At 38.2% G+C, this 72,089-nt stretch overlaps 5 protein-coding genes across 5 annotated transcripts; 2 read left to right on the top strand and 3 right to left on the bottom strand.

Annotated features, from left to right (window-relative positions):
• Positions 1 to 17,519: 17,519 nt before the first annotated feature.
• LOC138907820 (uncharacterized) lies at positions 17,520 to 18,611 on the top strand. The gene is made up of 3 exons (XM_070198436.1): positions 17,520 to 17,889; positions 17,941 to 18,221; positions 18,462 to 18,611. The coding sequence occupies exons 1-3, from the start codon at positions 17,520 to 17,522 to the stop codon at positions 18,609 to 18,611; spliced, it is 801 nt and encodes a 266-aa protein (XP_070054537.1).
• An 8,646-nt stretch (positions 18,612 to 27,257) lies between these two features.
• On the bottom strand, positions 27,258 to 29,372 carry LOC104117381 (trimethyltridecatetraene synthase-like). The gene is made up of 2 exons (XM_009628434.4): positions 28,281 to 29,372; positions 27,258 to 27,982 (listed from the first exon to the last, which is right to left on the bottom strand). Exons 1-2 carry the CDS (start codon positions 29,178 to 29,180, stop codon positions 27,359 to 27,361), a joined length of 1,524 nt encoding a protein of 507 aa, XP_009626729.1. The 5' UTR covers positions 29,181 to 29,372; the 3' UTR covers positions 27,258 to 27,358.
• A 6,789-nt stretch (positions 29,373 to 36,161) lies between these two features.
• LOC104088899 (trimethyltridecatetraene synthase-like) lies at positions 36,162 to 38,195 on the bottom strand. Its single transcript, XM_009593659.4, has 2 exons — positions 37,170 to 38,195; positions 36,162 to 36,891 (listed from the first exon to the last, which is right to left on the bottom strand). The coding sequence occupies exons 1-2, from the start codon at positions 38,067 to 38,069 to the stop codon at positions 36,268 to 36,270; spliced, it is 1,524 nt and encodes a 507-aa protein (XP_009591954.1). The 5' UTR covers positions 38,070 to 38,195; the 3' UTR covers positions 36,162 to 36,267.
• Positions 38,196 to 51,914: 13,719 nt separating this feature from the next.
• On the bottom strand, positions 51,915 to 53,365 carry LOC104088897 (5-OH-xanthotoxin synthase-like). The gene is made up of 2 exons (XM_009593658.4): positions 52,964 to 53,365; positions 51,915 to 52,578 (listed from the first exon to the last, which is right to left on the bottom strand). Exons 1-2 carry the CDS (start codon positions 53,216 to 53,218, stop codon positions 51,967 to 51,969), a joined length of 867 nt encoding a protein of 288 aa, XP_009591953.1. The 5' UTR covers positions 53,219 to 53,365; the 3' UTR covers positions 51,915 to 51,966.
• Positions 53,366 to 63,073: 9,708 nt separating this feature from the next.
• LOC104088896 (5-OH-xanthotoxin synthase-like) lies at positions 63,074 to 65,144 on the top strand. The gene is made up of 2 exons (XM_009593657.4): positions 63,074 to 64,074; positions 64,460 to 65,144. The coding sequence occupies exons 1-2, from the start codon at positions 63,193 to 63,195 to the stop codon at positions 65,069 to 65,071; spliced, it is 1,494 nt and encodes a 497-aa protein (XP_009591952.1). The 5' UTR covers positions 63,074 to 63,192; the 3' UTR covers positions 65,072 to 65,144.
• The last annotated feature ends 6,945 nt before the right edge of the window (positions 65,145 to 72,089 follow it).

The raw sequence follows: 72,089 nt of genomic DNA, 5'->3' as shown, positions 1-72,089 counted from the left end.
TTAATATAAAACCTATCTAAAAAGGAAGAAAATGAAAAATGAAAAGAAACATGGGTTGCCTACCAAGAAGCACCTGATTTAACGTCACGGCACGACGCAGGTTACTATCAATCACTTGAAATGGATTAATGCTACAACGTGGCCATCATCAACTTTGCCAAGATAATGTTTCACCCGGTGACCATTAACTCTAAACACTTCATCATTCTTGTTCTTCAAGTCTAGTACCCCAAAGAGTCTTACAAGCACAACCTCAAACGGACCACTCCACTTGGACTTCAACTTTCCCGGGAACATCCGCAACCGAGAATTGAACAATAACACAAGATCACCTTCTTTGAATTCCTTGTTCCGGATGTACTTGTCATGGAGGTACTTTATCTTGTCCTTATATAATGACGAACTTGAATATGCATGGTACCAGAATTCATCAAGCTCATTCAATTATGCCACCCTCAAGTTGGCGGCGACATCCCATTCCAGATTAAGCTTATTCAATGCCCACATAGCTTTGTGCGCAAGTTCCACCAGAAGGTGAAAAGCTTTACCGAACACTAACTGGTACGGAGACATAGCAATCAGTATTTTGTAAGCCGTCCTATAAGCCCAAAGAGCATCATCAAGTTTCTTTGACCAATCCGTCCCGTTGGCATTCACAGTCTTTGACAAAATACTATTGATCTCCCGGTTGGAGACTTCAAGTTGCCCACTTGCTTGAGGATGATAGGGAGTCAACACTTTGTGAGTGACACCATACTTTGTGAGTAAGGTATCAAAAGCTTTGTTACAAAAGTGCGATCTCCCATCACTAATAATGGCCATTGGGGTACCTAATCTCGTGAAGATATTATTTTTCAAAAATGCCACCACACTTCGAGCTTCATTGTTGGGTAAAGCCACGGCTTCAACCCACTTTGACACATAATCCACAACTACCAATATGTAAGTGTTCCCACAAGAGCTCACGAACGGACCCATGAAATTAATGCCCCACACATCAAAAATGTCAATCTCCAAGATGGTGGTGAGGAGCATCTCATTTTTATTTGAAATTCCACCGGCCCTTTGGCATTCAACACAATGCTTGACGAGATCGCTAGTGACCTTGTAAAGAGTAGGACAATAGAATCCACAACTCAACACTTTTGTTGTCGTTCTAGCTCCCCCATGGTGACCACCATATGGTGAAGAGTGGCAAGCCTCAAGAATTTCCACTTGTTCCTCCTCCAGTACACATCGTCGAATCACACCATTTATGTTCAAATTTGGAAGAGATACGACTCATCCCAATAACAGTCAATGCAATCCCGTTTGAGCTTCTTCTTTTGGTTTGAAGAGAACTCATTCGGTACGATACCACTCACTAGATAATTGGCTAAATCGGCGAACGATGGCATCCCGGTCATTGAAATGGATAGAAGCTGCTCATTGGGGAAGGAATCATTTATCTCAAGGTCATCATATGGCCTCCCCTCCTCCTCCAAATGAGACAAGTGGTCTGCCACTTGGTTTTCACTACCCTTGCGGTCTTGAATCTCTAGATCAAACTCTTGCAATAGAAGCACCCACCACATTAACCTTGCCTTTGAATCCTTTTTGTTCATTATGTACCGAAGCGCCGCATGATCGGTGTGGACAATCACCTTTGTACCCATCAAGTATAGGTGAAACTTCTCTATAGCAAAGATAATAGCAAGGAGCTCTTTTTAGGTAACTGTGTAATTGACTTGGGCATCATTTATGGTCTTACTAGCATAGTAGACCAGATGGAAGATTTTGTTGATACGTAGCCCCAAAACTGCTCCGACCGCCACATCACTTGCGTTACACATGAGCTCAAAAAGCAAGCTCCAATCTGGTGCGGTGATAATAAGAGTAGTAGTCAACTTGTAATTGAGCAATTCGAATGCCTTCATACAATCCTCGTTGAAATGGAACTTAGCATTCTTCTCTAAAAGTTTACACAAAGGGTTAACCACCTTAGAAAAGTCCTTGATGAATCGGCGATAGAACCCTGCATGACCCAAGAAGCTCCTCACTCCCTTCACAGATGTAGGGGGAGGGAGTTTGGAGATCACCTCAATTTTGTCCATGTCGACCTCAATATCATGATTTGAAATTTTGTGGCCGAGGACTATGCCTTCCTCGACCATGAAGTGACATTTCTCCCAATTCAAAACCAAGTTTGTTTCGTCACATCTTGCCAAAACCTTGTCCAAGTTGTCCAAGCACGCATCAAAAGAATTCCCCACCATGGAAAAGTCATCCATGAAGACCTCAAGAAAATCCTCCACTAGCCTAGCCTCACCCGGCCTAGCCTTCCGGTCGGCATAACTCTTCTATCTAGATTGCGCTATGTGAAGTCGATCCTGAATCAATTTAACCATTTCCGAAGCATCTTGAACTAAATCAGTACCCAATAGCCTAGCCTCACCCGGCTCAAACCAACCCACCAGAGATCAACACCATCTCCCATATAAAGCCTCATACGGAGCCATCTGAATGCTCGATTATTAGTTGTTATTGTAGGCAAACTCTGCAAGGGGTGGAAACTGATCCCAAGAACCCCCAAAATCTATAACACAAGCGCGCGACATATCTTCCAATATCTGAATAGTGTGTTCGAACTATCCGTACGTCTAAGGGTGAAATGTTGTACTCAACTGTACCTGTGTGCCTAACTCTCGCTGCACTGCCCTCCAGAACTGTGATGTAAACTGCGTGCCCCGATCTGAAATGATAGACACTGGCACACCTTGAAGGCGAACAACCTCGCGGATATAAATCTCAGCCATCTGCTCTGAATAGTAAGTAGTCCCCATTGGAATGAAATGGCGGACTTGATAAATGGATCCATAATCTCCCAAATAGCATCAAACTTCCTCAAAGTCCGTGGGAGTCTCTAACTACAAATTCCATGGTAATACGCTCCCACTTCCACTTCGGAATTTCAAGTCTCTGAAGCAATCCGTCTGGTCTCTGATGCTCGTACTTCACATGTTGACAATTTAAACACCAAGCTACAAACCCCACTATATCCTTCTTCATCTTCTCCACCAATAATGCTGCCTCAAGTCTTGGTACATCTTAGCGACACCTGGATGAATGGAATACCGCGAACTGTGGGCTTCTTCAAGAATCAACTCATGCAGTCCATCTACATTTGGTACACAAATCCGACCCTGCATCCTCAACATCCCATAATTTCCAATAGTAACATATTTGGCATCGCCGTGCTGAACTATGTCCTTTAGGACAAGCAAATAAGGTTTGTCATATTGGCGCTCTCTGATGTGGTCATATAAGGAAGACCTAGAAACCATACAAGTTAGAACCCGACTGGGCTCTAAAACATCTAATCTCACGAACTAGTTGGCCAAGGCCTGAACATCAACTGCAAGAGGCCTCTCACCAACACAAATGAATGCAAGGCTTCCCATACTCACTGCCTTTATACTCAAGGCATCGGCCACCATATTGGCCTTTCTAGGATGCTACAGAATAGTAATATCATAGTCCTTTAGCAACGCCAACCATCTCCGCTGCCTCCAATTTAGATCCTTCTATTTGAATAAGTGTTGAAAACTCCGATGATTTGTAAATACCTCACAAGACACACCATAGAGATAGTGCCTCCAAATCTTCAATGCATGAACGATGGATACCAATTCTAAATCATGAACATGGTAGTTCTTTTCATGTGGCTTCAACTAGCGTAAAACATAAGCAATCACTCTACCCTACCGCATTAAGACACACCCAATACCGATCTGAGAAGCATCACAATACACTGTATAAGAACCTGAAGCTGAAGGCAAAACTAGAACTGGACTTGTGGTTAAGGCAGTCTTGAGCTTCTGAAAGCTCTCTTCACTCTTATCTGACCACCTGAATGGAGCACCTTTCTGGGTCAATTTAGTCATAGGCGCTGCAATAGACGAGAAGCCCTCCATAAAGAGATGATAATACCCAGCCAAGCCGAGAAAATTCCGAATCTCAGTAGCTGAAGATGGCACAGGCCAACTTTGAATTGTCTCTATCTTTTTTGGATCTACCTGAATCCCCTCACTGGACACCACGTGCCCTAAGAACGCCATCAAACTAAGCCAAAACACACATTTGGAGAACTTGGCATAAAGTTTCTCCTCCCTCAATATTTGTAATACAATACTCAAGTGTTATGCCTGTTTTTCATGGCTACGTGAGTACACCCGGATATCATCAATAAATACTACGACAAACAAATCAAGATATGACTAGAATACACTATTCAACAAGTACATAAATGTTGCTGGGGCGTTTGTCAGCCCAAAAGACATTACGAGAAATTCATAGTTACCATAACGTGTCCTGAATGCCGAATTTAGAATATCTGAATCCCGAATTTTCAACTGGTGATAACCAGATCTCAAATCAATTTTGGAGAACACCCTCGCTCCTAGAAGCTGGTCAAATAAATCATCAATATGTGGCAGAGGATACTTGTTCTTGATTGTAACTTTGTTCAACTGCCTGTAATCGATGCACATCTGCATAGTACCATTTTTCTTTTTCACAAACATAACTGATGCACTCCAAGGCGACACACTAGGCCTAATAAACCCCTTATTAAGAAGTTCCTAAAGTTGCTATTTCAATTCCTTCAACTCAGCAGGTGCCATACGATACAGAGGAATAGAATTGGGCTGAGTACCCGGCCAAGTCAATACCAAAGTCAATATCCCGGTTAGGTGGCATACCCAACAGGTCTGCAGAAAATATATCCGAAAAGTCTCGCACTACCGGTACAGAATCAATAGTAGGAGTGTTTGCATAAGCATCTCTCACAAAGGCCAAATATGACAAACATCCCTTCCCAATCATTCGTTGGGCCTTCAAATAAGAAATTACCCTACTAGGAACATAATCTAGAGAACCTCTCCATTCGACCTTTGGCAATCACGGTATCGCTAATGTCACGATTTTTGCATGACAGTCCAGAATAGCATGACATGGAGACGACCAATCCATACCCAAGATTACATCGAAATCAACCATACTAAGCAATAAGATGTCAACTCTGGTTTTTAGTCCCCCAATAGTCACTACACACGATCGATATACACGGTCCACAATAATAGTATCACCCACCAACGTAGATACATGAATAGGTGAAACTAAGGACTTACGGGGCATATCCAGATAACGAGCAAAATAAGATGATATATACGAATATGTAGAACTAGGGTCAAATAATATAGAAGCTTCCCTGTGGCACACTGAGATAATACTTGTGATCACTGCATAGGAAGTAACGACATTTGGCCTGGCAGGAATAGCATAGAATCGGGCCTGACCACCACCTGATCGGCCTCCCCCTCTTGGGTGACCCCTAGCTATCTGAGCCCCTCCCCGAGCTGGCTTGGTGGGTGGTTGAACTGTCGGTGCTGGTACCATCGACCGAGAACTATGCTGTGGAGTCCCACTCAATAATCTAGGGCAATCTCTCTTGATATGACTCAAGTCCCCGCACTCGAAACAACCCCTCCTCAGACAGAGTTGCTGGTCCTGATAGCCCGAGGCACTGCCTGTATAAACCTGAGTAGACGAGGCATGGTGAGAACTCTGTGCTGGTAGTGTACTAAATGAGGAATGGCCTGAGAAAGCATTGTAAGAACAGTGGCAGTCTGATGCACCATGTTGGGCTGAATGAGCCATCTTAGTAAGCCTATAAGGATGACCCCAGCTATGATAGGTTTGTCCCCCAGAAGGGACACCGCTGGAATTACCTGGACTACGAGACCTCTTGGCTTCCCTCTCCTTACGCTCCTGAATACGGAACATCTCTAGCCATCGAGCACTATCAACCACCTCATCAAATTTAGCACCTACTACATTCCCATAGTCATAACAAAACGGAACTGTTGATTGGGGCCATTAATGAACCTCATGATCTTCTCCCTCTCGATGGGAACCAACTAGACCGCATGACGAGCCAATTCTGAAAACTGCATCTTATATTGGATCACGAACATGTTCTTCTAATGTAAATGCTCAAACTGCCTGCGCAACTCCTCTCTGCGAGTCTGTGGCACAAACTTCTCCAGGAATAATACGGAGAACTCATGCCATGAAAGTGGTGCTGCACCAACTGGTCTTCTCCTATCATAAGTCTCCCACCATCTGAAGGCTGCTTCGGTCAGCTGAAAAGTAGTAAATGAGACCCCACCGATCTCCAGAATACTTACTATACGAAGAATCCGCTGGCATCTATCCAAGAAATCCTAAGCATCCTCTAACTTAGTCCCACTGAATGATGGAGGACGGAGTCTCTCAAACCTCTCTAATCTCTTCTGCTCCTGGTCATTCATAATAGGACCCACATGGGCTTGACCAGCTGCAACCGACTTGGCTGATAGTGCCCCCGGTATCTGAAGTCTCTGTACTACCTACTCTGGAGTACGTGCGACAGCGGTATGAGTACCTCCCTTGGCTTGAGAAGAGATTGGTGCGGCTTGAGCCGAAACTACCTAAGCAAGGCCAGTGCAAACAATCAATATCTAGGTTAACGCCTCCTGAAGGCCTGGAATCACAATAGGCATAGTTGGTACCTGAGCTGGTCCCACCGACTCAACTATATCTGGAACCTGCTCCTAAGCTGGAGTAACTGGTGGTTTCATAGGTGCTGCTCTAATTGCTGTACGAGCTACACCTCGACCTCTACCACGACCCCGACCTCTCGTGGACCTAATTGGTGGCACTGGTGGCTGGCCGTCCGATCCGGTAGTACATGTCCTCACCATCTGTGAGTGAATAGAATAACAGAAATTCAGTTTTCAGAATCAACAAATTCACACGACAGAATACAAGAAAGTTAAATTTTTCTAAGGGTTAGGTAGCCTCTCGAAGATAAGTACAGACGTCTCCGTACCGATCCGCAAGACTCTACTAAACCTAGTCATGACTCGTGAGACCAATGTAACCTACACTTTGATACCAACTTGGCACGATCCAAAATCACACCTGTCGTGATGGCACCTATCTTAATAATAAGCAAGCCAACAACATCAATAAACCATAAATATTTTTAAGTTTGAAAACATAATATTTAAATTTAATAGAAAATCCCACAAATATTGATATAAATACACTCCCAAAACCCGGTGTCACTTAGTACATAAGCATACAAATGATAACACTGTCTGACTGATAAAAATATTGTCTAAAAATATAGAACAATACAAGTAGCTAAAAGGGAAGAGAGTCAAGGTCTACGGACGCCAAGCAGCTACCTCGATAGTCTCCAATAGATGAATCCCCAAATATAGCAACCGTTGTATCCAGAAGTACCTGGATTTGCACACGAGGTGCAGGGTGTAGTGTGAGTACAAACAACTCAATAAGTATCACAAATAAATAGGGCAAGGTAAGAGAATCTTAATCTGTTAAATACACTAGTTAAATCAGTACCACTATATCCTGCTCAATAGTATTATGGAATATTGGGGAAAGAAAACAAGTAATTATGATAATGATCAATAAAATACAAATTTCGCACATTGCATGGACAACTCACGTGTTGCATGGACAACTCACATGCTAACAATAAAATCTGCACAAACAACTCACGTGTGACACGAATAACTCACATGTCAATAATATCAATATATGGATCCACACGGACAACTCACGTGCTGCACGGACAACTCACATGCTAAACTATCAATATATGGATCCGCACGGGCAACTCACGTGTTGCACGGACAACTCATGTGCCAAAGTATGATACAACAACAATAAAGCAAGGGTAAAAGTATATAATGAATGAAATAAGCTTCCCATGTCCCTGGACTTATATATATGACATGCTAAAGTGTAGGCATGTGCAAAGTGTGCTATCATAATAAATTCGGAAATTTCATCAATGAAAAGCATTTATCAAGTTTGTTCCGGGATTTAAACCTATGAGTAAACACGTCATGGTTTAATCAGATCGCATAAAATGTTACCACATATTTGTTATTGAAGCTTAACAATCATTTAGGGGCTTATAGAAGCCCGAGCACAACCCAAATAGAAATACATAAACCTGATGTCTGCACATGGAACCATCCCCACACATGTGCGCATCCAAAGGTATATGGCTATCACAACAATTCAGGCAACTAGTGCCTTAACCGAGTTTAAATATGATACTCACATCAAGCAACTCGAATCACTCTTTAGTAAGCCCCTGCCTTGTGAATCGGCCTCCGAACGCCTCGAATCTAGTTACATTAATTCGATATAGTCAACACAAATTATAGAAATCAATTCCATATGAAAATACTAAATTTTCCAACAAAATCCGAAATTTAAATCAAAATCATCAGTGGGGCCCATATTTCGTAACCATAAAAAGTTATAAAATATAAATGCACATTCAACCATGATTCCAATCATATCAAATTTACCAAATTCCGACATCAACTCGACCTTCAAATCCTCAAATATTATTTTCAAATCCCTAGGCCCAAATCCTTGAATTTCCCCTAAACAAATACGTAATCTAGTAGAAATACTCAATGATAATTTAATATTATTGACTAACAATGATCACAAGTGACTTACCTCAAGTTTCCCCGTGAATTCTCTCTGAAAAATTGCCTCAACCCGTGTTTGAAATGCCCAAAAATGAGAAAATCTCGGACACCTCTGTTTTTGTACAGTGCCCCGAGGTTTTGCTTATGCGGAATTTTTAACCGCATATGTGGTCTAGCAGATGCGAGGTCCTCCCCGATTGTGAGGATTATTTCGCTTTTGTGGACAAGAGGTCCACTTCTGCGGCCTCACTTTTACGGTCGACACTGCCGCTTCTGCAGAACTAGCTGCCCCCCCCCTACTCCGCATCTACGGAGCCTGCTTCGCAGATGCGAAAACCTTCATGCACCTGTGACCTAGCTCCGTGTCATCCCCAAATCCTCTTTTGCGCAACCAGGCTTGCTTCTGTGAGCTCGCAGCTGCGATTGCACCAGTAGGCAGCAAGTTCCAGCTTTGTTCTAAGTCCAAAGTTTGATCCGTTAACCATCCGAAACTCACCCGAGGCCCCCCGAGACCTCAACCAAATATACCAACAAGTCTTAAAACATCATACGAACTTAGTCTAGGCCTCAAATCACATCAAACAATGCAAAAAACACGAATCTCACCCCAATTCAAGCCTAATGAAAACTAACAAACTTTTACATTCAATGCCGAAACCTATCAAATCAAGTTCGATTGACCTCAAATTTTGCACACAAGTCATAAATAACATAACAGGCCTATGAAATTATAGAACTGAATTTCGACCCCGATATTAAAAAGTCAACTCACGGTCAAACTTCCAAACCTTCCATTTCCTAATTTTGCCATTTCAAGCCAAAATCAACTACAGACTTCCAAATAATTTTTCTGACGCACTCCTAAGTCCAAAATTACCATACAGAGCTATTGGAATCATCAAAACTATATTGAAATTATCATTGATACCCATGACTTGTGGAAGTTTGGAAATTTAAGAATCAGAATCGGAATCCAATTCTGGAATTGAAATAGGGTTGTTATGTCATTTATGACTTATGTGCAAAATTTGAGGTCAATTGGACTTGATTTGATAGGTTTCGACATTGAATGTAGAAGTTGGAAATTGTTAGTTTTCATTAGGCTTGAATTGGAGAGCGATTTGTATTTTTGATGTTGTTCGATGTGATTTGAGGGCTAGACTAAATTCGTATCGTGTTTTAGGACTTTTGGTACATTCAGACGGGGTCCCAAATGGCTCGGGTGTGTTTCAGAGTGAGTTTTGAGCGAGTCTGGGAATTTCGGCACTCTGATGTTGTTCTTGAACTTTTGAAGTGCGAAGGGGCACATTTTGGAGTGTTGAGGCAAAGTAAAAGTGCGGACCACAGAAGAAATGTGCGGACTGCAGAACTTCTCTCGTGGACGCAGAAAGGAGATTTTGTAGATTCGATGGTTCGAGTTTGGAAGCTTATATGTTTTAATCTACAAGGAATTTGTTGATGATTCAAAAACGAAAGTTATAGTCCATAGAGTCTAGTATCCGCAAAGATTTACCATTAATCATTTGGAAATTTGTAGAGAAAGTTATGGTCAATTTACTGAAGTCTAATAGTGTAGAGCTGCTGAAGTGTGGCCGCACAATTTGGATTATGGCCACAGAACCTAGGATGTGCGGCCGCACAAACAAATGTGTGGTCAGCACAATGAGGATCAGATTTTGTACTATATGAACGAGGGTTTCATCTCATTTTTTATTTTTGGATTTTGGGAGCTCGGTTTGTGGCGCGTTTTCGTGAGATTTTCAAGAAATTCATCAGGTTAAGTGATTCTAACTCGAATTTGGTTAATATAAATGAATATATCATTGTTTTCATCATTTAATCAGTATTTTGAGATGAAAAATTGGGGAAAATTGTAAAAATTTTATAAAACGATTTTTTGGGATTTGAATAAAAATTCGGAGTCGAATTTGAGTGAAACTAGTATGGTTGGGCTCGTAATTGAATGAATTATCGGATTTTGTGAGTTTTGTTGGATTCCGAGATGTGGGACCCACGGGAGATTTTTGAGTTAAATTTTGAATTTTGTTGAAAAATTAGTATTTTCATATGAAATTAATTTCTATAATTTGTATTGACTGAATCAAATTAATTGTGGCTAGATTTGAGGCGTTCGAAGGCCGATTCACAAGGCAAAGGTATAACGGAGTAAGAAATTACATGGTTTGAGATAAGTAACACTTCTAAACTTGGTTCTCAGGGTATGAATCCCCGAATTTGGTATTATATCAATTGTTTGAAGGTGACGCACATGCTAGGTGACGAGCGTGTGGGCGTGCACCATAGAAATTGTGACTTAATAAATTCTGTGGAGTTATAAAATTAAAGAATCATGTTATTATCCGAATATTCTCCATATGTTAGGAAATTTAGTTGAGACTCTTATTAAAGATCATGTTTAGGCTACGTGCCGATATTTTGGGGCCTATGAGGTTGTGTTGCTGTTGAATTATTATTATTTTTTAAAATATACATTTCACACTCAGTCATATTCATCCATTGTGAGGATATTTATGGGATCGAGCTGCGCGCCGTAGCAGACCATATTGGCTTTATATATATTATTATTATATGTAACAAGACTGCCTGCCTGCAGTTGGTCTTATAGGCTTTATTATTATATGGAGCAGAGTTGCCCGCCTGCAGCAGGACATATCGGCTTTATATCACGCTTGGGCTGAAGGAGCCCCTCCGGATTCTGCACCCCCCACAGTGAGCGTAGATGCTTTATATTTGGGATGGACTTCCCAGGGCATGAACTTGCCTTATTTATATATATTCGGGATGGACTTCCCAGGACATAGACTTGCCTTATTTATAATTGTGATAAATTTTCCTGAACATGGATCTTGTCCGAGTCATTTACATTTGGGGATAAATTACCCCAGGGCAGGATTTGCCTTATACGATACTGAGTGAGTGACTGTCAGTCAATATATATATATATACGGGATGGAATATCCCTGGGCTGGATTGGCCATTATAAACAGTACCAAGTGACCGAATAATTTGTGATCGTGAGTACACAAGGTTTTCCACTAAGATGTCATATTCCTCATATCATGCAGTATTGATCTATCTTACTTATCCTGAGTTTAACTGTCGAACTTGAAAGCATGCCTACATTTCTGTACAGTTATTTATATACTGGACTGTACCTGCGGAGCTCGTCACTACTTTCAGCCTAGAAGTTAGTCTTGTTACTTATTGTATTGGTTGTACTCATACTACACTTTGCACCTCGTGTGCAGATCCAGGTGCTTTCGGATACGGTGACTGTTAGATTTCAGAGTGCTATCAATCAGGTAGATGCGTGGCGTCCGCTGACTTTGACTCCCTTCCTTTCAGTTATTGTATTGTTCTATATGTCGGACAATGTTTTTATGAGTCAAACTTTGTATTCATTTAGATGCTCATGTATTCGGTGACATCTGGTTTTTGGAATGTTTTATGTCGGTATTAATGAGATTTTGTATTGAATTTAAATATTATATTTTTAAACTTAAAATGATATTGTGTTTCATTGGGATTGTCGGCTTGCCTAGTATTGAGATAGGCGCCATCACGACATGTGAGATTTTTGGGCCGTGACAGGTTTTGGGAACACAAAATAGTTTAAGTAGGAAACTCACAAAAAAATTATAATTTAAGGGGGTTTTAGGGTATTATCTCTTAAAATTATGACAGTGAAAAGTTCTTTCAAATCTGTTACTCCCTCCGTTCCAATTTATGTGAACCTATTTTCTTTTTGGTCCGTTTAAAAAATAATGACCCCTTCCTAAATTTGTAAACAATTTAGCTTAAACTTACAATTTTACCCTTAATGAGAAACTTTTATAACCACATAAATACTCTGGGCCCCTTTTTGACGTGTTTAGGACCACAAATTCCAAAAGTCTTCATTTTTTCCTTAAACTTCGTGCTCAGTCAAACAAGTTCACATAAATTAAAACGAAGGGAGTACTAGATTAAATTTCCGACAGAATTACGACAAATTTAACATATCATGACTTTTCCTATAGTGATTAAAGCATGCAACGCGCATTGCATAAAAACATTGTTGTTGCAAAGAAGAAAATTGGAACTTGCTTTTAGTTTAGTAAGAGATGCACAGGAACGTAAAGACAAAGGAGTCCATTCAGTGGTTGACGTAACATAGCCTTAATTTCTTATATAATATAGGTGATGAAGAAAGAGGAGAGACACAATCCAGGGAAGGAAGATATATTTTTATGAAAGTTTCAGTGTTAATAATCTCATCCATGATTGATTGGAAAAATCTTGCGCCATCTAACAAATAGTAACACCCAAAAGTAAGATATGGCTGGTTGCTTGCTCTCTCCGAAAGTGTAAGTGATGCATGTCGGATTCTTTAAAAGTAGTGCATTTTTGAAGGATCCGACACAGGTGTGACTGTATTTTTGGAGAGTCCGTGCAACATATGCTACAATCAAGTAAATAGTAGACACACAACACTGAAGATATTCAGGGTCCATAGGGATGACAATGGGGCGGTGCAGGTTTAGACACATGCGGGGCGCTACGGGTTTATACATATGTGGGTGCGGTACGGGTCAAAATAATTTTTTTTTTAAATCTATGCGGGTGCGGGTTTAAAAACTTCATCAAAGAAGGAAACTCAATTTTCTAACTTTCTAAAGATAAAATTGATTCCGCGTAATATATTGAAACAAAATAAAGTTTCATATTATTTGAACTTTGAACCCAATGCTTGCACGTCAAATTCTTATTCTTTTATGAAAAGTTATGATAATGTAATATCTAACACATAATTATTTATTAATTATAAATCTATTTTATTGATCAAAGTAATATATCTAACACATGATTGTTTAAACGATAAGTACTTCGAGCAGCTGTAAATTATATTTAAACAAGTTAATATATCTGTTGTACTTGTCGTTTTACATTATTTTTTGCTAAATTTTCTATGATAAATCGAAACACGAGATTTTGATATGTTAAGATCATGATTTGATCTTACTTACTCTTAGTAAATACAATATACACGAAATTTAACTGAGCTGTAGAGCTAATGTAACTGTACAATGTGTTTAATTGGTCAATTATTGCATATGGCCCATAGATGGCAGATCTTGATTTTTGCACTTTGGCCTCAAAGAAAATATAATATAAAGTATTGTAAAAAGCAAAAATAAAAAGAAAACACTTATTTTAGTCACATAAAACAGTTGTAATATGGTATTATGATATCAAAGATTTTTGTTAAGTAATTTATTGCATATATGCAAAATTTAATTCTCATCAGTATATTATCTTCTTCTTTCCATAACTGAAGTTTTCTGTATTTTTTAGAATTAATAAAAGTACGAGTATATATCGTAAAAGCGTAAAAAAAAATCTTGGTAAAAAATTAAAAAAAAATTAAAAAAAACAAAATGAAGAAAAAAAAAGAGTTATGCGGGGCGGGGCGGGTGGGCGCGGAGCGGGTGAACGCTGGTGCACCTGCTATGTGAGGCAGGGCGGGGCGGGTTGAAAGTTTGCGGGTTAAGAGAAAACTCGATCCGCACCCGCACTGCCACACACCGCTTGTGATGTGTGGCTATAATTTCATAGTTTCATACATTATTTGCCTTGCATTTTATATGCTTTAATGATAAAATATACTTTAATTATGCGTAACGGGGTATATTTTATGTGTAGGTGAATTGGAGATGAAAGTAGAGCAAAAGGAATACTTAAAGTCTAAGGTGTTCTCGAAAATAATGGAAAATAAGAAAGAAGTGAGCAGCCAACGAATGAGGAAGATGGCGAAGCCAAGCCTAAAGTGGACGTTAGAGCAGGCAATGCCAGGACTCTAGCACGTGTTAGAGCAGGCCAGGCGAAGGGTAATGCGAGGTCCACCAGGCTTTGGAGCTGGCGATGCCAGGCCTGGGGCGAGCTCAAGCTGGCGGTAGACCTCGCGAGGCCAGGATTGGGCGTACACATTCCGAGTTTTAAAAACTTATCTCGTCTCCTGGTTTAACTAGGACTTGGCCTACACGTTTAAGTCTTTTCCTATGCATATAAATAGACCTAAAAACATCACTTTTCAGCACTTTTGCAACCAGAGGTAAGGATAGCTCGTGGAATAACTGTTGGGAGTTAGACTCATCGATTTCTACATCCATTTATACTTACTTTGTAATTTAATTATGCAAAATACTTTGGATATTGTGACTATGAGTATGAGTAGCTAAACGTCTAATCTAGGGTTTTGATGGAACCTATTGGAGGATGGTTTTCATGTTACTTTAATATAGATTTATCGTAGTATTTTCTCTATTTGTTCAACTATATTATTATTGTTGTTGATTGAAGGGCCCTCAATCAACTGTACATATTTAGTGTGTATTACTCAGGAGAGAGTGCATATTTAGGTAGTTGTTGAACAACATCACTCCTAACGTATATGAGGGATCAATACGAAGGGTTTAAAGGTGAGATTAGGGATAACAAAACCTTGGTACGCTCCGAGTGAGCCGTAATTAATGCCAGCTAGCGTAATTCGGGAGAATATATCTAGTAAATTGTGGTAATTACTCAAGAGAGAGTTACGACAGTCTGAGTGTTCATGATCGATAGAGAAGTCCTAGGCAAATTTATAGAAGACGTAGCGAAATAGATTCCGACAATAGGGGAAATCACAACCTTAGATCATTTCATTTCTTATCTACAAACCGTAGTAGTTAGTTATTAATTGTTGCACTTTCATTACGTAATATTTAGTTACTAAACATCCAAATTATTACTTAAATATTTCTGAAGATCGATTGCTTAAGTTCGTGCGAGTCTAATAACTGTGTTTGATAGGTTAATTCCCTGTGGGAATCGACTTCAGACTTATTAACCGGAATATATTTGCAATGACCGCTTAGTCCTTTTTATAAGGCATAGTTGGGCGTGATCAAATTTTGATGTCATTGCCGGATAATTAACGGTGTATTAATTGCAGCTAAAAGAATTCCTAGAATACTTAGTGTAGTCAATTTTCTTCATTTGTTTGTAAACCAAATACATTGAAATTTTAACGTTTGTAGTCTTGGGTGTTACAGGTGCATGCCTAGGAACTCCTCGAGAACTGGTGAATTGCTTGAAGCATTATCAGATCCTGAAAAAGTTTTCAAGGCATTGAATCGTGCAAACAAGAAGGACAGGAAACAATAGAACTCAACAGAACGAATCAAACTAGACATGGATGATGTAATAGAAAATTCAAATAACAGAAATAATGACCCGAACAATCAGGGTGTGGAGCCTCTTGTTCCAGAAGCAGCCTTGTATGATTGGGCACAACCCACAACCGAAAATCTGGTGACCGCAATTGCAGTCCCTCAAATACAAGTGAAATCATTTCAAATCACAAACAACATGCTACATTTGTTGCAGAACAATGGACTATTTTCAGGGTCTTACATTGAAGATCCTTAGCAACATCTGAAAAATTTCCTGTCGATATGTGTCACACAAAGGCAACCTAATGTGACACCGGATGCACTATTATTGTTTCCATTCTCGGTGACAGGAATGCAAGATCCTAATGTGAGACTCTACGATAAACTCCATCACTACGTGCGAGGAATTAGTCAAGCAATTTGTAAACAAGTTCTACCCACCCAATAAGACTACCAAATAAATTGGTGAGATATTTAGCTTCAGGCATAGACCAACAGAAACACTACAAGAAATGTGGGAGAGGTTCAAGAGTATGCTTGTTAATTGTCCACATCATGGCATTCCAGAGAAAATGTTGGGGCAGAGGTTCTACATGGGATTGGCAGACAACTTAAAGGCTAATGTTGATACTTCAGCGGGTGGAGCATTTTTGAGCAAATCATTCAGAGAATGCAAGATCCTACTCTATAAAATGGCTCAAAACTCAAGATGGATGACAAGAGACTCTACGATTACTCCTGTAGTTCACGATGTGGCTTTGGACCCAAACAACTCTATAGCCAAAAATATGGCTACTCTAATGACGCAAATGAGTATCCTCACTAAAAATAATTGATGAATCAGGTCAGAAGTAGCAGGTACACATAGTTGACATAACTAATGGGGGCTTATGTACACCTATGCATTAACCAACCTTATGTATGCTCGTGGAGTGTGGAAGGTGACAACCATCACTATCACGAAGATATGAACTATGTAGCCAACTATGTGGGACAGAGGCAAGGTGGTTAGAATTGGGGTCAATAGAATCAACAATATAGACCAGCACAGCAGAAGTACAATAACAACAACAATCCTGGAGTTATGCGACCACAGGGTCAAGTGGTGCCTTACCAAAGGCAACAAGGTTACAACCAGCAAAATCAGCAGCTGGCTTATCAACAACCTCAACAAAAATAGATTATGAGACAAGGGGATGGGTTTGCTGAACTTAAGGGAATGCTGGACAGCAACAACAGAATGCTGCAACAACTGATTGGGTCCACCGAAAAAATGAAAGACAGAGTGGACTCACATGAATCAACGATAAAGGGTATTGAGGTTAAATTAGGACAGATTTCTTTGGCTCTAAACAATCGTCCCCAAGGGACGTTACCTGCAGACACATAAATCAATCCAAAAGATCAGGGCCCGAAACAGCTTATGGTAGTGAGTCTACGAAATGGTAGAGACATAGATCTGGAGAAAGATATTTCTCACGAAAGATGACCTACTGAAACACTTGTGCCAGTACCCACTGAGATCGATGAATCAACAGGGTTAACTGAGGTGACGGTATAACATGCACAAGAGAGCACAAGCAAAGAAAGAAAGGTTGCGAAGGAGACTGAGGTAGCACAAGAAACGACAGTAGAAGCAGTGCCTGAGCAAGATAAAATTCAATTAACAGGAAAGAAGCGACCTCCAGAACCATTCCCGCAGAGATTGGCAAAATATCATAAGGACGAGCAATATAAGAAATTCATGGAGATGTTGAAACAAATACAAGTGAACATTCCACTGATTGATGTGTTGCGAGAGATGCCTGGGTATGCCAAAATGATGAAAGATTTAATGTCTCGAAAATTCGACTTCCATGACCTGTCCACTGTTACATTGACACAGACCTGTAGTGCAGTCGTGACGAGACCCATAGCTGAGAAGTTATCAGACCCAGGGAGTTTCACAATCCCATGCACGATAGACAACTATGATTTTGCTAAAGCCTTGTGTGATTTAGGGGAAAACATAAACTTGATGCCATTGGCTATCTACAAAAGGTTAGGCATAGGAAGAGCTAGACCCATGCCCATGTTACTACAACTAGCCGACCGGATAGTGAAGAGGCCCTCTGGTATCCTTGATGATGTATTAGTCTAGGTTGGGAAGTTTGTGTTCCTAACAGATTTTGTCATTCTAGACTGCCTGGTTGACGAGGAGATTCCCATAATTTTGGGAAGACCATTCTTGGCCACTGGGAGAGCTTTAATTGACTGTGAAACTGGAGAGCTCAAAATGAGACTAAATGATGAAGAGATAACATTCAACGTGCAGAAATCTATGCGGCGACCAAGTGAATTTGCTAACTGCTCTCTAATAGAAGCCGTGGATGTAATTTTGGAGGAGGAAGATGAGACCTTGAACGATAAGGACCCTTTAGCAGCATGTCTCTTGAACTTAGATGAAGTAAATTGAGAAGATTTGGCGGAGTGGGTGCGGGCTCTTGAAGGCCAAGGGGTTTGGAAAAGAGAGCTCGAATTTGATTCTTTGCACTTAGAAGAAAGAAATATTCCTCCAGCTAAGCGATCGATAGAAGAGCCACCAAAGTTGGAATTGAAATCGCTACCATCTCACCCCAGGTATGCTTTCTTGGGACCTAACTCAACTTTACCTGTTATTATCTCATCTGGTTTGTTAGATGTACAGAAAGAACAGCTTTTGCAGGTATTGAGTGAGTGCAAAACTGCAATCGGTTGGACCATTACAGACATTGAGGGGATCAGCTCGGACTTCTGTATGCATAAGAATTACTGGAAGATGGCCACAAACCTTCCAGAGAACATCAAAGAAGGATGAACCCCAACATGAAGGAAGTTGTGAAAAAGGAAGTGATAAAGTGGTTAGATGCGGGGATCATTTTCCCCATCTCCGATAGCAACTGGATCAGCCCAGTCCAATGTGTGCCTAAGAAAGGTGGTATGACTTTAGTGCAAAACGAGAACAATGAGTTGATATCAACAAGAACAGTCACGGGATGGCGAATTTGTATGGACTACAGAAGATTGAACAAGGCCACCCGAAAAGACCATTTTCCCTTGCCGTTCATTGATCAAATGCTAGATAGATTGGTCGGGAAGTCCCACTTTTTTTTTCTGGATGGATACTCGGGGTATAATAAAATATCCATTGCCCCGAAAGATAGAGAGAAAACATCATTCACCTGTCCATATGGCGTTTACGCCTTCCGGAGGATGTCGTTCGGCCTATGCAATGTACCCACCACATTTCAAAGGTACATGATGGTCATCTTCACTGATATGGTAGAGGACATCATGGAGATCTTTATGGATTATTTCTCGGTGGTGGGAGACTCATTCAATGATTGCCTAAGGAATTTGAAAAGAGTGTTGAAAAGATATGTCAAGACTAATCTGGTACTCAATTGGGAAAAGTGTCATTTCATAGTACAGGAAGGTATAGTCTTGGGGCACCAAGTGTCGAGTAAGGGAATTGAGGTAGATCGTGAAAATGTTGATGTGATCGAAAAGCTTCCACCACCCACTTCCGTCAAAACAATAAGACGTTTCCTTGGCCATGCCGGGTTCTATAGATGGTTTATAAAAGATTTTTCCAAAATTGCTAACCCCCTGTGTAAATTACTTGAAAAAGCTCACCCTTTTGTGTTTTCTGATGACTACATGGTAGCTTTTGAGGAATTAAAGAAGAGACCGGTGATAACACCTATCATAGTTGCACCTGACTGGGAGCAACTATTTGAGCTGATGTGTGCCGTAAGCGACTATGTTGTGGGATCAGTGCTCGGGTAGCGCAAAGACAAAGTCATGCATCCAATATATTATGCAAGTAGAACTTTGAGTGGTGCCTAACTAAATTACACAATGACCGAGAAGGAGATTCTATCAGTGGTGTTCGCATTTGACAAATTCAGGTCATACCTGATAGGCTCGAAGGTAATTACTTATACTGACCATGTTGCTCTCAAGTACCTAATTAATAAGAAGGAGTCAAAGTCGCACCCGATTCGATGGGTGCTACTTCTGCAAGAATTTGACTTAGAAATCTATGACCGAAAGGGAATGGAGAACCAAGTAGCTGATCACTTGTCGAGGCTGGAAGGAGCCGAAAAGAAGGTTGAGGGGGAAGAGATTGTGGAGACTTTCCCGGATGAACAATTACTAGCCACGAGTCTTGAGGTAGCGCCATTATATACAGACATTGCAAACTACCTGGCAAGCGGTATTGTTCCCTATGACCTTTCTTCTATTCAAAAGAAAAAGTTCTTTCGTGACTGTCACACGTATTATTGGGATGAGCCCTATCTATTCAGGATTTGTGTTGGTAACATGATTTAGAGATGTATCCCCGAGATAGACCAATATTCTATTTTGCAGGCTTGTCACGCGTCACCATATGGTGGCTATTTCAGGGGAGTAAGGACAGTTGCTAAAGTGCTGGAGTCGGGCTTCTACTGGCCGACATTATTCAAAGATGCACACTTATGGGTGAAGGGTTGTGACGAATGCCAACAAACTGGGAATATTTCGCTCCTACATGAGATGCCTATGAACTCAATTCAGGAGGTATAAGTGTTTGATGTATTGGGAATTGATTTCATGGGGCCTTTCATTAGCTCATACGACAACAAGTACATACTCGTAGCTGTGGACTACGTGTCAAAATGGGTGGAGGCTGTAGCGCTCCCTACAAATGATGCAAAGGGGGTAATTGGTTTTTTGAGAAAGAATATATTCACCCGATTTGGCACTCCAATGGAAATAATCAGTGATGGAGGCACTCACTTCTGTAATCGAGCCTTCGCAAAGTTGTTAGAAAACTATGATGTACGCCACAAGGTTGCCACCCCATATCAGCCACAAACGAGTGGGCAAGTGGAAGTCACAAACAGCGAGATAAAGAGCATTTTGACAAAGACTGTGAATGCTACAAGAACGGATTGGGTGAGAAAATTAGATGATGCACTCTGGGCCTATCGTACCGCTTTTAAAATTTTGATTGGCATGTCGCCATATAAATTGGTGTTTGGGAAGGCATGCCACTTACTAGTGGAGTTGGAGCATAGAGATTTGTGGGCATAGAGGCAGCTTAATCTCGATATAGAAGCTGCGGGTACAAGTAGAGTCACAGAGTTGCACGAGCTTAATGAGTTTCACTACCACGCTTTTGAGAGCACAAGACTATACAAAGAGAGAATGAAGATAATGCATGACAAAAACATCCTTAAGTGGAGTTTTAAACCCCGAAGATATGGTATTACTATACAATTCAAGATTGAGGTTATTTCCGGGCAAATTAAAGTCAAGATGGTCAGGACCATTTCGTGTGGTAGAGATTCACCCTACTGGTGCCGTAGATATTGCTGCAGAAAATGACTCTCGCATATTCAGAGTCAATGGGCACAAGTTAAAACATTATTTGGGCATGGATGACGCGAAAGTAGTGTCAGTGACTCATTTGCTAGCGCCACCAACGTTGAGAGAGCATTAAATGCGCTCACCGGCGTCATGCCATGACGTTAAATCATGCACTTCATGGGAGGCAACCCATTGTACTGTTGTATCCGTCGTGCCACAACGTTAACTAAGGTGCTCGTTGGGAGGCAACCCAATTCATAGTTGTTTTTTAGTGTTATTCGAATATTTCTTTTCGTTTTTAGGTACTAACAAGTTTGCAGGTGATTTTGGGCAAGAATTGGGCATGGATGACGCGAAAGTAGTGTCAGTGACTCATTTGCTAGCGCCACCAACATTGAGAGAGCATTAAATGCGCTCACCGGCGTCGTGCTGTGACGTTAAATTATGCAGTTCATGGGAGGCAACCCATTGTACTATTGTATCCGTCATGCCACAACGTTAACTAAGGTGCTCGTTGGGAGGCAACCCAATTCATAGTTGTTTTTTAGTGTTATTCGAATATTTCTTTTCGTTTTTAGGTACTAACAAGTTTGCAGGTGATTTTGGGAAGGACGAGCAGAGTTTTCGCGCAACATGAAGGAAACCAAGCGGGGGAGCTCGCCTCGTGAGGGTTGAGGCCAGGTATAGCTAGCGATAGATCTCGCCTCGCTAGGGCTGAGGCTAGGTATAGCTGGCGATTGAGCTCGCCTCGCCTGGCGTCGCATGGGTTGAGGCCATGTACTTAGGCAGGCGTCGCCAGCTAAGTAGTTTTCTTCATCTTATTTTAATTTTTGTCCCTTATTTCTTTTAACCCCTCCCTTGTTGGACTCTAACTTAAACGCCCAAACTAACATAAACTAAAACCCTAACCTAAATCACTACACTCCTCACAAAATACTCCTCACAAAACACTCACGCACATACACTTCCATCCATCCCCATCCCAACCCCATTGAAGTAAAGCAAGTTGTTCCTCTTCCATTCACTGGAAACAACAGTCAAAAGGAAAAGCCCACATCTTACAACATCTAAGGTATGATTTTTATCTCCTTTTTTTCTCAATTTCGAGTTGGATGAAGGTATGAAATTAGCCACAAAATTTGAGGTTGTTCTTCATTGTAATATTCTATTTCTGTGTCCCCACCCTATAGGAATGGTGTTGTTATTGTGTAAACAAGTGGTAGTAAGAAACTCCCAAGCCGATTTGGGAGGGTGAGGCAATCCCTTACCTCTACAAGCACTCCTATGGCACTAGTGCATGCTAAGTGTTTGGTATAATGCTTCAATGTTATTCCTTGGTCCCCATTGGAGCCCGAGTCTCCGGGATTAATAGACTAATGTTATGTAGTCTCGCACCATATTAAGATCTTAAGTGTGGAGTGCCTCACTGGTAGCCCGATGCTTCAAAATCAGAGGAAGCACCCATGTGCTATTTTTTGACTCTCATGTTAAGAAATACGAGGTGAAGTCTGAGTAACCTCGGGAATTTGGGCAAGATCATGCATGTCATATCGTAATGCAGTTTTAACTGATTAATGATTACTTGTGTAGGAACGACTATGCCTCCAAGAAAATACACCGGCAAAGGAAAGGTTACTTCCACTGCTCCGGCTAAAGCAAAGGTGACCTCCACACCTCCCCCAAAGAAGACAAATGGGGGAGAAGCTACCTCCAATCTAAGTGGAGCACAAGTTGTGGCAGCTGTAGCAGCCATGCGTCCACAACCCCAAGGCCAACGAGAGTTTGTCATCAACAACATACCCTCACACACTAAGGATTGGTACAAGCGTTGTAGGCCTAAATATGTACACCCAGAAGCAGTCATCCATGAACGCAACTTGAAAGCAAAATATCAGGCAATTTGGAGGGGCATCCGGGATTTAGGGTTGAGCTATGTATTCAAGAACACAGGGGATATTAATCTCAATCTAGTCCGAGAATTCTATGCAGGGTTTGATCCACATGATACTGAACAGATGATGCCAATTCATAGACGATTGATAGATTTTACAACCGCGGCCATATGTAACTTTTTAGGTGCTCCAGATGTTCCTGTGGAGCCATTGTACCACTTCATTCGCCGGCCTACATATAGAGATATGAGACACACGCTTTGTGGTGTCGATTCTACGATAACATGGGTCTGGGATAAGAAAACAAATCAACACAAGAGGTTCCCCAAGAAGAAGATAAGTCTGGAGGCTCAAGTGTGGCTTAAACTGATAAATGCACGGCTCCTACCGTGCAATCATTACACACTCATTAGCCGTGAGAGGACTTGTGCGCTCTACTTCCTCATGATGGGTCAAAGGGTGAATGCGGGTCATCTGATCCGCTACCAGATGTCTTTAGTCAGAATGAGTAAGAAGGTCGATCGTATGCCATTTGCCAATTTTCTAAATCAGTTCTTAAGACACGAGGAGGTTGCGGAGGAGCTAGAGTTTGACACACCATCGATCAGCCCCTACGACAAACGGACATCACTAGTCTCCTACTGAAAGAAGAGACTGCCATGACATCTTTGACAGGGGCCGAGCACAATGCTCGTGATGATAGTTTTATGGCCCATCTCTATAGGATGATGGATTTGCAACTGAGGATAGGAGGTCGGCCGGACACATCTGAGGATATGACCTTATTGGAGCAGCGGTACCCGCTCAATGCTCATGCCCAACAGCTGGTTGGGATAGGTGATGGCTACAGACTTCCTGATGATGAGGATATCAACACACTTGAGCAGTCTGAGGCCGAGCCAGAGCAGTCAAATGAAGAGGACGATGATGATGAGGAGGAGGAAGCACATGCTGAAGAGTGGAGAGCCTCAGAGGATGAGGACGCAGTTTGATCAGGGAGTTTCCGTGCACCCTACTCATGTTTCTTATTTTGTCAATTTGTGCATGCACCGAGAACAATGTATGATCTAAGTGTGGGGTGGGGACTTGTAGAAATTACTTGTAGTTTCTTGTTTTTATTATTTTAGTAAGTATCGTTTTCATTAGATAATTGTTTTAGTTATTTGTTTTAAGAATTTATTTTAGCGATTTGTTTTAGTTAGAAAATAAAAAACAAAAAAAACAAAAAAAAAAAAGTAAAAAATATATATAGAAAAACTGGACTCTTCCCGATGATGGATCTCCTAGACAATTTTCTTGAGGGAAGTAAGTCTAGGAAAAATACCAAAAAGATTTTTTTTCTTGTAGGTAGTGTAGTAATTCTCCCTTGGTTTTTTTTGGGCCGCGGTTCTTTTCCAACGACTTTTAGTTGAACCAGGTGTAGTTAGTTTTAATTTTTAGGAGTAGGAACCACGAGGCTATGCATTCAATTGCAACAATATCTCTTAGCTTTGTTATGCCTAGAGAATAGTTAGTACTATGGTTGTGACGCTTAGGCTCGGGTGTTTTTTTACTCTAGTATAAGTACCTTAAATCATAGATTCTTAATTTTGCGTAACTGCTTGGACCGGAGTGTCGCGATGAAACCAATCCTGAGTGAGTTATGTGCCATGTCTATGTGAGTTTTTATATGTATTGTGTGCATTGCATTTGGTGTCTAGAACTTGTCCCGTGTGTGTGCAAAGCGAAAAAGTAGTCTTGTTCAGTCTAGGAAGTGATGCGTTTCTTTGTTAAGCCAGATATATATAGTTTACCCACCTAAAAGTTATGTATCGTAGTTAACCCCTTTGAGCCTATAATCCTATTTCTTTGGTAACCACATTACAAGTTGTACCCCTTTGTTTGAATCGACCATATATTTGAACCTTGTCACCTATCAAGAGCACTTGAATTGTGATGAATTATGAAAAAGCTAATGTGTGGGGTGGTGGGTTGGCTTTTGAGTGGAACAATTGAAATAAGGAGAAAGGTGCATCGTTAAATATATATATATATATATATATATATATAGTTGTATTGTAAGAAAAATAATTCTTGATGGTGGTGGCTAGTGATATACTGGTGCTTAAAGAAGTAAGGGATAATATAAAGTGAAGTTAAGGTGGAGTTTTGGTTTGACATAAGTATGGGCTTGAATGTTAAAGTGTATGTATTAAAGTGCTTAAGGGAGGTGCAGTCACTTATATCCAAATGAATTCTACCCGACCCGTAGCCTATATTACAACAAGTCAAAGTCCTACTTGATCTTATACTAAATGAGCTTGATTAGTAAAGTATTACACTACGGGCAAGCCTATGATGCATCATTTGTGGCATATGAATATTATTTCTGAGATCGAGTGAATTTTTCCTATCTTGAGTTCCTACGTTCTTAAAATTCATTGTGTGTGGAATTGAGCTCTTCGTTGGGTGAGGTCACGTGATTCATAAATAAAGGGTAATATCGTTGACCTCCATGTTAGAGTAAGTAAGTGAATTGTGAATAAGTCATGGTAATTGTGAGTCAAATCTTGAGGCGAGGATGTTACACCTTGGTGCTTCGACTATTTTAAATATTCTTGGTGTAATGAGTTAAGGGAATTGCTTAGTGAGGTTGTGTCTGTAAGTGTGGTTTGATTGCACGAGGACGCGCAATGTTTAAGTGTGAAGTATTTATGTGACTATAATTCCATAGTTCCGTACATTATTTGCCTTACATTTTATATGCTTTAATGATAAACTACACTTTAATTATGCGTAACGGGGTCTATTTTGTGTATAGGTGAATTGGAGATGAAAGTAGAGCAAAAGAAAATTCTAAAGTCTAAAGTGTGCTCGAAAACAACTGAAAAGAAGAAAGAAAGAAGTGACCAGCCTACGAATGAGGAAACTGGCGAAGCCAGGCCTAAAGTGGGCATTAGAGCAGGCGACGCCAGGCCTTTCACACGCGTTAGAGCAGGCCAAGAGAAGGGTAAAGCGAGGTCCACCAGGCATTGGAGCTGGCGACGCCAGGCCTGGGGCGAGCTCAAGCTGGCGGTAGACCTCGCGAGGCCAGGTCTGGGCGTGCACATTCCGAGTTTTAAAAACTTATTTTGTCTCCTGGTTTGACTAGGACTTGGCCTACACATTTAGGTTTTTTCCTACACATATAAGTAGACCTAAAAACGCCACTTTTGAGCACTTTTGCAACTAGAGGCAATGATAGCTCATGGAACAACCGTTGGGAGTTAGACTCATCGATTTTTACATCCCTTTATCCTTACTTTGTAATTTAATTATGCAAAATACTTTGGATATTGTGACTATGAGTATGAGTAGCTAAACTTCTAATCTAGGGTTTTGATGGAACCTATTGGAGGATGATTTTCATGTTACATTAATATAGATTTGCCGTTGTATTTTCTCTATTTGCTTAACTATATTATTATTGTTGTTGATTGAAGGGACCTCAATCGACTGTGTCTATTTAGTGTGTATTACTCGGGAGAGAGTGCATATTTAGGTAGTTGTTGAACAACATCACTCCTAACATATATGAGGGATCAATACGAAGGGTTTAAAGGTGGGATTAGGGATAACGAAACCTTGGTCCGATCCGAGTGAGCCATAATTAATGCCAACTAGCGTAATTCGGGAGAATATGTCTAGTAAATTATGGTAATTACTCGGGAGACAGTTACGATAGTTAGAGTGCTCATGATCGATAGAAAAGTCCTAGGAAAATTTATAGAGGACGTAGCGAAAAGGATTCTGACAATAGGGGAAATCACAACCTTAGATCATTCCAATTCTTGTCTACAAACCGTAGTAGTTAGTTATTAATAGTTGCACTTTCATTACGTAATATTTAGTTAGTAAACATCCAAATTGTTACTTAACTATTTCTGAAGATTGATTGTGTGAGTTCGTGCGAGTCTAGTAGCTGTGTTTGATAGGTGAATTCCCTGTGGGATTTGACTCCGGACTTATTAACCGGAATAAATTTGCAACGACAGCTTAGTCCTTTTTATAAGGCGTAGTTGGGCGTGATCAGCTTGCCATCTCTAAGGGTCCATATGAACGGGCCATATAATTTTAGGTTATTCTTGTAACATTTCCTTCCTCTTGGCCAGTACACTTGTAAAACTAAGTCTTTTCAAAGCAGATTCATCACCTCTAGCTTATGTATGCAGTAGTTTTTACAGGGTGGAACAAGAAGGAAAAACGAAGCAATTTTATGAATTATTCCATGAAGTAGAGTAGAATGTTGAACGCTAGTACAAGTTACACCGATCAAGATTGATAAGTACTCAAGAAAGTACTAATAAAGATGGGGGCTAAGTTTTGGTTCCATGATCATAGATGTCGGCTTCTTTGGGTGTGTTGTCAATCCATAAATTTCCTCCATGCTTATATCTTCTGGCTTCATATCTCCAGATAATTTCCAGTTGAATCCATGCAACAAGTTAGCCAGCGTTGTCTGAACAAGCTTAATCCCGAGACTATATCCGGGGCACCTCCTCCTTCCTGAACCAAATGGGAGCAGTGTGAAGTTTTGTCCCTTTATGTCAATGTCATTTTCTAAGAACCTTTCTGGAATGAATTTTTCTGGCCTATCCCAACACTTAGGATTTCTTCCTAAAGACCATGTATTTACAAATACTGTTGTTCCCTTTGGTATGTCATAACCAGCAACATTGCAGTCCTCAATGGAGTAATGCGGAGCAAGTAATGTAGTTAAAGGGTGCAGTCTAAATGTCTCTTTGATTATGGCTTCTATATAAGGTAGTTGGGAAAGGTCCTCTTCTTCTACCCATCTTTCTTTCCCAATGGCTTTGTCAAGTTCTTGGTTTGCCTTCTCAATGATCTTTGGGTTCCTCATTAATTCTTGAAATGCCCATTCTACAGTTGTTGCTGAAGTATCTGTTCCACCGGCCAACAAATCCTGGTATTTATATTTATAACACAATGAAAATGCAAGTACAAATAAATACATTGAAGGTTTTATAAGCTATAATAGAAAATTGTATAATATGTTAAAATTGAGAAAATAAAACTGGGATCAACCCTATATTAAGCTTTTAGGTTTAAGAAAAAAAATAGTGATGAATTATCAAAGTACTCATGTAATATATGCGGTTGTGGGTAAAAGCCTTAAAAAGATGGTCAATCTTTTAGTACTCTAGTTGTCGCACCATACTAACAATAAGTCCAAAAGAAAAGAAGAAAAAGGATATACTTACGAGGATTAACCCCATTAGATGATTGGTCGTGAGCTTAACTTCCAGATTAGGGTCATCAGCTAGTTGCAACAAGACATCAACCATGTCCGTTGGATGAGAATTCTCCTTTGCTTTAGCCTTGTGATCTTCAAGCACATAATTGTGAAATTCTACCATGGTTTTCTCCAAAGCCTTCATTCGCTTTACGTACCCTTGCAAGTCAAGCCAATTAAGCCAAGGTATCCAATCCCCGATATTAACCACCCCACCAAGGATAAACCATTCTTCTAGCATCCATTGCAATTTTTCGAGTGTCACTATTGTATCATTAGATTCTGACTTATCACAGTAGTACTTGCCACTCATAACCATCCTACTTATAGTGCAAAGTGTAAATTGAGGTAAATGGTCTTTGAGAAAAATTGGCTTTCCTGATAGAGCAAAAAGACGAGAAATCAAATTTCTCCCTTCCTCAACACGAATGTACTTGAAGGAATCAAGCCTTTTGGGATTAAATATCTCGGTTATGTAGATCTTTCGACCTTGGCCCCACTTTGCACCATAAGGTGCCCATGACATGTCTGAGTAGTTAAAGCTAAGGTACTTACCAGCAGCTAATGCAGGGCGAGAAGCAAAGATGGCATCATGTGTTTTCAAAATCTCTTTCGCCATTTCTGGGGAAGATGCTATCAGAACAGGCCTGGAACCGAACTTTAGGTGCATTAGATCTCCATATTTTTGTGAGAGATTGTGCAAAGACTCACGTGGGATTGAACCAATAAGGTTCAAATTGCCAATAATTGGCCATGGCTTTGGTCCTGGTGGTAGCTTTGTTTTGGGGCATAGATGGTTGATAACTTTTGAAATAATAGCTAATGCTAGAAGCCATGCCAAGGCTATGAATACCGAAGTAATCTCCATTCTTGTACAATGGATTACTACAGTTGAATATATAGGAAGTGCCAGGGGAAGCTTTTAGATTTATAATGCTATCTTGCTAGTTTTTAAAGCCTGAAAAAGGATTATATGTAAATAGAGTAGGACAACAATGTCAGAGTATAGTTCCAACTATTTGGAATTCTTAGCAACCTTGAGAAGTAATTAATGTTGAAATTGGCAAAAGTACCACATCGGTGGATGACAATTTTGAATGAGAATTTCACCCTATAAAAGGAGGCCTAATGTTTAGGATTTAAATACACCTTTCATTTGCCTTTTATCTTCTTAAGGCATTTGTATCTTCTCTCTTTAGTATTATTTCACTTGTAATTTTAGAGTGGAATAAAATATTGATTGTGTCCGAGGAAGTAGGCAAAATTGGCCGAACCTCGTAAATTCTGGTGTTCTTTTATTGTTGTCTTATTGTCTTGTTTATTATTTAGTGGTTGTCATAATTTTTGGTATAGTAGTTGTGACTCATTCACACTATATACATTTGGCTTCCGCAACAATTGGTATCAGAGCCAAGGTACTGTCTAAGTATGCTCTGTGGTTGCAGCATAGTCTGATCTTCCACATCAGAAAAGATCTATCTTGGTAACTGAGTCAAGGTTCTATCTGAGTATGCTCTGTGGTTGCAGCTTAGTCTGATCTTCCACACCAGAAAGGAAATAATCTTGATTTGTGTCGTCAGCTACTAAATAATATTTGTGTCAAAATGGGAGACAGTAAACAAGAAGAATCTACATCAAGTGTCAATAATACGTCATCGTTGGCATCTTCGCTTATGACAAGAATTGTGTCAAATGCGAAATTTGCGGTAGAAATTTTTGACGGGTCAGGACATTTTGGGATGTGGCAAGGCGAGGTTCTAGATGTTCTTTTTCAACAAGGGCTAGATCTTGCCATTGAAGAAAAGAAGCCAGATGTTATTGGAGAAGAAGATTGGAAAATTATCAATCGTGTTGCTTGCGGTACCATTCGATCCTACCTTGCTAGAGAGCAGAAATATCCATACACAAAGGAAACTTCTGCAAGTAAATTATGGAAAGCACTGGAGGATAAATTTTTGAAGAAAAACAGTCAAAATAAATTGTACATGAAGAAGAGACTGTTTCGCTTTACCTATGTTCCTGGTACCACAATGAATGAACATATCACCAGTTTCAATAAGTTGGTCACAGATTTGCAAAATATGGATGCAACTTTTGATGATGGTGACTTGGCCTTGATGTTATTGGGGTCACTTCCTAATGAGTACGAGCACCTTGAAACTACTCTACTCCATGGAAATGACGAAATTTCTCTCAGAGAAGTTTGTTCAGCTTTGTACAGCTATGAACAAAGAAAGGGAGAAAAACAGAAGGGCGGAGAAGAAGAAGCACTAATTGTGAGGGGTCGTCCTCAAAATCAAACGAGGACTAAGAAGGGAAGATCCAAGTCGAGATCTAGACCCAGCAAAGATGAATGTGCCTTTTGTCGAGAAAAGGGGCACTGGAAGAAAGACTGTCCGAAGTTGAAGAATAAGGCCAGACATAACAATGGAAAGGCCATTATGGATTCAAATGTAGCTGATTGTGATGATTCAGACTTCTCATTAGTTACAACAGAGTTATCAACATCATCAGACATATGGTTGATGGACTCGGCTTGTAGCTACCATATGTGTCCCAACAAGGACTGGTTCGTGAATTTTCAAGAAGGAGAATATGGAGTCATCCACACAGCGGATAACAGCCCTCTTACCTCATATGGCATTGGTTCAATAAGATTAAGGAGCCATGATGGAATGATCAGAACATTAACAGATGTTCGATATGTACCGGGTTTGAAGAAGAATCTCATCTCTGTGGGAGCCCTAGAATCAAAAGGGTTCAAAATCATTGCAGAAAATGGAGTGATGAGAATATGCTCCGGTGCACTAGTGGTAATGAAGGCCAATCGGAAGAACAATAACATGTACTGCTATCGTGGTAGCACAGTTATTGGGACAGCAACAGTGACATCCAGTGATGACAAAGAGGCAGAAGCAACCAGGCTATGGCACATGCGCTTGGGACATGCTGGAGGAAAATCCTTGAAAGCTTTATCTAATCAAGGATTGTTAAAAGGCGTAAAGACTTGCAACTTGGAGTTTTGCGAGCATTGTGTCAAAGGGAAACAGACAAGGGTTAAATTTGGTATAGCGATCCATAATACTAAAGGCATTTTGGATTATGTACACTCTGATGTTTGGGGTGCTTCCAAAACACCTTCATTGGGTGGGAAGCACTATTTTGTAACCTTTGTTGATGATTTTTCCCGAAGAGTGTGGGTGTATACAATGAAGAGGAAAGATGAAGTGTTGGGAATTTTTCTCAAATGGAAAACGATGGTGGAGAATCAAACAGGCAGGAGGATCAAGTGTATTCGCACAGACAATGGAGGTGAATACAAAAATGATCATTTCAATAAGGTCTGTGAAAATGATGGCATCGTCCGACACTTCACTGTCAGAAATACACCACAACAGAATGGAGTGGCAGAACGTATGAACCGGACTTTACTGGAGAAGGTACGGTGTATGTTGTCCAATGCTGGCTTGGGCAAAGAATTTTGGGCTGAGGCAATTACATATGCATGCCACCTCATTAATCGTCTACCATCTGCTGCTATTGATGGCAAGACACCATTTGAAAAATGGTATGGAAAACCTGCTGTAGATTATGATTCTTTGCACGTGTTTGGCTCAATTGCATACTATCATGTGAAAGAGTCAAAATTGGATCCGAGAGCAAAGAAGGCTATATTTATGGGGATTACTTCTGGAGTCAAAGGATACCGCTTATGGTGTCCAGAGACAAGGAATATTATATTCAGCAGAGATGTTACCTTTGATGAATCTACCATAACAAATAAGATGACAGTTGAAGATGTCAAACAAACTGGTGGTGCATCAAAGCAGGTGGAGTTTGAGGGAAAATTTATTTTTCCTACACAAGAAGCAGAGGAGGAAACTCATGAAGATTACCCTCTGGAAGAAGAGCCAGTAGAAAGGGAGATTCCAACTCAGGAACCTCGACAACAACTTGAATCAATAGCAACCAGCAGGCCAAAAAGGACAATAACGAAACCTGTTCGTCTTATAGAGACGGTTGCTTGTGCAACCTCAATTGTAGCTGATGGTGTTCCTACCACTTATAAAGACGCAATCCAAAGTTCAGAAGAAGATAAGTGGAGGATTGCCATGAATGAAGAAATGCAGTCCCTTCATCAGAATCATACATGGAAATTGGCCAATCTCCCGAAGGGAAAGAAAGCAATTGGGTGCAAATGGGTATTTGCAAAGAAAGAAGGATTTCCTAACCAAGAAGATGTTCGCTACAAAGCAAGATTGGTGGCCAAAGGATATGCTCAAAAGGAGGGAATTGATTACAATGAAGTATTTTCTCCAGTTGTAAAACATTCCTCCATTAGAATTATGTTGGCTTTGGTAGCACAGTTGGATTTGGAACTAGTTCAGATGGATGTAAAAACTGCGTTTTTACATGGAAACTTGGAGGAGGAAATCTACATGACTCAGCCAGAAGGATTCAAAGTTGCTGGAAAAGAAAATATAGTATGCAAACTTGAAAAATCGTTGTACGGATTGAAACAATCTTCTAGACAATGGTACAAGCGATTTGACAAGTTTATGTTGCGACAAGGGTACAAGAGAAGCAAATACGATCATTGTGTGTATTTGCGCAAACTTAATGATGGTTCCTTTGTATATCTTCTCCTATATGTTGATGATATGTTGATAACTTCCAAGAATTCGGAAGAAATTGATAAGTTGAAGATTCAACTGAAGGAGGAGTTCGAGATGAAGGATCTGGGTGAGGCAAAGAAAATTCTTGGCATGGAGATAATAAGAGATAGACGTACAAAGAAACTCTGTTTATCTCAGAAAGAATATTTGAAGAGAGTACTAAAGCGTTTTGGCATAGATAAGAAGACTAAGCCAATTAGTACGCCACTTGCTCCCCATTTTAAGCTAAGTACTACTATGTCGCCAAAGGATGAAACTGAACAGGAGTATATGTCAAGGGTACCATACGCAAATGTTGTTGGTAGCTTGATGTATGCAATGGTTTGTACGAGACCTGACATTTCACAAGCCGTTGGAGTTATTAGCAGATATATGCATAATCCAGGAAAGGAGCATTGGCAAGCTGTGAAATGGATTCTACGGTATATTCATAGTACTGTAGATGTTGGGTTAGTTTTTGAGCAGGAAGGCAATCGGTCTGTAGTTGGATATTGTGACTCAGATTTTGCGGGTGATCTGGACAAACGAAGGTCAACTACTGGTTATGTGTTTACTTTTGCAAAGGCACCAGTTAGTTGGAAGTCTACTTTGCAGTCAACAGTTGCTTTGTCTACAACAGAGGCAGAGTACATGGCTATTACGGAGGCTGTGAAGGAGGCAATTTGGCTTCAGGGGTTGCTAAAAGAGCTTGGTATTGAACAAAAAAATATTATAATTTTTTGTGATAGTCAAAGTGCTATTCAATTAGCGAAGAACCAAGTTTATCATGCAAGGACGAAGCACATTGATGTTCGGTATCATTTCGTACGAGAAATCATAGAAGAAGGTGGAGTCACGGTGAAGAAAATTCATACTACGGAGAACCCTGCTGATATGCTGACAAAAGTGGTGACTGCGGTCAAGTTTCAACATTGTTTGGATTTGATCAACATTGTTGAACACTAAAGATTGAAGATGAAGACACAACCAAAATTTGTTATTGAGAGAAAATTGAAGATGTGGAATTTTGCCAAGGTGGAGATTTGTTGAAATTGGCAAAAGTACCACATCGGTGGATGACAATTTTGAATGAGAATTTCACCCTATAAAAGGAGGCCTAATGTTTAGGATTTAAATACACCTCTCATTTGCCTTTTATCTTCTTAAGGCATTTGTATCTTCTCTCTTTAGTATTATTTCACTTGTAATTTTAGAGTGGAATAAAATATTGATTGTGTCCGAGGAAGTAGGCAAAATTGGCCGAACCTCGTAAATTCTGGTGTTCTTTTATTGTTGTCTTATTGTCTTGTTTATTATTTAGTGGTTGTCATAATTTTTGGTATAGTAGTTGTGACTCATTCACACTATATACATTTGGCTTCCGCAACAATTGGTATCAGAGCCAAGGTACTGTCTAAGTATGCTCTGTGGTTGCAGCATAGTCTGATCTTCCACATCAGAATGGAGAAAATATCTGGGAAAATTGTGAACGTTGTTAGTCGAAATTATTGTAGTTAAATCAAAACCAATCATTTATGTTTATAAAGATTACTATCTAAACACAAATTATTGGTTTAAATTGCCAAATATATTTTGAAAAACGGCTCTAATGTCACCTAATAATGGCATGTTTAGCCAATCTTCTAAAATCAACTTATTTTGAGAAGTGCTTTTTTCAAAAGTGTTTTTAAAAAAAATACTTTTGCTGAGAAAGAGTTTCTGTTTGGTTAAGTATTTCTGAAAAATTGAAATGCCATCCTTCTATGTGTTGTGTAAAGCTTGCTAGTTTTCTTCTTTATGGAACTTTTTCCTCTATCAGCTGCCGCATGCAGTTCTTTATGAATTTAAATTGAAGGAAAAAGGTTAGTTAATTTGGAATCATTATAACTTGAGACTAGGTGGACCTTAGCCTTTCTTACTTTGGAACTTATCTGTAGAACCATCCAGTGCAATTAAATTCTTTTTGTAAAACCATTGGCTAATTAATCAAGTACTCCTACAACTCTTAGGTAAAATAGGGAATTTGTCTTTTTTCTTATTTCTTTTTGTTTTTCCCTTTTAGTCTATTAAGATAATAATCGTAGTCCATTCATAAACGGGCATCCTGGAGATTCATTTACACTTATAATTGAAAACAATGTGCATTGCGTATAAGTCAGTGTTGCAAGATGAAGATTGGAGCTATGGTTTTGGTTTTGTGGAGTTACACAGAAGTGTAGATAAATACAGTGATGGATGAAGTGACATAAATTTTTAGGGTCATGCTTGAATTTGTGCATGTGATGAAAAATAGAGGACAAACAAGCCAAAAAAAAAGATATTTTCTTGTGAAAATCTTGACGTTATTGTTCCCACCATTGGAATAAGAGTAAATTAGATAATAATAGCCTCATGAATACAACCCCACTGTCCTGGGAGGGGACCAAGCAGGGCACAACTTGGCCTAACACTACTGAGAAAATATCAGTCACACAATACTTAGGAAATTCAGGGCTCGGGAAGGACAATTTAATATATACCTGGTTTCTAGACAAATGAACTAATTTGATCCTGAAATAATATAATAATCGAAGAAATACAAAGCACTTAGCCTTGAAATTTAGATGAAATAGCAAAGATAGTGATTCCGTGAACACGGTTTCCGAACACAACAATTATGAGATCAAAAAGCAAGAGAGTGAAATTGTATAAAGCTTTGTATAGAATATAGTATATATTCTTGCCAGAAATTTCGTGTCCTTTACAATGGTAACTGAGCTCACTATTTATAGCTCTCCCTAAGGAAAAAAGGTCCTAGGATCATACCCTCCTTTAATGCCAATTATGAGGGTCATTGATGAATATGTAGCGTTAAGCATAAATGCCAAATTCTCTGTAAAGGACCGTCACTCTTAATGCTGTAGAATATTCCTTAGTAAATGCTACTAGACGCATATCATTTAATACACTTTTATGCACGTTATCCGTTCCAGTGACAAGCGTAGTGACTGCGTTTGGTCCTCAGCCATCCCATCTTGGATTCCACGTGTCTTCCTCTTAGTGAGCCACGTGTCATATCATATTTTACCCTATACAGATAGTCCTCTGGGTCAGTATACTTTTAAAATGGCTACTTAATTAGCTAAGTCTTTCCTAAAGCGGATCCAAGATTTGCAGCTTATACATGTAACAGATATCTCAGAGCTAAACGCAAGTGAAAGCAAAGGAATTTCAATTAGGATTGCATCTCTTCAAATAGTAGGAGTTCTCAATGGTAGTAAACCACATATACTGATAAAGATTAATAAACTCAATAAAGTACTAATAAAGATGGATGCTAAGTCTTGGTTCCATGATCATAGATGTCGGCTTCTTTGGATGTGTAGTCAATCCATAAATTTCCTCCATGCTTATATCCTCTGCTTTCATACCTCCAGTTAATTTCCAATTGAACCCGTGCAATAAGTTAGCTATCGTTGTGCGGACCACCTTAATCCCAAGGCTATATCTGGGGCACCTCCTCCTTCCTGAACTAAATGGCAGCAGTGTGAAGTTTTGTCCCTTTATGTCAATGTCATTTTCTAAGAACCTTTCTGGAATGAATTCTTCTGGCCTATCCCAATACTTAGGATTTCTTCCTAAAGACCATGCATTTACAAATACTGTTGTTCCCTTTGGTATGTCATAACCAGCAACATTACAGTCCTCAATTGAGTAATGGGGAGGAAGCAATGTACATAGTGGGTGCAGTCGAAATGTCTCTTTGATTATGGCATCTATATATGGTAGGCGACAAAAGTCCTCTTCTTCTACCCATCGTTCTTTGCCAATAACTCTGTTAAGTTCCTGATTTGCCTTCTCTATAACCTTTGGATTCCTCAAAAGTTCTTGAAATGCCCATTCTACTGCTGCAGCTGAAGTATCTGTTCCACCTGCCAGCAAATCCTAGCTTAGATAGCCAAAAAGAAAAAAAAAATAAGTATTAAAATGAACTGATTGAAGCTTTATGAGCTATAATAGAATATTTTGAGAAAATAAAACTGGGATTGGCCTTTTTCAAATGATTTGCAGTTTTAGGTTTCAAAAAAATAATAATAAATTACTCGAAATATTCCTTTGATAGGTAGTTTAATTGTCGCTACAACCCTTTAAAAAGAAAGCGGACGATCTTTTTGGACTTTGTTGTATTATGCTAAAAACTTTTATATAACAAGAAAACTTACATGTATTAATCCCATCAAGTGATCCTTAGTAAGCTTAACTTCAAGATTAGGGTCATCAGCCAGCTGCAATATGACATCAACCATGTCCTTTGGAACTGAATTCTCCTTTGCTTTTGCCTTGTGATCTTCAAGAACAGACTTGTGAAATTCTACAAAACTCTTTCCCAATGCCTTCATTCTCTTTACGTACCCTTGTGAGTCGAACCAACTCAGTAAAGGTACCCAATCCCCAAGATTGATCACCCCATTAAGTAAAAAGAATTCATCTAGCATCCACTGCAACTTTTCAAGTGATACTATTGAAGTATTTGATTTTGATTCATCACTATAGTACTTGCCACTCATAACCATCCTACTCATAGTGCTAAGTGTGAATCGAGGTAAATGGTCTTTGAGAAAAACTGGCTTTCCTGAGAGAGTGTGAAGACTAGAAATCAAAGTTCGTGTTTCCTCAACACGAATATACTTGAATGACTCAAGCCTTTTGGGATTAAATATTTCGGTGAGGTAGATTTTTCGAGCTTGTCGCCAGAATGCACCATAAGGTGCCCATGTCATGTCTGAGTAGTTATAGCTAGTGTACTTACCTGCAGAGAGTGCAGGACGAGAAGCAAAGCTGGCGTCATGTGTTTTCAAGAACTCTTTAGCCATTTCTGGAGATGATGCTACAAGAACAGGTTTGGAACCAAACTTTAAGAACATCAAATCTCCATATTTTTGTAAAAGATGGTGCAAAGACTCATGTGGGAGTGAACCGAGAAGGTTCAAATTGCCTATAATTGGCCATTGCCTCGGACCTGGTGGTAGTTTTCTTTTGGGGTATTGATCTATGATGACTTTTGAAATAATAGCTAATGCTAGTAAGCATCCCAAAGTAATGAAAACCGAGGAAATCTCCATTACTGATAATGCCAAGAAAAGCTTGGAGACATATATATAGTGCAGTCTGCTAGTTCTTGAATGCCTGAAAATGGCAGTGTTTAAGTGGGGCAGAGTTTCTATTGTTTGGAACTCTTTTTAGCAGCCTTTGAAAAGTAAACGTTGGAAAATTTCTTCTTTTTCCATTATTTCTAGCTTGATAATTCTAATTAGCTAGGACTACTAGCCTGTTTGGCTTACCACGCCAAAATTGTTTTTTTTTTATTTTTTAAAAAGTATTTTTTTTTTCTCGAGGTGTTTGATCAAGTTTTTTTTATGAAAATAAGTGCTTTTGACTAGAAGGAGCAGAAAAAAGTAAATTTTCTCCGGAATCAGAAGCAGAAGCAGTTTTGACTTTTTTTTTCATACCAAAAATACCCTTTGCAAAATATTATATATACCAAAATAATATTACTTAGTTTAAACTATTAAGTAATATAAAATGACTTTTGGGATGAACTTTCATATTTATTGGATGAATTTTTGATATATTTAAATTATATTGAAAGAATAAAGTACTTTTTAATTTTATTTTTATATTTTACTTAAATAAAATAAAAAATTAATTATTATCTTTAATAATAAATATTTGTAATTATTTATCTACGTACTATTAAGCAAATCTATTTATGTTCTTATTTATAATTTGACACATAAAAATACTTTTTGAAAAACTTGATCAAACACAAGTTATTGTTCAAAATTGTTTTTCAAATTGATTAGCCAAACACTGTTTTTTTCCAAAAGTAATTTTTTTAAGTTGTCGAAGTATAATCTCTCCTCCTCTCTTCTCAAAAGAAATTGGAATGTGCAGCAATTTTTTTTTTTCTTTCAATTTTTAACAACCCTTACATTTCTTAAGAACCTGAAAATGTTATTCCTTGGTTAAGCTTCTCTCTTTTAAAGAATTCAATTTGGCAAGCGTATTAGAATTATTTGGAAGGAAAAATTGGGAAGCTGTCATTAGAATATATGATAGATTTAACAAATCACGATTTGTTGTACTCCTGATTAAACCAGCAACGTACATTGCGTAAAACATTACTGTTGTAAATATTGGAACACTGCTTGTAGATTATTAATAGATGCACAGAACTCAGAAGTATAAACAAAAGACAAGGAAGATATTTTCTTCTTGCAAGTTGCAACAGCTATGTTTTAACTAGTGGCAGAAGCGGACGGGTCAGGTTGGATATGGACAGGTCAAAAACGGGTAATACAAAACAAATAAAAAATTCGACATGACCCATAATTAATACAAATAAAAAATGAATTAATTGATGAATAATATCAATGAATAACTATTTTTCTGCTCATTTTGCCCCAAGTAGTTTTTACTTTTACGTAATCCAGTAAAAGAAGATATTTTTCGATATTAGTCTCTTTCATCATTGCTTGGAAAAGTCTTTGGAGACATGAGAATATTCAAGGCGTATAAGAAATGGCCATATATATGCTTCTCTGTTATTCCTATGACATGTCCTTCCTCTTGGCCGGTACTACACTTGTAAAACTAGGCTATTTTATTGTAATTACCTAGGTCATTTCTGAACAGATTCATTTAATGCTAGCATACAACTTAAACTGATCAAGAGTGATAAGAATTGAACGAAGTACTAATAAAGATGGCGGGGGAGTCCTGGTTCCATAATCATAATTCATGCTATTTTCGTTCCCGAACCTATTTTTTTTTTGTCCGTTCCAAAAATAATGACCCCTTTCTAAATTTGAAAATAATTTTGCTTAAACTTACAATTCTACTCTTAATGAGAAGCTTTTATAACCACACAAATACTCTGGGCCCCTTTTTGAATTATTTAGGACCACAAATTCCAAAAAATTTCGTTTTTTCTTAAATTTCGTGCCCAATCAAACAGGTTCACATAAATTGAAACGGAGGGGTAGATATCAGCTTATATGGGCGTGTAGTCAGTCCATAAATCTCCTCATGGCTTACGTTCATGTCTATGTTATTTTCGATGAAATATTTCTGGAATGGAACTCTTCTGGCCTTTCCCAAATCTTAGGATTTCTTCCTAACCAGCAACATTTCTATCCTCAATGGAGTAATGGAAAGGAAGCAATGCACATAAATGGTGCAGTCTAAATGCACATAAGCAATGCACCGACCCGATGTTAGTTCTACACATTGTTTTAAGGAGGCAAATCAAGTGGCAGATTAGTTAGCTAAGTTTGCTACATCCAGCTCAGAGGCTGTTGTCCACCTCTCTTTCCAGCAACTCTCTAATTGAGAAAAAGGTCCTTTTTAATTGGATAAATGCCAAATGCCTAGTATTAGGACAAGATATGATGAGGCAAATTTCTTTGTTAGTTAAGAACTCTCTTGGATCGTATTTTGACAGGGATGCAAATACCTGTTTCACTTCCTGTATTTTTTGAAGGATGCATTCTATTTTAAGATGAAATACAGCATCCCACTTAACCTGGGAAATTAAGAGAAAAAAATGTCTCTTTGATTATGGATTTTACATAAGGTAGCTGAGAAAAGTCCTCTTCTTCTACCCATCTTTCTTTTCCAATGGCTCTGTCAAGTTCTTGGTTTGCTTCTCTATGATCTTTGGATTACAACACAAATTGATTGAATGTTTTATATGTTGAATTTTGACAAGATTAATGTAAACTAGCGTGAACATTTGAAGCCTCCTTTTAGGAAGAATTTGGTAGATGCATTTTTTATGTATTTACATTGCATGTTCACACTTAATATGATGTCATGCATGACATTATTATGGCCATTTCCCTTTTATAAATAGCAAGAGTTTTGTTCATTTGAAATCATCTCTCACTTGCATTCTTATCTCCTAAGGCATTTGAATCTTTTTTCTCTCTTGTAGTATTTCATTTGTATTTTTGGAGTGAAATAAATTTGAGTTAATTGTGTCCGAGGACTAGGAAAAAATTAAATTTTGCCGAACCTCGTTAATTTCTGGTGTTCATTTTATTATTGTCTCGTTTACTATTTATTAGCTACCTTTAAATATAGTAGTTGTGATTTAATCACTCTCTATATATTCGGCTTCCGCAATAATTAGTATTAGAACTAAAGTTCCAACTTAGTATGCTGTGTGGTTGCAACATAGTCTAAACTTCCACATCATAAAAGAATTACTTTGGTGTTCTGTACTGTCAGCAAATAAATAGTATCTGTAGCAAAAATAAGAGATAATAAAAATGAAGAGTCTACATCGGGTGTCAGTAATACGTCATTGGCATCTTCGCTTATGACAAGAATTATGTCAAATGCGAAATTTGCAGTTGAAATTTTTGACGGGTCAGGACATTTCGGGATGTGGCAAGCTGAGGTTCTTGATGTCCTTTTTCAACAAGGGCTAGATATTTCTATAGAATAAAATAAACCAGACAATATCAGAGAAGGAGATTGGAAGATTATCAACCGCGTTGCTTGTGGTACCATTCGATCTTACCTCGCAAGAGAACAGAAGTATCCATATACAAAAGAAACTTCTAAAGTAAATTGTGAAATGCATTGGAGGATAAATTCTTGAAGAAAAATAGTCAAAATAAACTTTACATGAAAAAAAGATTGTTGCGCTTCACATATGTTCTTGGTACTACAATGAATGATCACATCACCAGCTTTAATAAGTTGGCGACAAATTTGCAGAATATGGACGTGATCTTTAGTGATGGAGATATGGCCTTAATGTTATTAAGTATACTTCCCTATGAGTACGAGCACCTCGAAACTACTCTACTTCATGAGAATGATGAAGTGCCTCTCAAGGAAGTTTGTTCTGCCTTGTACAGCTATGAACAAAGAAAGAGAAAAAAAATAAAAAAGTGGAGAAGGAGAAGCACTGGTCATGAGAGATCGTTCTCAAAATCATATGAGAACGAAGAAAGGAAGATCCAAGTCAAGATCTAGACCCAGCAAAGATGAATGCGCCTTTTGCCGAGAAAAGGGGCACTAGAAGAAAGACTGTCCAAAGTTGAAAAATAAAGCCAAACCTAACAATGGGAAGGCTGTCATGGATTCAAATGTAGCTGATTGTGACGACTCTGATTTCTCACTAGTTACAACTGAGCCATTCAAAACATCTGACATATGGCTGATGGATTCAGCTTGTAGCTATCATATGTGTCCCAACAAGGACTGGTTCGTTGATTTTCAAGAAGGAGAATGTGGAGTTATTCACACCGCAAATAACAATCTTCTTACTGCATATGGTATTGGTTCAATCCAATTAAGGAACCATGATGGATTGATCAAAATATTAACAGATGTTCGGTACGTACCGGAATTGAAGAAAAATTTTATTTCTGTAGGAGCCCTAGAGTAAAAAAGGCTCAAAGTAGTTACAGAAATAGGGTAATGAGAATATACTCTGGTGCACTAGTGGTAATGAAGGGAATTCGGTGAAATAATAACATGTACCACTATCGCGGTAGTACAGTTATTGGGACATCAATAGTGACATTCAGTGATGACAAGGAGGCATAAGCAACCAAGCTATGACATATGCGCTTGGAACATGCTGGAGGAAAATCCTTGAAAATTTTATCAGATCAATGATTGTTAAAAGGAGTAAAGACTTGTAATTTGGAGTTTTGTGAGCATTGTGTCAAGGGGAAACAGACAAGGGATAAATTTGGAACAACAATCCATAATACTAAAGATATTTTGGATTATGTTCACTTTGATGTTTGGGGTTCTTCCAAAACACCTTCATTAGGTGGGAAACACTATTTTGTAACCTTTATTGATGACTTTTTCCGGAGAGTATGGGTATGTACTATGAAAACCAAAGATGAGGTGCTGAGAATTTTTCTTAAATGGAAGGCGATGATAGAGACTCAAACAGGCAGAAATATAAAGTGTTCGCATAGATAACGGTGAAGAATACAAAAATAATCTTTACAATAAGATTTGTGAAGATGATGGTATTTTGAGACATTTCACCGTCAGAAATACACCACAACAGAATGGAGTGGCAGAACGCATGAATCGGACTTTGTTGGAGAAGGTTCGATGTATGCTGTCCAATACTGGCTTGGGCAAAGAATTTTGGGCTGAGGCAATAACATATGCATGCCACCTCATTAATCATCTACCATCTACGCTATTGATGGCAAGACACTATTTAAAAAATGGTATGGAAAACCTGCTGAAGATTATAATATTTTACATATGTTTGGCTCAATTGCATACTATCATGTGAAAGAGTCAAAATTGGATCTGAGAGTAAAGAAAGCTATATTTATGGGGATTACTTCTAGAGTCAAAGGATACCGATTATGGTGTTCAGAGACAAGAAAAATTATATTCAGCAGAGATGTTACCTTTGATGAATCTGCCATAACAGATAAGGTGACAGTTGAAGATGTCAAACAAATTGATGGTGCTTCAAAGCAGGTGGAGTTTGAGGGAAAATTAATTTTCCCAACACAGGGAGAAAACGAGAAAACGATAGAAGATTTTCCCTGGACAAAGGAGAAAGCAATCATATGTGTGGATGCAAACAGAAGTTTGTGGAGATCAATAAAATGGTGAGAGGTAATGTGTCCTTTAGAGATACATCAAAGATTCAAATAGAAAGGATAGGTATGATTCTGATCTCCTGTAAAAATGGTGACCATAAGTTAATTCAAGATGTTTATCATGTCCCAAAATTTAAAAGTAATATTTTGAGTTTGGGCCAATTTCTTGAAAAAGAATATGACATCCATAGGAAAAATATGCATATTTGGCTTAGAGATTCAAGTGAAATTCTAATTGCTAAAGTGCATATGGCAAAGAATAGATTATTTTCTCTAAATCTTAAGACAATTGATGCAAATTGTTTGAAGGCTAATATGCAAGATGAATCATGGTGTTGGCACATGTGATTTGGGCACTTGATTTTTGAATCGCTCAAATCAATGGGAGAAAAGAACATGGTGCATGGGATACCATCAATCAACCATCCCAATCAATTATGTGAAGCTTGTCTTCTTGGAAAACATGCAAGGAGGAGTTTTCTAAAGGAGGCCATGTCAAGATTAACCAAACCGCTCCAGAAGTTCACACCGATATGTGTGAGCTAATCAATCCATCTTCCATTGGTAAAAGTAAATACTTTCTGCTCTTCATTGATGACTTTAGTAGAAAGACTTGGGTTTATTTCTTAAGTCAAAAATCTGAAGTTTTTGCTGCTTTTCAAAATTTTAAAGTACTTGTCGAAAAAGAAAGTGGCTATGAAATTAAAGCTTTAAGGTCTGATAGAGGAGGTGAATTCACTTCAAAAGAATTTAATGACTTCTGTCAGTCTCATGGAATTCGTCGCCCTCTAACGGTACCTTATTCACCCCAACAAAATACAATTGCGGAGAGAAAGAATCGAATGATTCTTAATGTGGATAGATGTATGTTGAAAGCTAAAAGTATGCCCAAGGAATTTTGGGCCGAAGTTATTTCTTGTGCAGTTTATTTGAAAAATAGGTCTCTAACAAGAAATGTTAGAGATCAAACTCCTCAAGAAGCATGGAGTAGAAGAAAATCAAGTGTCAAGCACTTGAGAATCTTTGGGAGCATAGCCTATGCTCATGTGCCACAACAAAGGAGAGCGAAGATTGACGATCGAAGTGTCAAGCATGTGTTTGTTGGCTATGATACGAGTTCAAAAGGCTACAAGTTATATAACCCAAGCAGTGTCAAGGTGGTGGTAAGTCACGATATTGAATTTGATGAAGAATTGACATGGAATTAGGAAGCTCGGGAAGAAACTTCATATAATTTTATTCCCTACTTTGCTGATGAAGAACCAGAGACCGTGGAACCTGTGCAGGATACAATTCAACATCCTTCTCCAACAAATGTTGCATCTCCCTCTTCTCAAGAAAGTTCAAATGAACAACCACAAAGGACAAGGAGTATTCAAGAGCTCCATGAGGAAACAGAAGAAGTTACTAATATTCTCTTTGCTGACAATGAACCAATAAACTTTGATGAAGTTGTTACAAACAAAAGGTGGAGACAAGCCATGGAGGAGGAGATCGAGTAAATAGAGAAGACCAATACTTGGGAGTTACCAATTCTTCCCAAGGGTCATCGAGCAATTCGAGTAAAATGGGTATACAAGATAAAAATGAATATTGATGGAGATGTGGAGAGATACAAGGCACGACTTGTGGCTAAAGGCTACAAGAAAAGGCACGACATTGACTATGAAGAAGTCTATGCACCTGTTGCCCGCATGGAGACGATTCATTTGCTGATCTCTTTGGCGGCGCAAATAAAGTGGAAGATCCATCAACTTGATGTCAAGTCAGCCTTCTTGAATGGCTATCTTGAAGAAGAAGTCTATGTTGAACAACCATTGGGATTCGTGGTAAATAAACCACGAAGATAAAGTGCTGAAGTTGAACAAAGCTTTATATGGATTGAAGCAAACCCCATGAGCATGGAATAGTTGCATCGACAAGTATTTTCAAGACAATGGGTTTACTCGTTGTCTCCATGAATATGCTCTTTATCTTAAAGTTCATACTAGTGGAGATATATTGCTTGTTTGTCTTTATGCTGATGATCTTATTTTTACGGGTAATAACCCAAGTTTGTTTGAAGCTTTTAAGAAAGATATGTCCCGTGAGTACGAGATGATAGACGTAGGGCGCATGTCATACTACCTGGGCCTAGAAGTGAAGCAGATGGATGATGGAATTTGTATCTCTCAAGAAATCTATACAAAAGAGATATTGAAGAAGTTCAACATGCTTGATTGCAACCCCGTGAACACACCAATGGAGAGTGGGACAAAGTTGTCCAAGTTTGACGAAGGAGAAAAAGTGGATCCCATATTTTTCAAAAGTCTTGTGGGAAGTTTAATGTACTTGGCTTGTACCAGGCCAGATATACTCTTTGTAGTTGGAGTAGTAAGCCGCTTCATGGAAGCTCCTACCTCCACTCATTTGAAAGTCACTAGAAGAATTCTTCGTTACCTAAAAGGTACGATCGACTTTGGGTTATTTTATTCTTCTTCTAATAATTTTAACCTTATGGGATATTGTGATAGTGATTATGCGAGAGATATTGATGATAGAAAAAGCACAACTGGTTATGTGTTTTTCTTGGGTGATTGTGTTATTTCCTGGAGTTCAAAGAAATAATCAATTGTTACTCTCTCGATTTTTGAAGCTGAATATGTAGCAGCAACATCTTGTACTTATCATGCTATTTGGCTGAGAAGATTATTAAAGGAGCTCAATTTACTATAAATTAAAGCTATAAAGATTTGTATTGACAACAAATCCGCACAGGCACTTGCGAAGAAGTCAGTGTATCATGATCGGAGCAAGCATATGTTGGTAATTTGTGTTCAAATTCAGAAAATCATGTAAAGTAAAAGAGAAACAGAAATATATAAGAAGAACAAAATTAAATCTGAGCCCACTGAATTCACAGTGTATACTTAAGGAATTTAATTCCCTCACTGTTGCCCAAGGTATACGGATTAATTCCTCCCAGGATAGAACGAAATAACTATTCTGATATAGCGGCACTTCAAATCACAGAACTTCAGCGAACTTAACAAACGGAGCAAATCACACTTGACACTTATGTTTATTTATAAAATAATGCAACAATGTAGGAAAGAGGGAAGAAGATTTCAGATTTTCCATCTCTAAAAATGAGGCCAAGCCTCTAAATTTATAGACAAAGGAAGGGTGATATGGAGAAGTGCAATCCAAAAGGTGCCTCTTCCATTTTCCATTCACACCCTTTAAAGAAAAATCGCAACAATCTCCCACATGAATGGGGAATGGACATATGTGAAAAAACATGCATGAAAATACTATATGATTCGCAAGTAAGGATTAAACACATCTGGATAAGTAGGTTTCCCTTTGAACTTTCCGTAGTGAACTTATGTCGGATATACTCGGTCAATCGGTAGATTTGATTCTTTGAACCGTCGAACTTTGGTGTATACCTAGACAACCATAAGTCACACAATCAACCCTTAACCGTCTTTGGTTCTCATTGTTGTGTTCGTTTCAGCCATGAACACCGTCTGATTTCATAAGTGCATATATAGATAATTAGCCTTATAGAACTCTCCTTGAAGTGGCTAACACTTCACACTTACATAGGTGATTCCTAAACGTGTTATCCCGTAGATACACTATTTAATATACCCCGTATCAAAATTAAAAACCATTAAAAACCTTAATGCTTTATCCTTGATACTGAACATTGTCTCATCACGAGAATGAACAAATTTTTTTTTTATTTAACAATGTTGAACCGTCATTAATGACTTTGTTTGAGCTCCTTGAACCTAGATCTTGGGATCTCCAGTATTCTAGGTAGATTTACCGCCACAATGACTTGTCCTTGGCCATAGTCTCATTCCCCTCGATGATCTTTCAACTATCTCTCTAGTTAGGCCTTTTATAAATGGATCCGACACATTATCGTTTGACTTCACATAGTCAATTATGAAAATTTTCCTAGAGAGTAGTTGCCTAATATTTTTATATCTTCGCCATTTTTTGACAAGATTTTTCGTTATTCATAATGCTCCCAACCCTTCCTATTGCCGCTTGACCATCGCAATGTATGCATATAGGTGCCAATATTTTGGGCTAAGATGGAATTTCTTCAAGAAAAGTTAGAAGCCATTCAACTTCTTCACCGGCCTTGTCTAAGGCTATAAACTCAGCCTCCAGTGTAGAGCGGTCAATGCATATTTGTTTGGACGATTTCCAAGATATCGCTCTTCCACCGACTGTTTAGAATCGGTTGAACCGGTGATCTAATTTGCATCACTATACCCCTCTATTATCGCGGGATACTTATTGTAGTGCAAAGCATAATTTGGAGTATATTTCAAATACTTCAAAATTCGTTTTATTGTCATGAAAGTTCAATGCAAACTTTCTTATGTCGCAGACTAATACGTCTCGACCTTCGATTGCATATCACATTATTGACTACACTTAATATAGTAATAGTGTATTATAATAACAGCTGGAATGATTGGCATCAGTTGTAGCCACAACCTTTTAATATATAACTCATTTCGCAATCATTCCGTCATTTTCAAGCTTTTGTATGCTATTTTTTCTCTTTGGTTTATTTGAGGAGGAGCTAACAAAGGAAAAGATATTTTTTGGGATTTGTTCCTCAAACTTAAGAGGAGAAGTATGATAATTTTACAGAATTAATTATAGGAGTAAGAATGGAGTTTCGACTGGCATGAAAATGGGTGTAATTTAAAAAGGAGAGTAAGTTTTTATACTTTTCTTTTTGTATTTGCTGAAATTTTGTTGAATAAAATGATATGCTGAATAGGGTGAAAATAAAAAGGAAAATATAAGAATAGATAACTAAGAAAAACAGAGATGAAACAAAAAGGGAAAAGAAGATGAATGTGTGGCCGATTGTCCATTTTCTTCTGCTTTCCTTTGTTTTAAAAGTAAAAAAGTAGAAGAAATTTTATACTATCTTTTGTGGGAAGAGGATCAAATATATAGAGCTTAATTCAAACACCAATACTTGCTAATTAATTTTTGTTCGAGTCCAAAGGTAAATCTTTAAAATTTGAGATTACTGAGTTTTGAACCAAATCTGATACTGACGTAATACCATATATATATATATATATATGGATGAGCATATGAAAAGGAGCAATTGCTAAAGGAGTAAAGCAAATATGACGAAGCAAAAAGTTAATAAAATTATGCTTGGTGCATGATGTTTTTTTTTCCTTCTAATTTCTTTTAACAGAGTCAAATTGAATGATCAATTTATTCAGCCAAGATTCGAGGAGAGATACTTTAAATTTTACTTGAGCTATCAGCAACAGGACAGAAGAGACACACAAGACCTGTTCTATAGCAAATTGCTTCCAGTTTCGGATGCTTGCACCAAAAGCATCTGATCGACCGGAATGCAGGTGCATTCCAGGCAAACTATTTCAACCTTGCATTTGATGTGCATATACACATTGTTTTCGGTTCTATACATATTTTATATTTTGATAAACTCTTTCCTGAATTGGATATGCTGAGAACTCTTTCGTGTTACCTTTTCCCTGCCTTATTAATCTTGATAAATATTATGTATTCGGTATTGAGGTAAAGAAGATATTTTGGCATTATGGTTGCTATTTGGAAGACGGACATAGAGCTTATTTATATTACATTCTTGGGTGTCTGATACTGTAGCTTTGTAATAATACATGTATGATGTTTGTATAAGGTTACATAACACTCTAGAGCGACAACAAATTGTTGCAAATGTGAGGGACCGGCAAAATGAGGAAGAGTCCTACAAAAAGGTTGCAGAAGATTATGAAGGGTTTTCATATAGTGTGACAAGGAACGAAGGTCTTGTAGCTTTTGTCCAAACAATACTCATATATTACCATTTGAAGCAAACTCAATAGTACTAAAGTGAAAAATATTGTGTGAAAAGCTTGTAAGCATCACATAGTCTAAGCAAATCTATATCATTCTTTTTTTTTTCATAAGTGAATGCACATCGTTATTTATTTAACACTCAACAAAATATGCAATATTCATGATTTCTATTTATAGTAATCATTAATTTTAACGGCAAAGTGGGGAATTAATTATTTCTGTTGCTCTGAAAATGCATAACCTCCAATTGGTCACTTATATTAGAAAGAAGTTCACATATCATATCATGTTACAGACCTATATAAAGTACTAAGGTATCATCTATGGTTATACATGATATTTCAATACCTTCCTCAGTTGACCATGGTACCAGAGTTTTCATGAAGTTAGATGATAAACTTAATTAGCTCTTAATTTCAAATTTTCTGTTTTATCTTTTTGCTGAACTTTATTTCTTCTATCTCGACTATACTTACAAAAAGATAATTTATAAATTCAATGATGTTTTTATCGACCGCGCGAAGCGCGTGCAAATTAACTAGTGTACTCTCTAAAGTTTAAATTTTAGCATTTCTTTCATTTGTCAAAATATAGAAGCTTATGCGAATGATGATTGTGGATGTATTTATGTATTCTTCAAATGCCAACTTCTTTGATGTGGCACCGTTATTATTCGCTTGTTTAATCATCATTTTGGTGATTTTGTAGCTTGTCAGTTTGTAAGTAAATTTTCTTAATTTTTCATTTTTGATTATTAGTTTCTTTCATCTTTAATGGTTATAATGTTTTCGCATGCCAGCCTTTTGACATTCTTCATTACACTCTATAAAAATGTGGTTCATGCTTTAGGCAGAAACGGTACCATTCTACTCAGTTAGGCTTCTGATCTATTATTGCCTTCAATTAGCTTAGACAGATTTGATTGGTTACGATTAATACTTGTGTGTCTATTGTTATTACTCTTTTTTTTATTTGAGTCCAATAAGTCATGAATATTCTTTCTATGTTCGTTATAATTTGTTTATCATATTATTTTTAAAGGCATCAATTTAATTATTTTCTTAGCAAAGTGAACTAAAGTAACTCATTCTTTTGGAACTAATTTTATCAATATTAGAAAAAATTATGGGATGAGTTAGATAATATAAATCTATAATTTGGATTCAACTGATAATCTTTTATGGTAGTTCTAAATATTTTATTCATAAATTTTATCACTTTTTGTGTTTTATTCAATATGAAATTTTATTAAAAAGTTCTGAGATTCATATTCAATTTCTCATCAAAAAGTTAATTTGTGTCAATATATCATTCTCTAATCTATAATAGTATTAGAATTTTCATGAAGTACGATCAAACTACTGAACTACCAACATCTGAGATGCGATCATCATGTTATAATATTTGATACTATTATATTTACCCAATTCAATTTCTCCTATCACATTTATGAATGAAAGGACTCGTAGTTTTGAATCTGACAAAGTTAGGTGTACGTGCAATTATCATTTATATATATATTTGAATGAAATTTACCGATTTCAATATTTATTATGTATCTCTATCACAATTAACTACTAATTTTATGCAAGTATAGCATTAAATTGACCATGTTGTACTAGCCATCATAAGGAAGACATATGTTGATAGAATTTATGTACAACTTCTACAAAATACTACTTTCATTCGACAACAACTTATTGATATGTATGCAACTATAAAAAGAGGAGGCTACCGTTTTTTTAAACACAAGGAACAAACTTGAAGACGTGAAGTACTTACAACCACTATATTATTTTACAATATTTGTATTGATTAGCATAGGATACACGTACAATGCACGTTCAAGCAGTGGCGGATCTATGTACAAATTTTATGTGTTTTAGCACCCATTGAACTCCACATAAATTGTGTATTGTTATATAAAAAAATATAAGAAAACTAATATAAGATGCTAGCAAGTACCCAGGAACCAAAAAGACTAATGAGTGTTGTGGTGTTGCGGTTGAAGTAAAGGTGTATTTGAAACTAGAGGCGTGGGTTCGATTCCTACTTGATTTGCGACTAGAAGTCATTTTTTGATAACCATAGTTTTCTTATTATTTTTTTTTCTCTGTTGCATTCGAATAATTGTACACTTTTTTTCTCTGTTGCATTCGAATAATTGCGACCTTAAAATCCCGGATCCGTTACTATGTTCAAGAACTAGTTAATTAATAACTAGCATGTATTTTCTATCAACAAGAGTACAAATTCTTACCCCGTGTCCTAACTCATCTCCACATCATAGAACCACATATATAGGGGCAAAGCTGTTTCTTTTTTGCATTCAACAACCCCCCCCCCCCCCCCCAAACCCAACACCACAAGATAACCTTATACATAAAAGAAACTAAAATGCAACACTGTTAAGGCTAGGTGTAGAAGAAGACGCAGTCGTGATTTAATTATTGAATTCCGAATGATGTTATTATACTTAATTCGAGTAGAAAATCTACAAATAATTTTTAGGGATAAGGCAAAGTTCATTTTTCTTATGCATGGTAATTCCAGGCTTAACATCCGTGTCAATGTCCTCTTTTTTCATCCCACAAGGTAACTCCCAATCAAATGCATAAAGAAGATTTGATAATGCAAGTTCCATGGATGCAACTCCAAGTGCTATCCCTGGGCATCCTCTTCTTCCAGCTCCAAATGGAATATAATCAAAGTCATGGCCCTTAAAATCAATATTGCTATTCAAGAATCTTTCAGCTATAAATTGTTCTGAATTTTCCCATATTTCAGGATCCCTTAGTATAGCCCATGAATTAACATGAATTATGGTTCCCGGCTGAATTTCATACTGTTCTAATGTGGATTTTTCCATTGATTCTCTTGGCAGTAGGACTGGAACTGGTGGGTACAATCTAAAAGACTCCTTTATCACTGCTTTGAAATAGGGAAGATTTTGGATATCATCTTCAGTCACAATATTGCTTTTCTTTCCAACTGATTTTCTGATTTCTTCTTGGACTTTCTTCATAGCTTTTGGATTCTTCATGAGGGCTGTCATTGTCCATACTACTGCAGCTGCGCTAGTGTCTGATCCTGCTAGTAACACATTCTACAAAGAAATTGACAGGGAAAGAAAATAAAAGTTGTCAATTAATGAGGAAGCCTCAAGGAAATACAGACCACATTTAATTTGTGCTACCGTAAGTTATTCATGTCACTCTATTTAAGCTAATCTCAATGCAATTTTATATTATATAAAACAAAAGTTTCATAAGAATAACAAATGACAAGGAAAAAGTGTCTTTAGCAATAAAAATTCTCTATATTTTCTACTAGCATGGCATCATATCAATCTCCAACAAAATCAAAAGACTCTAACAATCATTACACCTAATTAAAGTAAACGTACTAACATCAGCGTGACCGGTTAATTTTAGTGAATCCTCACAATATATACGTATATATATAGGTAGGTTTAAGACATAGGAAATTACCATGACAAGTGCTTTTATATCCTCCAAAGTGAGATCAATTGGTGTTGATTTCTCTTTCTTCAATTGGAGCAGAATATCAAGAATATCTCCTTCCATGGATTTTGGCCTATTGGGATTAAGATGCTGCTCAATGAGTTCTTTATAAAACTCATCCAAATCATTGAAAATCTTCTCAAGTCGAGCTGTAACTCCAGTAAGTTTATCAATCCAGCTTAAAGAAGGGAAAAAATCAGACACAAAGAAACTAGCCATCATTGCTCCAGATTCTTCTAAAAGAAAATTGAATCTCTTCCTTTCAAAGTATCATATTGATGCAAATTTCCAATGAATGGAAGCCCTATAGGACCTGGTAGCAGATTAGTTTTTCCACCCTTTTTGGCTTTAAGAAGAAGGAAAATAAGAATGATAGGAAAGGCTGCAAAGATTAGAAAGAGTATCATTTTGTTAATTTTTCCCTCAACCTCTGCAAACCACTGATCTTTTTCTTTGATTCTTTTCAATTACAACAAGAATCTCTAAAACATATTAAGGTTATACGGATCTTGATGTAACTGATATCCGACTGACATATAGGCCATGACGGTGACGTAGAAAAATCATAGGCTCATAATTAAATCTTGAGAATGACCATTTTCCCCTAGCAATCAATACTTTGCAGGTTTTCAAGATATTTGTCTCGTCAGCATACTAACGATAGCGTAATGAATAAATATCTTGTAGGGAGCGCATGTGATTCTCAATTATTGGTAAATTCTAATTTTGATATTTGTCATATGTTATTAAGTACAGTTTGTGGGACCATCTAATAAAAAGAAAGAAAGAAAATGATGACAACAAGTTGCAATAATGACGTGGGCGGCTGAAAAAAAAGTTTGACAACTTACGAAGTAAATTGCATATGCAAGCATTTTGATTGGCTGAAAGATTTGGCAAGTTTTGCTATAAATAGCAGGCTTCGTTCTTCATTTTATACACATCTAAAACAAGAGAGAAATATTAGAGCTCTGAGAGTAAAATAGTCTGTGAGAAAATAGAGTGGAGTAATATAGTGGTGAGATATTTAAAATAAAGAGTGTTATTTCTTTTGAGTCGTAGTAGTCTTTTGACACTACAAAGTTGTAATATTATAGTAGTATTATATTACTCCTCTCGGGTATTGTATTTTACCCCGTTAACAGATTTGGTGTCATTATTACTCTCTTGTGTTATTATTATTTATTGTGGATATTATTCCTGGGCGAGATATTTTTTTTTCCAACAATGTGGTATCAGAGCCATGGCGAATAATGATCTGCTGTCTTTTCAGTACCATCGTCTCACAAAAGATAATTATGAGAAATGTTGTCTACGTATGAAAGCCATTTTTGGCTCTCAAGATGTGTGGGAAATCGTAGACAAAGGGTATGCAAAACCCGATAATGAGGAAGCTCTGCTCAAAATGAAAAAGATGTCTTGACAAAGACAAGAAAGAAGGATCAACAAGCCCCCACGCTCATCCACCAATATTTGGATGATACCCTGCTTGAGAATGTGACATATGCTACCACCTCAAAGGAAGCGTGGGAGATTTTACAAAATTCTCTCCAAGGAAGTTGACAAGGTGAGGAAGGTAAAACTTCAAACTCTAAGGGCTGATTTTGAAGTTTTAAATATGAAAGAATCTGAATACATTTCGGATTATTGTTCAAAAGTGAAGGCTGTTGTAAATCAATTGAGAAGATACGGGGAGGACATAGAAGATGTCTGTGTGGTAGAAAAGATCTTTCGCACTTTAACACCTAAATTCGATTTTGTAGTGTGTGTTATTGAAGAGACTAAAGATTTAGACTCTATGATGGTTGAGAAATTGGAGGGTTCTTTATAGGCCCACGAAGAAAAGATCAAAAGGAGACAAAAAGTGTCATTGGAGCAATTTCTTAAAACTTAGGCATCCTTTAAGGATTATGGAGGTGAAAACAGCTATCGAGGGAATGGACGAGGACGAGGCCGTGACAGTCATGGAAGAGGAAGAAGTAATGGTAACAACTTCAACAATGAAGTTAAAATCCACCAAACATTCAGAGGTCGTGGTCGTGGACAAAGAGGAGGAAGAGCACGTGGCTATTGCCAAGAAAATAATGGACAAAGGTATGACAAATCAAAAATTGAGTGTTATAATTATCATAAATTTGGCCATTGCTCTTGGGAATGTCATAGTAATGTTGAAGAGAAAGCTAACCTTGTTGACGACAAGAAAGAAGAAGATGAGTCAACATTGTTGTTGGCACTCAAAGACGAAGATAGGGATTATTGTAGCTCGTGGTATTTGGACAATGGAGCAAGCAATCATATGTGGATGCAAAGAAAAATTTGTGGAGATCAATAAAACGGTGAGAGGTAATGTGTCATTTGGAGATACATCAAAGATTCAAATAGAATGGATATATACGATTCTGATCTGCTATAAAAATGGTGACCATAAGTTAATTCAAGATGTTTATTATGTCCCAAAATTAAAAAGTAATATTTTGAGTTTGGGCCAATTTCTTGAAAAGGAATATGACATCCACATAAAAAATATGCATCTTTGGCTTAGAGATTCAAATGAAATTCTAATTGCTAAAGTGCATATGGCAAATAATAGATTATTTTCCCTGAATCTTAAGACAATTGATGCAAAGTGTTTGAAAGCTAATATGCAAGATGAATCATGGTGTTGGCACATGCGATTTAGGCAGTTGAATTTTGAAGCGCTCAAATTAATGGGAGAAAAGAACATGGTGTATTGGATACCATCAATCAACCATCCCAATCAGTTGTGTGAAGCTTATCTTCTTGGAAAACATGTAAGGAGGATTTTTCCAAAGGAGGCCATGTCAAGATCAACCAAACCGCTCCAGCTTGTTCACACCGATGTGTGTGGGCTAATCAATCCACCTTCCTTTGGTAAAAGTAAATACTTTCTGCTCTTCATTGATGACTTTAGTAGAAAGACTTGGGTTTATTTCTTAAACCAAAAATCTGAAGTTTTTGTTGCTTTTAAAAATTTTAAAATACTTGTGAAAAAAGAAAGTAGCTATAAAATTAAAGCTTTAAGGTCTGATAGAGGAGGCGAATTCACTTCAAAAGAATTTAATGACTTATGTCAGTCTCATGAAATTCGTCGCCCTTTAACGGTACCTTATTCACCCCAACAAAATGGAGTTGCAGAGAGAAAGAATCGAACGATTCTTAATATGGATAGATGTATGTTGAAAGCTAAAAGTATGCCTAAGGAATTTTGGGCCGAAGCTATTTCTTGTGCAGTTTATTTGAACAACAAGTCTCCAACAAGAAATGTTAGAGATCAAACTCCTCAAAAAGCATGGAGTGGAAGAAAATCAAGTGTCAAGCACTTGAGAATATTTGGGAGCATAGCCTATGCTCATGTGCCACAACCAGGGAGAGCAAAGCTTGACGATCGAAGTTTCAAGCATGTATTTGTTGGCTATGATACGAGTTCAAAAGGTTACAAGTTATACAACCCAAGCAGCGACAAACTGGTAGTAAGTCGCAATGTTGAATTTGATGAAGAATTGACATGGAATTGGGAAGCTCGGGAAGAAACTTCATATAATTTTCTTCCATACTTTGGTGATGAAGAAGAACCAGAGAACGTAGAACCTATGCAGGATACAACTCCACCTCTTTCTCCAACAAATGTTGCATCTTCCTCTCCTCAAGAAAGTTCAAATGAACAGCCGCAAAGGACAAGGAGTATTCAAGAGCTCTATGAGGACACAAAAGAAGTTACTAATTTTGATTTTTTATATTGTCTCTTTGCTGACAATGAACCAATGAACTTTGATAAAGTTGTTACAAACAAAAGGTGGAGACAAGCCATGGAGGAGGAGATCGAGTTAATAGAGAAGAACAACACTTGGGAGTTACCAATTCTTCCCAAGGGTCATTGAGCAATTGGAGTAAAATGGATATACAAGACAAAAAATAATGTTGATGGAGATGTGGAGAGATACAAGGCACGACTTGTGGCTAAAGGCTACAAGCAAAGATACAACATTGACTATGAAGAAGTCTATGCACCTGTTGCCCGCATGGAGATGATTCATTTGCTGATCTCTTTGGCAGCGCAAATGAAGTGAAAAATCCATCAACTTGATGTCAAGTTAGCCTTCTTGAATGGCTATCCTGAAGAAGAAGTCTATGTTGAACAACCATTGGGCTTCCTGGTAAAAAACCATGAAGATAAAGTGCTGAAGTTGAACAAAGCTTTATATGGATTGAAGCAAGCCCCACGAGTATGGAATAGTTACATCGACAAGTATTTTCAAGACAATGGGTTTACTCGTTGTCTCCATGAATATGCTCTTTATCTTAAAGTTCATACTAATGAAGATATATTGATTGTTTGTCTTTATGGTGATGATCTTATTTTCACGGGTAATAACCCAAGTTTGTTTGAAGCTTTTAAGAAACATATGTCCCGTGAGTTCGAGATGACAGACGTAGGGCTCATGTCATACTACCTGGGCCTAGAAGTGAAGCAGATGGATGATGGAATTTTTATCTCTCAAGAAAGCTATACAAAAGAGATATTGAAGAAGTTCAACATGCTCGATTGCAACCCCGTGAACACACCAATGGAGAGTGGGACAAAGTTGTCCAAGTTTGACGAAGGAGAAAAAGTGGATCCCATATTTTTCAAAAGTCTTGTGGGAAGTTTGAGGTACTTGACTTTTACCAGGCCAGATATACTCTTTGTAGTTGGAGTAGTAAACCGCTTCATGGAAGCTCCTACCTCCACTCATTTGAAAGTCACCAGAAGAATTCTTCGTTACCTAAAAGGTACGCTCGACTTTAAGCTATTTTATTCATTTTCTAATAATTTTAACCTTATGGGATATTGTGATAGTGATTATGCGGGAGATATTGATGATAGAAAAAACACAACTAAGTTTTGTGTTTTTCTTGGGTGATTGTGTTATTTCCTGGAGTTCAAAGAAATAATCAATTGTTACTCTCTCGACTTGTGAAGCTGAATATGTAGCAGCAACATCTTATACCTATCATGCTATTTGGCTGAGAAGATTGTTGAAGGAGCTCAATTTACCACAAATTGAAGCTATAGAGATTTGTATTGACAACAAATCCGCACAGGCACTTGCAAAGAATCCAGTGTATCATGATCGAAGCAAGCATATAGATACAAGGTATCACTTCATCAGAAATTCATTAGAGAATGCATTGTCAAGAAGGAAGTCGAGCTCAAGTATGTGAAATCTCATGATCAAGTTGCGGATACTTTTACCAAGCCTCTCAAATTTGAAGATTTTTAGAGGTTTAGATCAAGACTTGAAATGATGAGGAAAAATCAAAATTAAGGGGGAGATTTGCGGGACCCATCTAATAAAAAATAAATATAAATAAAGAAAGAAAATGATGACAACAAGTTGCAATAATGAAGTGGCGGCTGAAAAAAATGTTTGACACCTTGCAAAGCAAATTGCATATGCAAGCATTTTGATTGGCTGAAAATTTGGCAAGTTTTGCTATAAATAGCAGGCTTCGTTCTTCATTTTATACACACCAAAAACAAGAGAGAAATATTAGAGCTCTCAGAATGATCCACAGACTATGATTAATATTATGGTGAGATATTTAAAATAAAGAGTGTTATTTTTTTGAGTCGTAGTAGTCTTTTGACACTATAAAGTTGTAATATTATAGTGATATTATATTACTCCTCTCGGGTATTGTATTTTACCCCGTTAAAAGATTTGATGTCATTGTTACTCTCTTGTGTTATTATTATTTATCGTGGATATTATTCCTGGGCGAGATATTATTTTTTCCCAACACAGTTAACTTTCAATCAACTGATAAGTTTTTTAGTCATTTTATACAGAAAAAATGTTTTATTTAAAATATTTCTAGAACTATCTTTTTTCGTATAAATGTGGAGTAACATGTAAAACTCCGTAATATTTTTTAACTAACTTGGACTAATTTAATAGCTCAGTGATTTATGAATGGTGTGTAACTAAGATGTTTGAAAATCAGTTGAGGGTAATGATACATTTGGGACGCATTAACAGATGTTATGGAACTTGGTAGGGATATTAGGATGGCTTGAAAATGTTATTGACTCGGGCTCTACATTTTTTGTTTGGCAAAAAAAAAATTCTTACTACCTAGTAAACTATGTATAGGTTAAATTGTTAAACAAAAGAAAAGAAACTAGGAACTGGGCTACATGCTCTAATTACAAGGGTAACCAAATTGACCCCTCTAACCTCCTAACTATAGCATCACAGTATATCCAAGAAAGACTAGCCTAAGGATAGATTGAGCTCCTCTACCTTCTTAGCTAATCTAGGTATCATAGATCCTCTACAGAAGATGTCCTGTATTACCAGCCATGTAATCTGCTCAGCCAGCCTTTGTTTACTCTGAAATATCCTCAAATTCCTCTCTTGCCATATGTACTAAACACTTTCAGTAATAGTCATCTTATAAATCTCTGCTCTGGCACTTCTGTCTCTACCATAAGTTTCTGTCAATGCCAGTTCATTGGCGCTACATTTTCTTATGTTACTCCATATTTTGCTAAGAATCTCAGGTAAGAACCGGAATAGTTAGATGAGTTGTTTCTAGTTTCTACTCCAGTTGGTTAGTCCATAGAAGCAACAAAAGTTTACATAGGCTGCACAGTTTCGATTCAGGACCATAATACTACGGCCGACCTCATAGAACTAGAAATGATATATTTGATGTAACTATGGGAATGGATTAGTTGTCATCTTGTCATGCCTCCTCAGAATGTCGTGCCAAAATAGTCAGATCTCATTTTTCTAATGAAGAAGTCTGAGAGGGGAAGAGTTGTACAGCTTTGGTTGTGGCCTGTGGATATGTTTATTTCTTACCTAAGGCCAAGAAAATGATGAATAAAGGGTGTCTAGCCTATCTTGCCCATGTCATTAACATGATACTTCTACAATCTTGATGTACAAGAAAATCCATATATAGAACCTTTTCAAATATTAATTAGTAATTCATTGTACAATTATGGAGATTTCTTCGGTATACATAGAATTGGCATGGATACTAGCATTAGATATTATTTCAAAAGTTATCAACCATCTATACCCCAAAACAGGTCCGAGGCCATGGCCAATTATTGGCAGTTGAAACCTTATTAGTTCACTACCACATGAGTCTTTTCGCCTTCTTTCAAAAAAATATGGGAGATTTAGTGCTCCTAAAGTTCGGTCCCAAGCCTGCTCTGATAGCATTATTCCCCATTAAATGGCCAAAGCAATTTGAAAACACATAATGCCGTCTTTGCTTCTCGCCCGACATTAGCTGCTGGTAGGTACACTAGCTTTAACAACTCAGAAGATCTACCTATCTGAGACACTTAATCCAAACGGCTTGGTTCATTCGAGTACATTCGTGTTGAGAAAAGGTGAAGTTTGACTTCTCTGACTTTTTGTTCTATCAGGAAAAGCCAATTTTTCTCAAGGACCATTTACCTCAATTCACTCTCTGCATTATCAGTAGGATGGTTATGAGTGGTAAGTACTATAGTGATGAGTCAAAATCTAATGATTCAATAGTTACACCTGAAAATTTGTGATGGATGCTAGCTGAATGGTTTGTCCTCGATGGGTTGGTTAATTTGGAGATCGTATACCTTTGCTAAATTGGCTTGACTTGCAAGGGTAGTACATACGAATGAGGATTTTGAAGATAAACCTGGTAAAATTTCACAATTATGTGCTTGAAGATCACAAGGCTAAAGCAGAGGAGAATTCTGTTTAAAAGGATAAGGTTAATGTGTTGTTGCAACTAGCCGATGACCCTGATCTTAAAGTTAAGCTCACAATCAATCGCGTAAAGGGATTAATCCGTGTAAATTTTCCACTTTTCTTGTTTCTTTTAGATTAATTGTCTGTATGGTGCGACAATCAGAGTCCAAAAAGATTGACCCTTTTTTAGCGGTTCTACCAACAATTATATGGAGTACATTACATGAATATTTAGAGTAATTTGGTATCTTCTCTAAAAAAGAAAAACAGCATATTTATAGGGTGGATCCCAGTTTTATTTTCTCAATTTTAGCATAAACTTTCTATCAAAGCTTATAATGTTGCGGAAGCCGAATATATAGAGAGTGATTAAATCACAACTATTATATTTAAAGGTAGCTAATAAATAGTAAATGAGACAATAATAAAATGAACACCAGAAATTAACGAGGTTCGGCAAAATTTGATTTTTGCCTAGTCTTCGGACACAATCAACTCAAATTTATTTCACTCCAAAAATACAAGTGAAATACTACAAAAGAGAAAGAAGATTCAAATGCCTTAGGAGATAAGAAGGCAAGTGAGAGATGATTTCAAATGAACAAAACCCTTGATATTTATAGAAGGGAAATGGCCTTAATAATGTCATGCATGACATCATATTAAGTGTGAACAAGCAATGTAAATGCATGAAAAATGCATCTACCAACAATGTTGACTCAGATATATTTAGTAAACTGTTGAAACTAAATATTCCACTTTGTCCATTATTTTCTTGGCAGTAGCCACGTGCTCTTCCTCCTCTTTGTCCACGACCACGACCTCTGAATGTTTGGTGGATTTTAACTTCATTGTTGAAGTTGTTACCATTACTTCTTCCTCTTCCATGACCGTCACGGCCTCGTCCTCGTCCATTCCCTCGATAGCTGTTTTCACCTCCATAATCCTTAAAGGATGCCTAAGTTTTAAGAAATTGCTCCAATGACACTTTTTGTCTCCTTTTGATCTTTTCTTCGTGGGCCTGTAAAGAACCCTCCAATTGCTCCACCATCATAGAGTCTAAATCTTTAGTCTCTTCAATAGCACATACTACAAAATCGAATTTTGGTGTTAAAGTGCGAAAGATCTTTTCTACCACACGGACATCTTCTATGTCCTCCCCGTATCTTCTCAATTGATTTACAACAGCCTTCACTTTTGAACAATAATCCGAAATGCATTCGGATTTTTTCATATTTAAAACTTCAAAATCAGCCCTTAGAGTTTGAAGTTTTACCTTCCTCACCTTGTCAACTCCTTGGAGAGAATTTTGTAAAATCTCCCACGCTTCCTTTGAGGTGGTAGCATATGTCACATTCTCAAGCATGGTATCATCCAAATATTGGTGGATGAGCGTGAGGGCTTATTGATCCTTCTTTCTTGTCTTTATCAAGACATCTTTTTTATTTTGAACAGAGCTTCCTCATTATCGGGTTTTGGATACCCTTTGTCTACGATTTCCCACACATCTTGAGAGCCAAAATGGCTTTCATACGTAGACAACATTTCTCATAATTATCTTTTGTGAGACGATGGTACTGAAAAGACAACAGATCATTATTCGCCATGGCTCTGATACCACGTTGTTGGGAAAAACAAATATCTCGCCCAGGAATAATATCCACAATAAATAATAATAACACAAGAGAGTAATAATGACACCAAATCTGTTAACGGGGTAAAATAGAATACCCGAGAGGAGTAATATAATACTACTATAATATTACAATTTTGTAGTGTCAAAAGACTACTACGACTCAAAAAAAATAACATTCTTTATTTTAAATATCTCACCACAATATTACTCCACTCTATTTTCTCACAGACTATTTTACTCTCAGAGCTCTAATATTTCTCTCTTGTTTTAGATGTGTATAAAATGAAGAGCGAACCTACTGTTTATTGCAAAATTTGTCAAACTTCCGGCCAATCAAAATGATTGCACATGCAATTTGCTTTGTAAGTTGTCAAACTTTTTTTCCAGCCGCCCACGTCATTATTACAACTTGTTGTCATCATTTTCTTTCTTTCTTTTTATTAGATGGTCCCACAAACTGTACTTAATAACATATGACAAATATCAAAATTAGAATTTACCAATAATTGAGAATCACATGCGCTCCCTACAAGATATTTATTCATTACGCTATCGTTAGTATGCTGACGAGACAAATATCTTGAAAACCTGCAAAGTATTGATTGCTAGGGGAAAATGGTCATTCTCAAGATTTAATTTTGAGCCTATGATTTTTCTACGTCACCGTCATGGCCTATATGTCAGTCGGATATCAGTTACATCAAGATCCGTATAACCTTAATATGTTTTAGAGATTCTTGTTGTAATTGAAAAGAATCAAAGAAAAAGATCAGTGGTTTGCAGAGGTTGAGGGAAAAATTAACAAAATGATACTCTTTCTAATCTTTGCAGCCTTTCCTATCATTCTTATTTTCCTTCTTCTTAAAGCCAAAAAGGGTGGAAAAACTAATCTGCCACCAGGTCCTATAGGGCTTCCATTCATTGGAAATTTGCATCAATATGATACTTTAACCCCTCATCTTTATTTTTGGAAACTTTCCAAAAAATATGGAAAAATCTTCTCATTGAAACTTGCTTCTGCTCCAATGGTTGTAGTTTCTTCAGCAAAATTAGCAAAAGAAGTACTGAAGACGCACGATTTAGTATTTTGTAGTAGACCTTCTATTCTCTGCCAGCAAAAGTTGTCTTACAATGGTCGTGATATTGTCTTTTCACGTTACAATGATTGTTGGAGAGAAATGAGAAAAATTTGTGTGCTTCAACTATTTAGTCTCAAGAAAGTACAATCATTTAGTCCAGTTCGTGAAGATGAAGTCTCCAGAATGATCAGCAGAATATCTCAACAAGCTGCTACTTCTCGAATCACCAATTTGAGCAAATTTATGATTTCACTAAGTAGTAGTATTATTTGTAGAGTTGCTTTTGGTATTAGGTATGATGAAGAAGCACATGAAAGGAAGAGATTCAATTTTCTTTTAGAAGAATCTGGAGCAATGATGGCTAGTTTCTTTGTGTCTGATTTTTTCCCTTCTTTAAGCTGGATTGATAAACTTACTGGAGTTACAGCTCGACTTGAGAAGATTTTCAATGATTTGGATGAGTTTTATAAAGAACTCATTGAGCAGCATCTTAATCCCAATAGGCCAAAATCCATGGAAGGAGATATTCTTGATATTCTGCTCCAATTGAAGAAAGAGAAATCAACACCAATTGATCTCACTTTGGAGGATATAAAAGCACTTGTCATGGTAATTTCCTATGTCTTAAACCTACCTATATATATACGTATATATTGTGAGGATTCACTAAAATTAACCGGTCACGCTGATGTTAGTACGTTTACTTTAATTAGGTGTAATGATTGTTTGAGTCTTTTGATTTTGTTGGAGATTGATATGATGCCATGCTAGTAGAAAATATAGAGAATTTTTATTGCTAAAGACACTTTTTCCTTGTCATTTGTTATTCTTATGAAACTTTTGTTTTATATAATATAAAATTGCATTGAGATTAGCTTAAATAGAGTGACATGAATAACTTACGGTAGCACAAATTAAATGTGGTCTGTATTTCCTTGAGGCTTCCTCATTAATTGACAACTTTTATTTTCTTTCCCTGTCAATTTCTTTGTAGAATGTGTTACTAGCAGGATCAGACACTAGCGCAGCTGCAGTAGTATGGACAATGACAGCCCTCATGAAGAATCCAAAAGCTATGAAGAAAGTCCAAGAAGAAATCAGAAAATCAGTTGGAAAGAAAAGCAATATTGTGACTGAAGATGATATCCAAAATCTTCCCTATTTCAAAGCAGTGATAAAGGAGTCTTTTAGATTGTACCCACCAGTTCCAGTCCTACTGCCAAGAGAATCAATGGAAAAATCCACACTAGAACAGTATGAAATTCAGCCGGGAACCATAATTCATGTTAATTCATGGGCTATACTAAGGGATCCTGAAATATGGGAAAATTCAGAACAATTTATAGCTGAAAGATTCTTGAATAGCAATATTGATTTTAAGGGCCATGACTTTGATTATATTCCATTTGGAGCTGGAAGAAGAGGATGCCCAGGGATAGCACTTGGAGTTGCATCCATGGAACTTGCATTATCAAATCTTCTTTATGCATTTGATTGGGAGTTACCTTGTGGGATGAAAAAAGAGGACATTGACACGGATGTTAAGCCTGGAATTACCATGCATAAGAAAAATGAACTTTGCCTTATCCCTAAAAATTATTTGTAGATTTTCTACTCGAATTAAGTATAATAACATCATTCTGAATTCAATAATTAAATCACGACTGCGTCTTCTTCTACACCTAGCCTTAACAGTGTTGCATTTTAGTTTCTTTTATGTATAAGGTTATCTTGTGGTGTTGGGTTTTGGGGGGGGGGGGGATGGGGAGGAGTTGGTGAATGAAAAAAAGAAACCGCTTTGCCACTATATATGTGGTTCTATGATGTGGAGATGAGTTAGGACAAGGGTTAAGAATTTTGTTTACCCGAAAAACGGATAGAGTTGAATTTATACGTAGTTCTAAGGACACGTAGTATAACTTGGTACAAATCGAAAAAATAAGTAGAGATATATCGAATATTGACTGTAAAAAGGAATGAATACAAACCCAATTTAAGTAGAGAAAGATTGATAAATGAACAAGATTAATCAATATCCAAAGCCTAAAAAAGATAATATTTGCTATATATGTGTAGATCTCAGTAATCCATGAACGTGAGAGTGTATGAATGTATGAAATGAATCTGTGAATGAATAAATCGAGTCCCCTTTTACAAATGATAGCCACTCTTAATATAGTAGAGGAATCCTACTTTGAATATAATTCAAAATACATAGTGGGGATCCCATGATAGATTAATTAATTGGCTTTTTATTGATTTTCGCCGAGATTCGCTCCCCAAATGCGGCCATAACGGCTCTTTTGTCCCTTGGCTCGAGCCAGAACTCGGCTGCTCTCGATCATGATTGGCCTCTATTCGCTCGACCTCTATCTAGGATCGATCTCGGTCTCGGCTGATCTCGGTCTTGATCGGTCTCTAGTCGCTCGACCTCTATCTGGGCTCGATCTCGGTCTCGGCTAATCTCGGTATTGGTCGGTTTCTTTACGCTCGATCCTTGATATTAAATCGAGCTCGGTATCGGTTGTTCTCTTGGTCTCGAGCTTGATATTGACTCCAGTTCGGCATCAGTCGGTCTCTGGGTCTCGAGCTTGATATTGACTCGAGCCTGACATCGGTTGGTCTCTTGATCTCGAGCTCGACAACACAACTTCACATCACAGCTTATAATAATGACCTTCGGTCCATCATGTTCTAATCTTGATTAAACACACGAAGGGTAAACTCGGTTTTGACCATATACAGATAGTCCCCTTATTTCTCGAAAAGAATGTGGCGAGAAACGATATGATTTGTCAACCTCTGACTAGATACACACTTACGTCTGCGTCGAGCCCGATTGTGACGTATGTGACAAATATCTCGTCGGTCCAGTTACCAAGGCATTAAATGCGCGTCAGTCGATGGTCGGCCATTATCAATTTTGAATCGTCACTGTGAAATCTATAAATAGCCCCCTTCTTCATCATTTCAAACCTTTACCTTCAAATATTTTCATTCCAACCTTCACAGTTCTTCGCCTTCTCCAAAATTCTCTACTTTCAGGTTTTAAAAATTTCTTTACTTGTTCTTCACCAAACACCAAAATATATCAATTTCCAATATTCTTTGTTCTTGAAAATTTAGATGGCCAAGATATCTAAAACCGTTCCTCAGAAAGAGGATGCTTCCTCCTCTCGGCCGACCAGTGAGAAACCGGTGGTGGAGCCACACCTCGAAGAACTCATTCCCTGGGGATGTGTTATCAATTCCGAATTTAAGGTCGAGAAACCCTCATCGATTTCTGGTCAATGTGAGCCGGTATCGATATATATATGCTCGATACCCCAAAGCCTTATTAATTTGGTGAAGAAAGATTGTGGTTGGAAAAACAAAGAGGTTATGATATCGATACCGGAGAAAGCGATCACTACCCACGTGGAAGGGTACTTGAGTATTTACACTTATCCTTTCACGCTGGGTCCCCTCGATCCGGTCATCATCGACTTCTGCAAGAAGTACCAATTGACCCTCGGCCAAATACACCCTTATTTCTGGAGGATTGTAATATTGCTCTGTTTCTTTGTGAGCAAAATCGACGGGCTTCCCTTTACCCTCGACCATCTCGTATGATTATATAGTCCTCTTCTTTACCGAGGTGGGCTGATAAAGCTTCAATGACGGGCCACCAAGGCGTTCACCTCGAGCATAGATGAAGACAAAGATCGGGTTTGGATGAGCCAGTTCGTTCGCGTGAAGACCTCGGACCTAATTCCGGCAGAGAGTATGCCATTTCCCGAGAAATGGAATATGAACCGTAAGTGTGATTCCATTTTTAGTTTTTGTTGTTTTTACTTCTTCATCTTTTCTTATCAGTGTTTTTTTTGACACAGTCGTTGCTTGGATGCCGGGTGCCGTTCCCCATCTCGAGAACTGGGTCAGGAGCCTAGTTTCGACATCAACATATGCCGAGCGCGTATGGCATGATTTGTCGAAGGGCCGGTGGGAGGCTCGTACTCATGGTAAACCTTCCTCTTGGCATACCGATTTGCTTATTGTTCAAGTATTTTTTCAGGCATAAGTTTTACTCACTTTTCTTTCTTTGTAGGTCTTGGAAAAGATTCAATTATGAGACCCCCCTCAGGTGATAAAGAAGTTTTACCGCCTATCTTAAAACCAGAGAAGGTGATTAAGATAAAAAGGGCCTCGGACTCCGAGGGTGAAAAACCCAAAAAGAGAGCGGCTAGTAAACCTAAGGTGAACATAATCCCTTTGACTATGGAGTCGGTCCTGAGTTTAAGGGATGAAGAAGAAGAAGAAGAAGAAAATGATTCCGGGCTGTTGGACCGTGCACGAGCTAGCACCGATGCTCAGAATACTTCAGTATCGGTGAGAGTTGATACTGCTCCGACCAGGCTTGATGAGGTCGAGGAGGGGAGTTCGACCCAAGTTCCAGAGCCGAGGGAGACCGAGGATGTTTTACCTCGGGGCAAAGAGACCGTCGAAGAATCTGCAGATGCCGTTGTACAAACTGAGCTTGAGGCTCCCCAAGACGGAGGTGGCACCCAAAAAGACCTACTCGGGGCAATAGAGATCGGGGATTCCCCCTCTTTCCCTATATTTTCCTAGTCGATGATACGTGACTTGTCACGGGGAGGGAGCCCATTGAGAGGAGGACCCTTTCTGTGGTTATTTCATCGGCCCGAGTAACTTGGAGGCTCCGAAGAAGAGCTCAAGCAAGGTGGGTGCGCCTTGCCTTTTCAACGAAGCCCAACAGGCCTTGAATCGGGTAAGTTCATACTTTCTTTTCCAATTTTCATTCTTGTGTTTTTCTTTCCTTGTATAATCTCTTCTTTTTATTTTTTTAGGCTTCTGTGCTTCATCACGAGGCATTTTTCCAATCCCGATGGGAGCTGAACCGTTACGAAGCCGAAGTTCGAAGGCTTACTGAGGAGAGAGATGCCTTAAAGCTTCTCAGTGAGCAGAGAGAAGGAAAAGTAAAAGGACTTCGGGCTGAGCTAGAAGCATATCGGAAAGAACAAGCTGATCTGGCCGAGCAGGTAAAAAGAATCTTTGAGTTTAATGATATTGACTCAGGAGTGATGGCTAACAGTTCGGTCCCGCAGGTCGAGCAAAAGTTTGATGTGATCAGGCAGCTTCGTGTTGAAGTAGACGTAGTGAAATCGAAGGCCGAGGAATGGAAGAAGAATATGGACCGCCTCGCCTCAGAAAAGGAGACTGCCCGGACTCAACTGGCTTCGGCTGATGGCCAACTCCGAAGCTTGAAAGAGAAATCTTTGGTGCAAGTCAAGAAAATCGAGGAGTTCCAGTCTCGGTTGAGCTCAGCAAATGCTGATCAAAAAAGACTGGCCATAGAACTTGCAGCGGCTAAATCAGAGGTCGAGACTCCGAAGGGACTCCGAACTGACCATCTTCAATTCTGATTTTCGATTGATACTGATTGTGCACATCGGCCCATGTAGTGGCAAGGTATTCTATTAAGTTTTGCTTCCATTGTCGTGAAGTCATCGAGCTTCGTTCGTTCAGTCCTTAAGTGAAAGATTGAACAGCCCAATCGTTCGTCACCGGTGGTAGATCCATTCGTTCCGTTTGGAAATGAGATACGAACTCTCTTAGCATCTCTTTATCTTTTTGCCTTACCTTGAAAAGGTCCGACTTCCTGGTCTCGACTTTTATGGCTCTGGCATGTGCTTTTACGAAAGAATCTGTAAGCATAGCAAAAGAATCGATAGAGTTAGGCAGTAAATTATGATACCATATCATTGACCCCTTTGACAGGATTTCCCCAAACTTCTTCAATAATACAGATTCGATCTCGTCATCTTCTAAATCGTTCCCTTTAATGGCACATGTGTAAGAGGTGACATGTTCGTTGGCGTCGGTCATCCCGTTGTATTTAGGAATTTCGGGCATGCGGAACTTCTTGGGGATCAGTTTGGGAGCCGCACTCAAATATTTTGGAATCTAAGCCTTTTAATACCGATGGTGTCCCCGGGATCTGATCAACCAGGATTAGGTCCGAGGTCTTCACTCGAACAAACCAGCTCATCTAACCCCTATCTTTGTATTCATCTATGCTCGAGGTGAATGCCTTGGTGGCCCGGCATTGAAGCTTTATCAGCCCACCACTATAAAGACGAGGGCTATATAATCTTACGAGGTGGTCGAGGGTAAAGGGAAGCCCGTCAATTTTGCTCACAAAAAAACGGAGCAATATTACAATCCTCCAGAAATAAAGGTGTATTTGGCCGAGGGTCACTTGGTACTTCTCGCAGAAGTCGATGATGACCGGATCGAGGGGACCCTACATGAAAGGATAAGTGTAAACACTCATGTACCCTTCCACCTGGGTAGTGATCGCTTCCTCCGGTGCCAGTATCACAACCTCTTTATTTTCCCAACCACAATCTTTCTTCATCAAATCAATAAGGCTTTGGGGTATCGAGCATATATATCTCGATACCGGCTCACATTGACCAGCAACTGATGAGGGTTTCTCGACCTTAAAGTCAGAATCGATAACACATCCCTCAGGAATGAGTTCTTCGAGGCGTGGCTCCACCACCAGTTTCTCACTGGCCAGCCGAGAGGAGGAAGAAGCCTCTTTCTGAGGAACGGTTTTAGATATCTTGGCCATCTAAATTTTCAAGAACAAAGAAGATGGAAAATTGAAATATTTTGGTGTTTGGTGAAGAACAAGCAAAGAAATTTTTAAACCTAGAAATAGAGAACCTTGGAGAAGGCGAAAAACTGTGAAGGTTGGAATGAAAAGATTTGAAGGTAAAGGTTTGAAATGATGAAGAATGGGGCTATTTATAGATTTCACTTGAAAAATCATATAGTTCTCGCCACATTCTTTCCGAGAAACGAGGGGACAATCTGTATACGCTCAAAATTGAGTTTGCCCTTCGTGTGGTTAATCAAGATATGAACTTGTTGGACCGAGGGTCGTTACTATAAGTTGTGATGTGAAGTAGTGTTGTCGACCTCGAGACCCAGAGACCGACCGATGCCGAGCTCGAGTCAATATCAAGCTCGAGACCCAGAGACCGACTGATGCCGAGGCCGAGTCAATATCAAGCTCGAGACCCAGAGATCGACTGATACCGAGCTCGAGTTAATATCAAGGATCGAGCGTAAAGAAACCTACCAATACCGAGATCAACCAAGCCTGAAATCGAGCCATGAGACAAAGAGTAGTTATAGCCTCACTAGGGAAGAGAATCTCGGAGAAAATTAAGGAAAAACTAATTAATTAATTTAATATGGGATCCCCACTATGTATTTTTAATTATATCCAAAGTAGTATTCCTCTACTATATTAAGAGTGACTATCATTTGTAAAAGAAACTCAATTGATTCATTCGTAGATTCAGACATTCATATATTCTGACATTAAGAGATTATTGAGACTTACACACATATAGAAAATATTATCCTTTTTTGGGCTTTGGATATTGATTCACCTTGTTCATTTATCAATTATTCTTTACTCAAATTGGGTTTGTATTCATTCCTTTTTTACAAGTCAATATTCGATATAATTCTACTTATTTTTTCGATTTGTACCAATTTATATCACATATCCTTAGAACTACGTATAAATTCAACTCTATCTATTTTTGGGTAAGCAGTTTGGCGCCCACCGTGTATACCCAAAAAATGGATAAAGTTAAATTTATACGTAGTTATAAGGACACGTTGTATAACTTAGTACAAATCAAAAAAAAAAGTAGAGATATAGAATATTGACTGTAAAAAGGAATGAATACAAACCCAATTTAAGTAGAGAAAGATTGATAAATGAACAAGATGAATCAATATCCAAAGCCCAAAAAAGGATAATATTTGCTATATGTGTGTAGATCTCAATAATCCCTGAATATGAGAATGTATGAATGTATGAAATGAATCTATGAATGAATGAATCGAGTTGTCGGCTATGTTAGCTTGGAGGAGCAGTGGTGACGCGAGCACTATGTGGTCAGCAACATCAGACTGTATTAGGGAGGCTGCGAGACAGGTGTTAGGGGTCTCGACGGGCGTCTCTGGTGGGCACAAAGGAGTCTCATGGTGGAATGAAGTGGTCCAAGGTAAAGTGGAAGCAAAGAAGGCGGCGTACCTAAAGTTAGTGGGGAGCATAGGTGAGGAGGAGAGGCGAGTATGCATAGAGAGGTATAAGGTAGCTAGGAAGGAGGCTAAGCTAGCTATCACAGAGGCTAAGATTGCGGCTTATGGTCGTATGTACGAGAAATTGGGGAAAAAGGTGGGGAGAAGATGTTATTCCAGCTAGCTAAGTTGAGAGAGAGGAAGGCTCGGGATTTGGACCAAGTGAGATGCATCAAGGACGAAGATGGTAGAGTATCAATGGACGATACCCAGATTAAGAGGAGATGGCAGACTTACTTTTATAAACTTCTGAATGAAGAAGGGGATCGGGATATTGTGCTAGACGAATTGGAGCATTCCGAGAGTCACAGTGACTTTTGGTACTGCAGGCGTATCGAGGTTGAGGAGGTCGTAGGAGCTATGCGTAATATGAGTAGGGGCAGAGGGACCGAGCCAGACGAGATTTCGGTAAAATTTTGGAAGTGTGTGGGGAGAGCAGGTTTGGAGTGGTTGAC

This window comes from Nicotiana tomentosiformis, chromosome 3 (genome assembly GCF_000390325.3).
Source record: "Nicotiana tomentosiformis chromosome 3, ASM39032v3, whole genome shotgun sequence".
Taxonomy (NCBI): domain Eukaryota; kingdom Viridiplantae; phylum Streptophyta; class Magnoliopsida; order Solanales; family Solanaceae; genus Nicotiana; species Nicotiana tomentosiformis.
Note: the sequence above shows the minus strand (reverse complement) of the source record. Positions and strands in the feature narration are given on the sequence as shown.

Coding starts and splice junctions, on each gene's coding strand:
- LOC138907820 (XM_070198436.1), top strand. CDS start 17,520: ATGGAGATGTTGAAACAAATACAAGTGAACATTCCACTGATTGATGTG. Junction 17,890..17,940: donor GATAGTGAAGAGGCCCTCTG/GTATCCTTGATG, acceptor TGTTCCTAACAG/ATTTTGTCATTCTAGACTGC. Junction 18,222..18,461: donor GTCTCTTGAACTTAGATGAA/GTAAATTGAGAA, acceptor TTAGATGTACAG/AAAGAACAGCTTTTGCAGGT.
- LOC104088897 (XM_009593658.4), bottom strand. CDS start 53,218: ATGATGGCTAGTTTCTTTGTGTCTGATTTTTTCCCTTCTTTAAGCTGG. Junction 52,579..52,963: donor ATATAAAAGCACTTGTCATG/GTAATTTCCTAT, acceptor ATTTCTTTGTAG/AATGTGTTACTAGCAGGATC.
- LOC104117381 (XM_009628434.4), bottom strand. CDS start 29,180: ATGGAGATTACTTCGGTATTCATAGCCTTGGCATGGCTTCTAGCATTA. Junction 27,983..28,280: donor ATCTAATGGGGTTAATCCTC/GTAAGTATATCC, acceptor TATAAATACCAG/GATTTGTTGGCCGGTGGAAC.
- LOC104088896 (XM_009593657.4), top strand. CDS start 63,193: ATGATACTCTTTCTAATCTTTGCAGCCTTTCCTATCATTCTTATTTTC. Junction 64,075..64,459: donor ATATAAAAGCACTTGTCATG/GTAATTTCCTAT, acceptor ATTTCTTTGTAG/AATGTGTTACTAGCAGGATC.
- LOC104088899 (XM_009593659.4), bottom strand. CDS start 38,069: ATGGAGATTTCCTCGGTTTTCATTACTTTGGGATGCTTACTAGCATTA. Junction 36,892..37,169: donor ACTTGATGGGATTAATACAT/GTAAGTTTTCTT, acceptor TATCTAAGCTAG/GATTTGCTGGCAGGTGGAAC.